Source organism: Cupressus sempervirens, chromosome 5 (assembly GCF_028749045.1).
Source record: "Cupressus sempervirens isolate cs-2001-9-10 chromosome 5, ASM2874904v1, whole genome shotgun sequence".
NCBI lineage: Eukaryota > Viridiplantae > Streptophyta > Pinopsida > Cupressales > Cupressaceae > Cupressus > Cupressus sempervirens.
Genome location: NC_143122.1, coordinates 788,383,787 through 788,455,875, shown reverse-complemented (window position 1 = coordinate 788,455,875; position 72,089 = coordinate 788,383,787).

Sequence of the window (72,089 nt, the reverse complement as noted above, 5' to 3'; positions counted from 1 at the left end):
AAATTATATATTATAAATGAAATAATATTCGACATGTTGCAAGGAATTACAGAGCACTTGATAGTCAGAATGGAACTAATCAGAGAAGGAATGTACCTGTATGTCAGTTATGCAATAACTTTGGACATACAACAAGATTTTGTAGAATGGATAGAAGGAATTTCAACATGAATCCTAATTACAAAAGAAACAATAACATGAATGATAGAAGAAATGATAATGGTAGCAATAATGGTTAGAAGGAAAGACTGAAAGAGCATGAAAAAGAACTAAAGGAAGTATTTGTGAAAGCTAGTAATCCACAAAGTTCTCATACAGTTTTAGAAGAGAAATATTTTGATGCACTTGATGGAAGATTGAAGTCCACATGCTTGTGACTCATCTTATTTGAATTAAGAATTTCCAATAAAGGTAGAGCATCAGTCCATCAAAATTGAAGTTAGAGGTTAGATTAGATTTTTTATAGTCAACAAAAGGTAGAAGACGCAATAAGGAACCTATGGTTAAGTATGCATGAATTTTTATGATCATAGTAAGTTGTACAAAAGAAAGTAGTCTTACTAGTATTTAGTAAAAAATTTAATGGATGAAGTAGATACACATTTAATGTGAAGTTAAATTTGAAATGATTTAAGGATTGTGAACAAGATTTTGAGTATAATTTGTTTGTGTAAAGAGTTTGGAACATTTGTGAGTGATTTGACAACATTTGAGAGTGAATTGAAGCATCTAAAAGTGTGAAGTTGAGGAAGCCCTAATACATGATAACTAAGGTATTTTACAGAGCTTTCAATTAGGCTTTTTAGTATAATATGTTAGCATTATGGAAAGCCAGTCAGTATGTGATGTTAGTGAGAGACTAAGGTATAAATTTAAGAAACACCCTATTGTTTCTCTAATTGATGATCCTTTGGGAGCTCTCTCACAAATCCCACCTAAAGTACTTCACATAAAAGATGTTAGAAGCTACATTCATTGTAAATTTGAGAGTATTGGAGATGAAGACAATCATAAGGATTTATGTACAATGTGTAATGGAAACCTAACCTTGAAACCTAAGTTTTCGTACTTGAATAAGTTTAACCTGATCAAGTATATGTTTTATACAGAATTTGATAATCATTAATGGAGTAGGAATATCTTTAGAAGAGTACATGAAGAAATGTTTTGGGTAGGAGATACATCTATTGTAATTGATAATGACCTAATTCATAACATCACATGATTGAGCAATGAAGGATGTAACCTAGTAAATGATAGAAACATCAGGAAGATTGTTGAAACAAATATAAAGACCAAATTTGATGGAAGAAATATGAAGGTTGATCGAATTGAGGTACCAGAGTTGAGTTTTGAGAAAAATTATTGGATAAAAGCTTAATCACAACTCTAGAGTAGATTCTATGCTAGCAAAATTTCTATATGCAATATATGTGATGGCTGTTGAAAAGAAAAAGGTGAACATGTGTGAGATTGTCAAAGTAAACTTGTTGGATAACATTACAAAGCAAAAGAAATATAAGAATGCAATTTTTAGATTTGAATCTTTACTAACCTACTTTTTTTTCCATGTAACCAAGCAATTTCCTAGTATGACAAGTTGGAATAGTAATGAGTGCACCATGAAGCTGATCACTCAATGTTACAGGGCCAAACATGAAAATGTCATGGATAAGGACATTGATAGAATGATGAAGAACTTTAGAGTAGAAATTAAATAGAGATACAAAATCCCTCCTTCTATGGTACAAAATTATTAGGATGAAATGTGTTTTATGGTAGAAACTAATACAACTTGTATTGAGGCAATGGAACCTAGAGTCAAATTTATAGAACCTATGGGTTATGAAATGAGTGAAGAACTCATTGAAGGTTACATGAAGATAATATTGTAATAAGAAAGAGATAAAAAATGCCATAGATGGGGAACATATGAAAAAATGATGAAGGGAGTTTACTCTGAACTTCACGCCAAGGAAATAAAGAAGAATGTTGAGAAGAGGATAGAATCTATTCTCAAGGAATCAGGTATGACAAGGTAGGAATTAAATGGGATTAAGGGTATAGCCTTAGAAATGAAGGCTAGTGGACAAACTAAGGTATTGGTAGCTACTCCTATTTCCATTACAACACCTTTAGAGGGAGTGATAGTAATAGGATCTACTTTACAGATACCTAATGTACCTTATGCCATAGTTGCACAAGTGCAACCTATCAAAGAGTAATCTGGATTGAAGAAGAAATCTAATGAAGATTTCATAGTTATAGCATATGTCCAGAGGAAATAAAAAAGATTGGTGAAGGTAAAGCAAGAACCTACACCATCTCCTAGAAAGAGGACCAAGAAGACCACTAGCGGTCTACGATAAAGAAGAATGGGAAAAAGAAGAAAAATATTGTAGATCAATGAGTCTGATGAGTCCAAGGAAGAAGTTGAGGAAAAGGCATTAGAATAGGTAGTTGGTGAAGGTTGAACATCAATTGGCAAGAAAGTCTAGAAACCTAAGATTGAAAATCTAAATATGCAAATCATTGAGAATGATAGTTTTGTTCAATTAAAAAAATATTACAATTTGTACAATAACATGGATAGAAGCTAGTTAGAGAATGCTATAGAAAGAAATATGATTCCAAGGAACAAAATATTTGATATTATTTAGAATAAGATCCATAATGACTTGTATAATAGGGCACTTCCTAGGAAGAGAAGAGTTGTAGAGGAGGAAATAAAATTGAGAACAAATTTGATTAAGAAATTATGTGAAGTAAGCACTGATGATGAAGTAGAAAGTATTTTGAAAGGTATTGATCCTTTTTTGAGAAATAAGAGAAGAGAAATTATTCTTGTGGGAGGAAATTACAAAGAGGTAAATAGGGAAATTAAGGAAGCCATAGTTAGCTATATGACTCCTATGCCTAAAGTCACTAAGGAGAGTGTGCAGTCAGAGGAGGAAAGCTTACCTAATCTTACTAAAGAAGAGGTTGAGGAAACTCAACAAATTAATTGACCTCCATATATAGTTATTGGGATTGAGTTTGTTCCAGTGGATAGTACTCACATAACAATAGATGATAAGGAAAATCCCTATGTAGAGTATGAGAGTAACATTGTTGGCAATATTACTTCCTAGACTAGTTTTGATGAAGAGGATGAAAAGGAAGAGAAGAGAAACACTGAAAAGAAGAAGATTGAAGAAGAGTAAAAGAAAAGGAAAGTATAACAAAAAGAGATGAAAAGGATTGAAGATGAGACGAGAAAAAAGGAAGAAGAAAGAAAAGAAGAGGAAAGAAAGAAAGATGAAAAGAGAAAGGAAGAAGAAAGAATGAAAGAAGAGAATGAGAAAGAAAGAAAAGAGGAAGAGAGGAAGATCACTAGACTAAAAGTGGTTACACCTATTGCAATAGCTATCAAAATAGTAGCAGCAGTTACTACATTTCCAATAATATCTAATGAGGATGATGATTAGAAGGGTATGATGACATCTCTGAGCAAGTTATTGAAGAAGAACAAGTTTGTTAAGACTTTAGAGAAAACTTTGGTAGAAGTTCTTGAAAGAATGGAAAAGATAATGCAGACTACTACTACAAAGCCATACATTTAGAAGAAGGCCAAGGAAATGATAATATTATTTGATGCAAAGTTCACCACTTTGTCTAATATTGCTTCAGTGTAATCTTAGGCTAAGCATGACGCATTACTTTGTGATACTGTATGTACAAATGTCAAAAATGACCTATTGACTTTGAATGTTTGCATATAGGAGCTAAGGAAGAACATAGATGAAGCAAAGAAATTGTGTGGAAAATGTACAATGTCATAAAATTACTTATTAGAATTTGATAATTTCATCAAAGGCAGAATGAGTGAGCTTTAAACAATCACTATTAGATTACAATAGCCAGATGTGAGCATTGAGGACATTGAAGATGAAATGGAGATAGTTCACAATGCTATCAGAGGCATTAAATTTGAAAAGGAGAAGGTAATAAAGAGATTCTCTATCCTTTGAGAATATTTATCCCCTAAAGTTAGCATTTTGCAAAGGCAATTGGAGGAGAGTCCTATTGCAAAGGAATCCTATGAAAAATTCACCTTCATAGATTTGAGTGCAGTAGAAGTAGCATCATATGCACTTTGTACACTTATCAATATATTTGTTATAGTAAAAGGCAATTGGAAGAAGGAGATTGAAAAGATAAGACTTGGTTTTGCAGATTGTATATCAAGAATTTCAAGTTGAATAGATAAAAGTAACCCAATTTTGTTGTGTACATATTTTGACCCCTTTGTCATTGATGTCAAAGAGGGAGAAGAATGTAAGGGAAAATTGTATTTAAAAAGTTTTTATATGTAAGGGGAAACTTAGGTATGTATATAGGAAATCATTGTAAAAGGAGAGATAAGGAATGTAATGATCCATCAAGACATGAATAAAACTTTCAAGTTTTGAAGGCCAGTTCTGAGTAATTTCTTTTTGTATTTATTGTTGTTTTGTATGACATCATTTTGGGACTTAGCCAGGTTTCCCAAATGTTACCATCAATGCCAAAGGGTGAGATTGTTGGCAATATGGGTAGGTAATTTGATATAGTATTTTTATTTATGACAACATATATTTTGGTATTTCATTGTGAAATCAGGAGATAGAAAATTGTCTAAGTATTGGACAGTTTGTAGCACCACAAAAATAGGTTTGGTAAGTATGGATGATAGATTCTAAGTTAGTACATGTGTAGTTAAGGACTGATAGTTAACATTGTCATGATGACATATGTCAGTGACCAAACCTATATAGATAGTTACAGAGAAATTACCAGTATAGGTAATTAGCATAGCAAAACAAAGCACAAGAGTAAAATGAATTATATGACTTAAAAAATTATTTTGGTAACAAAATAATTACTTAACTATGATGGGAGTAAATCCAAGATATTAACCCTAAGTTAATTTTATATTTAGCCAAACATGTGGAAGTGTTAAGGCCGACTAGACAAAGTTTTGATAATTGGTAAGGTATAAGTAAAGATCATATCATGTGTAGCTAAGAGGAATGTGAATACTTGATGAAAATTATTGTGAAGGAACTATATGTGATATGCAAGCATTGTGTTAAGTGAAATCTAATATATGATCAAAGGAAGTGTGAAACACAATAGTGGTATAGTATTGTATGTCTATCTATTCTTGTGAAGAAACTTATTTTTATATTGCATGTTAGGACAGTGGGCTGTTCTTGCATACATATGAAATTGCATGTTAGGGTAGTGGGCTCTTCTTGCATACATATGAAATTGCATGTTAGGTTAGTGAGCTCTTCTTACATAAATTTTTAATTGTTCTACCAACTTCTAATAGGGTTGAAGTAACTCTTAACAGGGTTGAGGCTTCTAACAGGGCCTAGTCCTCTAACAAGGACTCGAGACACTATATGTATTTGATAGAATTCTAATAGGGTCAATATCCTTAACATGATTCTTTTCTTTATTGGATCATCTTGTGGGTATCATCGCCATGGGGTTTTCCCTTGGCTAGGGTTTCCCTAGTTAACAAATAATGGTGTTATGGGTTCTCTACATTTATGGTTTTATTTACTATTTAGTATTATTGGCTTACTTACATATGCATGTTGTAAAGTAATTGATAATATCGAATTGCAGGAAAAAGTTGGCAAAATATTGATTCACCCCCATCCTCAGTATTATCTATTTCTAAAAAGAACTAGAGAGGAAATACTTCCAATCATTTCAATGATCAAAATAAAAGAGATTAGGGAGGAAGAGGTAGAGGACAAGGATTTGGAAGAGGAAGTTTCCATGAAAAATGCTTTCACTATAGAGAAGAAGGGCATAGAGAATTTGAATGTTCCTAGTGCCAAGGAAGGATAGATCAAAGAACCAAAGGTCAAGCCAGAGTTACAAATGTTGATGAAGATGACAAATAATCATATTTTAAAGATGCTAAAAGAGGAGAAGTCCTAGTTAATAGAAGAGTCTTATTGAGTGGTGATAATTAACCTAAACAAAGAAGGAGCTTATTTCACACTAGGTACGAATATGAAGATAAGTGCTATGATGTGATCATTGATGGTGGAAGTACTTTGATGTGATCATTGATGGTGGAAGTACTACCAATCTAGAGTTAGAAAATATGGTCACAAAGTTGAAGCTAAAGTGGCAGAAACACCTGCACCCACACTATATTTCCTAGGTGTAAGATGACCACAAGGTCTTGGTCAATGAGCAATCATCAGTGAAGTTCAAGATTGGAAGCTACCAAGATGAGGTGATGTGTGATATCATACATATGGACATGAACTACTCGAATATGTTTTGTTGATGGAAATGAGTTTCTCCAAGGTATGAAGCATGAGCATATGTGTTTTGTTGTAATCCCAAAAGATGGTAAAGAAGAAGTAGATGAAGTACTTGTAGAAGTTGCAAATTTATTGGGATAGTTTCCTAATATTGTACTAGATAATGAACCTAATGGATTATCCCCAATAAGGAAGATTAGTCATTAAATGGATTTGATTCTAGAAGAAAGTTTTTCAAACAAGGCAACACACAAAATGACACTAGTAGAAAGTGAAGAGTTGAATAGACAAGTTCATGAGTTGTTGCAAATGGGGTTGATTCAAGAGAGTCTCAGTCCATGTGTTGTACCAATAGTTTTAGCACCTAAGAAGAATAGAGAATGGAGGATTTGAATAGTTGCTTGCACTATCAACAAGATAAAAATCAAGTATAGATTTACATTACCAAGGATGGAAGATATTATGGACTATTTGAGTAGAGCTATGTATGTCACAAAGATAGATCTGAAGAGTGGATACCATCAAATTCACATCAAAGAAGGTGATGAGTTGAAGACAACTCTCAAGATAAGGAAAGGAGTGTACGAATGGTTAGTCATGCCTTTTGAGCTAACCAATGCACTAAGCGCTTTCATGTGGCTCATGAATAAGGCACTGAAGGAGTTTTTGGGTAAGTTTGTCATTGTTTACCTAGATGATATTTTGATCTTTAGTAAGATTTTGGAGGAGCATTTGATGCATATTCGAAAGGTGTTTGATAAGTTGAGGGAAGAAAAGTTGTTGATAAACCTGAAGAAGTGTAGTTTTGTGAAGGAGTTAGTATACCTGGGATTTGTAGTTTCAACAGAAGGTTTGAAAAAGGACTTGGAGAAAGTGAAGGCTATCCTTGAATGGCCTACTCCAAAGAGTGGTATAGAGGTAAGATCTTTTCATGGACTAGCTAGTTTTTATAGAAATTTCATAAGAGATTTTAACAATATTTGTGGACCCTTGAATAAAATAATGAGAGGAGATAGGAAAGAATTTAAGTGACTTATAGGATTAGTTAAAAGTTTTAATCTATTGAAATGAAAAGTTATAGAGTATTCTATTTTAGCACTTCTAGATTTTAACAAGGTGTTTCAAGTATATTGTAATGCTAGTGGTATTGCAATAGGAGTTGTTTTGAGCCAAGAAGGTAGACCTATTTCTTATTTTAGTGAGAAGTTGAATGATGCCAAAAGAAATTATTTTATTTATGATTATGAATTTTATGTTATAGTTTAGGCATTAAAGAAGTGGAGACACTATCTTCTTCCTAAGGAGTTTGTTTTGTATACTGATCATTAAGCTTTCCAATATTTTAATAGTCAAAGAAAATTAAAACCAAAGGCATTTGAAGTGGGTTAATTTTTTGCAAATCTATACATTCGTTTTGAAACATATGAGTGAGAAGTCTAATAGAGTTGTAGATGCTCTTAGTAGAAGACAACTTTAGCTGACATAAATGCAGATTGAGGTGGTTTGGTTCAAGGAACTCAGTAATTTGTATCTAGAGGATCCTAATTTTAGTGAAGTGTGTAAGGCTTGTAAAAAACCTATTACACTTGACATGATGAAATGGTTAGATTTAATAATCCAAGATGGTATGTTGTTCAAAGGAAGCTAGTTGTGTGTTCCAATAAAATCAATGAGAGAGAATCTCATTAAGGAGAAGCATAGTGGAGGATTGGCTAGACACTTTGGTAGAGATAAAACCATTTTTGGGTTCCTAAGAATTATTACTGGCCATAGTTGTAACAAGATGTGAAGAATTTTTTCTACAGTTGCAGAGTATGTCAGATGGTGAAAGGAGTGAAGAAGAATATAAGATTGTATCAGCCATTACCTATACTAGAGAAACTGTGAGAGGATGTTAGCATGCATTTTGTTCTAGGATTACCAAGGAATTAGCGAGGATGTCATTCTATTTCTATGGTGGTTGATAGGCTCTCAAAGATGTCACTTTTCATTCCCTACAAGAAGACTAGTGATGTTGTTCATGTGGCTGAGTTATGTTTTAGAGAAGTGGCGAGACTACATGGTTTTCCAAAGAGTATAGTTTCATATGAATATACCAAATTTGTTGGGTATTTCTGGTGTACATTATGGAAGAAATTGAAGACACATCTAAAGTTTAGTTCATCACACCATCCATAAACTGATGGGCAAACAAAAGTTGTTAATTACTGTTTGTGAAAATTGTTGAGATCTTTGACTAGAGATAAACCAAACGGATGGGATCTAATTTTACCACAGGAAGAATTTGCATCAAATATTCCTATCAATAGGAGTACTAGTAAATCATCATTTGAGATTGTATATTGGAGTAGTTTGATAAATTCTTTTGAATTGAGGAAATTGGATAAAGGATAAATTAGTAGTGCTAAAGCAGGAAAATTTGTTGAATATTTGAAGAACATCCATTAGGTGATGAGGAAGCACATTACTAAGATGAATACATAGTACAAGGCTAAGGCATACATGAAAATGAGGTATAAGGAATTTTAGATTGGAGATGAAGTCATGCTTCATTCGAGAAAGGAGCATTTTCTAGTGGGTAGATATAATAAGTTGAAAATGAAGAAGTTTGGACTATGGAAGATACTAAAAAGACATGATTCTAGAAATGCTTAAGAAGGGATGTTTCTTTTTGAATTGAATACTTCACCACTATTTAACATTTCAAAATTTATGGAGTATTATGAAGGAGGTGATGAAGATCAAGCTGCAGAAGCACAATGGAGTATTTTAGTAGCTAGTTCGGATACAAATGACATTAAGCAGATACTAGAAAGTCATGTTTGCAAAAGTACAAGGAATAGAACTTATGAATAATACCTAGTCAAATGGAAAGGGAGGCCAATAGAATATTCATCATGGCTATCAAGGGAAAAGGTTAATCATCTTGGTTTTCCTCTGAATACCCAAGACATGATGGGGTCACTTCTCATGTTACCCCAAGTGTCTAATGCAGGAGCATCCTAGTTGTAGGAGCAATCCTGCATCACCCAAAAATATTTCATTGCAGTTGTTTGAATAAGAGTTTTCTTAATGAAGAGTTGCTATTTATGGAGGCTTTCTACTTAGTAAGCTAGTCATATATGCTCAGAATGTCCTAGTTTTAGAGGTGGATGTTCTTCTTGGATATGTTAGCCTAGTAGTTGAGGCTTAGTGCCATATCATAAGTATTAGTGGAGATATTCAAGATTTTTGGTATAAAAACTTTGGGCTCAATTATGGTCTTCTAAATTTGGGGTGACCAAAACTTCCAAATTAAATGTCAAAATGTATTTGGCTAACTTTATATGTATTGTTAGGGTCTATCAACCCTAGGTATTAAGTTTGAGTGTCTAGAACCTTTCCGAGTGGCATAAAATTGTTTATTTAAGAAATGTCCATACATTGTCTAGGACACCTCTAGGTGATAACTCACCATTTGTCTTGCAAATTATTGTAATGAAGGTGCCCATGTGGGTTAGCACATTGTAATTCTGAATTCTATAATTTTGCATTTGTGGCGATGATAGGAAACCCATATTTTGTTCTCACAAATTATTTTTATTTCTTTATTTTTGTAATCTATTTATGGTATTAAGGGAGCACTCTTCATTACATTTACATGGTGCACTTAGTTTTCTTCATGGTGTATGGAGATGACTCTTCATGGTGTTTGGAGACAATTTTCTTCATGGTGTGTGGAGATGGTTGCATCTTGAGGACTAATGGGGTTCTTGGTAAAGGTTTGGTTTATGCTTGCACTTGACATGTTATCATTGGTGCTAGGATGGATTCATTTTGTTATGTCAAGGTATACTCTTCATACATGTTTAGAGTTTTGACATATTATGGTATGTTCATATAAAGCATGTTATCTCTTTGGTTGAGATGGTGTAAATAATGTTGTCATGTTTATGTTCCTCGGGCCATGGTTGGAACTTTAACATTGATCTTGATTTAGTTTCTTGGTGTTGAGTACATTGATCATTTTTTGGATACTTCATGATATTGATACATTTTATTTGGAGTTGGCATAGATTGATTGGTTATAGGTGCTCAAGGATACTTAGGGATAATGGTGATGTTTATTTTTCTTGGACTAGAGAAATATTTGTTGGGATAATTGATGGTTTCACCAGGAAGTCTAAGGGGTATTCACTTGATATAAACTCAAGAGGATATTGTTCTTGGATGAGTCTTGGTTGGAGAGTTAGATATCTTGATAAACATTCTCATTCCCCACTCTTGGTCTACTTAGTGGTTTACTACTTGAGTGATATAGTCCATTGTTTCTCTTATGTGCATTATTTTTATGATTATCTTTCATGGATATGGATCTTGAGCTATGGTACATGAGTTAGTTCTAGAGGGTTAATTCAAGAGATGGTTTAGAATTGGTTATCTCCTTGTGCATATATATATACTGGCTGAGTTTGGGAGATAGTTTTGTATTACGTGTATTCCTTGGATTAGGAATGGTTATTCCTTGAGTTAGGAATAGTTAATGAGTTTGATCTTCTTGTGAGAGGGTTGCATCCATGATTAGATATATGGTATAGTTTGGCTATTTTTGTGGCCTTTTTTTGGGGGTTTTATGGAGGAGACCATACTTGCACAATTTACATCCAGAGATGTGTATAGAAGGACATGATATAGGTTGTGATTTGCATGTTTTGTCTTTGGTCTTGATTGTCTTCCTAGATGCTTCATTTCACTTACATTGGATTTGAGAGTTGTTGGAGATTATTATTAGTAGTTTTTTCTCATGTATGTCATGTGAGAGATGACATGGTTATTCCTTTTATCTCTTTCCTTTGTTGGTTGTGGAGAACTTGAGAGAGCATTAGACACTTGTTACGAGAGTTGTTCTTGTAGGTTATCAATTTATGTATTGTGGATGTCCTTGATACTACATGGATTCACTTATATGAGATGTTGTGAGTGGATTGGTTACATATTAGACATTATCTTTTATAGTGGGAACTTCTTGGTGTATATGTGGTAGATATTTCTCTTAAGGCTTGTGATTGCAAGTTATAGATTGGATATGTTGATGATGTGAGATTCACTTGGTATACCTTTGGAGGTATGGGTAGTTGGATGGGTTTGGCACTTATTATGGGTGTTATTTAAGATATGGATTTTGACAACTATGGATACATGTGACAACCTTTAGATTAGTTGTTTGTGCTTAACATTTTAGATGGTACAGGATTTTATGATTCTTATGTGACAAGCTAGGTAGCTTTCTCTTTGGATGGCTTATATGTATGTCTAGTGGCAGTGGCATAATAGGACGTGGGATTATTCATGTTTAAGATTTTGAATACTTTGATATTTTTATAGGTACTAAGATGGAGCAATTGGTGTACTTCAATCTATGATGGTGGATGTGTTAGGATGGATTGTTTCCTTGTTCATTTATGTGGAAATGGTTAGTTCCCTATGTATACAACAAGTGGGAGATTGTTGAGATTATGTGTGCTACACACATTGAAAAATATTAGTATATTATATTAATTTATTTATTATGTAATGTTGCACCTAGGAGCACCTAGATGGACATGGAACATGTAAAGATTCCCATGGGATATATTTTATGAGTTCTATTGTAACATTGTGATAGTATCTAATGTAATTATTTAATATTGGGGAAAATAATTAAATGTCCAATATTAAATGTGGGGTCAATGGGTTAGATAGAACATAGTTTATGTAATACCACTTGGTGGTTTTGTGGGACTCGCTACTATATGAGAAGCAACAAGGGTAGCTATAGAGACAAGACAAAAAGAAAAAAAGGAAAAAAGGAAAGTTGAGCAAGACAAGGCTTGACATGTTAGTCAAAGGAGCATTTCTGAAGGTTGGAAGCATGGCATGGGATGTGTGGATTCATGCTTGTTCACATGGCTTGCTTGGTCATGACTATGGTTTTGAAGGCTTCTATGGTTGTATTCCAATGGTGTTTTTGTTGAATAATACATGGTGATGGATGCTTTTGGAGGCTGGGTTTTTCCCACAATGAGGGTTTCACAGGTTATATCTTGTATCACATTTTTGTGGGTATATTGTCTATTCTCTTGCATGTGGATTTCAAACACATATTTGTTGTAGATCTATTATGGGTTATGTGGAAACTATTATATTTTTTATTGCAATTTTCCTTGCATAGACATGGAGAACAATTAGACCCTTGGAGGATCATTCAACTTTGTCATAAATTATTATGGTTATCTTCTATCTAGGATTAATTAAAAATTTGAGCATTCCCAATTTTTGTACCACACTAAAGGAAACAATATTTAACCTAACACCATTGTCTATCAATACTCATTGGACTTAGGTGTGGTATATTTGAACTTTGATGTGAAGAGAAAGGTTCTATGGGTGACTCAAGGCTTTTTCATCCTCTTCAAAAAATGTGAGATAGTAAGGTGAGAAAATTTGATTTACCATATCTTGGAGTTTCTTAGCATTGATATATGTAGGGACATTAGCAATGCGTAGAGACTTCTCCAGGATCTGTTTGTACAAAGGAGATAACTCTAGCAACTCAAAGACAGAGATTTGCACATGAGTCCACTACAACTAACTCACAAGGTCATAACTATAGATATAGCAAATGGAGCCACCTGTTTGGAAGATGAGGCATGCTTGGGCTCAATATCCACTTTGATAACAACCTTAGATTACCCCCTAGTGATAGTGTTCAAGGTCTCGCCATGTGAAGAGGATGAATTTACCACCCTAAGGGATACCCTAGACCTAATGTATTTGGAGTTTTGATTAGGGTTGCATGTTCTCAAGACCACCTTAGGTTTTTCATCACCAATTGTCATAATTGGGTTGCTCATTGAATTTATGGCCCATCATATAGATGCTCTCACTTATAGGCTCAATCATGTTAATCTCATTATCTATGTTGGCATATGTAAAGTTAATCTTGATGTCATTACCCTTTTTGTTGGTTTTGGATGTCTCTCTTTCATATTCAGGAAATTATTGTTTAAAGCCTTATGGTCAAAATTCTTAACTAATTCATTCGTGACAACTTTTCCTTCATCAATGAGATCTTGAATGTCATCCTTAAGCTTGTATTAATTCTCAATATTATGACCCTTTTTCCTATGGTAATTGCAATATTGGTCATCTCTCCACCAGTCAAGTTTTATGGGTGGGTCATAGGGTTAGGAACTGTCTAGCAGCAAGATGAACTTATTGGTGAGAAACTTCTTCAAGACCACTTCATATTAATTGACCATTATTGTATAAGTGTCTCTTGGTTTAGACGGCCTCTTAGACATGCCAAAAGACTATGGCTTTGAGGTCTCTTGTTGCTTAGTCATATATATAGCATTGGATAAATGAAGGGTTGGGTCCTTAGTTGTAGGAGTGTCTATAACTCTGTCATTGACTACATACTTGTTTTTGTTCCAAGGCTTTTCATTATCTTTCTTGTTTCTATTGCCATTTTTATCCTTGTTGAGAACAATGTCAACCCTTTTAATAGCAACATCTTCAATGTGATAAGCACTTTCAACCATGTTGTTGAATAGGGTAAATAGTCACTTCCTAATATCATAATATAATTTAGGCACAAGTATGTTGACAAAGATGTCAATTTTTGTAGTCTCAAGAATTTGTTAGGGGTACCTAGAATGCAATGCTATCCATTGTTGTAAATATGTAGCAAATGGTTCCCCCTTTTTTTTTTATGTTTCACAGATCCAACATGGTAATTGGGTGTATTATATTATATGAATATTGTTGGATAAATCATTGCACAAGTTTATCAAATGTTTTAAGGGGAGGTAACAATTTGGTAAACCATTCCATGACTTGTCCCCTTAAACTTCTAGGAAATAGTCTCATGATGTATGTGTCATCATGCAAGAAGTCCATGCTAAGAGCATAGAAGTGATGTACATGGTCATGTGGGTCACCATTTTCATGATCATTGACATACTTTGGAACCTTTATATCCCAAGGAAATGACACCGTGTAGAGACTTCTATCAAATGGGAGAGCATAGATGGTGTCTACAAAAGATGTCTTGGGTTGCTCTTTTTCCCTTAGTAGTTGGGCAAGTTGATTTCTTAGCTTTTTATTTTTTTTCTTAGGATCTTAGCCTTAGTTGGCTCTCTTTACTATATGATCTTTTGAATGTCATAGTTGTGAGGGAGTTTCCATCCCCTACAAGCCATGTATTGAAAATATTGGTCTCCATTTTCTCTAAGGAATTTAGCATAAGTTTTTGGAGAAGTTCATCTTGTTGAAAACTCATGAAGTCATCACTAGTAACCTCATTATCTACCTCACTCTCATGGTGTAATTGTGAGGGTCTAGGTGGTGAGGGACATCCCATAGTGTGTGTTCTTGGATATCTTGGTGGTATGTTATGCCCATTGTTTCCACAAGATGGGTTGTTCATGAATGAGTTGCTATAGTTTTCATGAGCATACATGTTCTCAAAATCATCTGCATGAGTACTAGTCTTAGCATGTGGATGAGTCATTTTTCTAGCAGCTATATGCCTAGTTGTTAGAAAGGACATGGTTTTCATTGCACCAAAAGATTAACCTGTCAATGCTTGATAAACCAATAGTCTTATAGAACCATAGGAGGTAGTTAAGCCATGTCACGAATCCTGCAAGGGACACTAGCCCACTACCAACAATCTCCTTACTAGTGTCACTCGTTGTGGCCTATGAGATTTGAACCTATGACTAAGCTTTGATACTAATTTTTAGAAAGGATAGGGTTGTTGTTGGACCAAAAGATTGACCTGTCAATGCCCAATACAACTAATAGTCTTATAGAACCACAAGAGGTAGTTAAACCATGTCATGAATCCTATTAGGGATACTGACCCACTGCCAACACTAGCTTCTTCTAGTCTTTCTCTATCCAACCAAGCTTGTTCTCCTCTAAGTGCAAAAAGGTCTTCTAGGTGATGGTTCCTCTCGTCGATATCCATTGTGACACTATTTGTAGCCCTAGGATGTCAAAGGGGGTATTGAAGAAATTCTCAAAGTGGTAAAGTAGGTTATGCCAAGTAGTGGTGTTGGCCTATTCTTGTCTATCAAGGCTAGGCTCTTCCTCATAGACTTGCTTATGAGGACGTCTAGTTATAGTAGAAAATTATGCAAAAGTAAAAGAGGGATGCCTTCCTTGATCAACTTGGAGTCTAGTCACAACTGACATGTTAGGTTAAGCCTTTAGTACAATGAGACAAAGTAAAGCCTTTCAGGATCAATAGTTGTATAGTTAAAATGTTCCCTTTTCAAAAGATAGAATGGAGCAAATAGCTTGTCAAAAGTGCTTAGGAGTTTACAACACTAGTGATTCCCACCAAGAGTTGAGCAAGAAACTCGATAGAATATAGCCACGAGAATGAGGTAACCGAGTTTTTGACAAGTCAGCAATAGAGACATTAAGTTTGTATCCAAGGGACTAAACTCATCTTTTTAGCTCTTGATAGTACCAAACATGGATATTTTAAGACTAGATCATGATAAGACTAGGTAAAATCACCCCTAATTTAGCTAAAATGAAATCTGAACTCAATTCTACAATCAACATAAACCAAGTGACCATTTACAGCAAAATAGGCGATAGAAGATTGGCAATTTTTATTGTATGATAATATTCATAATAGGTAGGTGATACTTCCTAGAAAGATGATACTTTATAGTAGGTCGAATGATAAAGTATATCATAACAGGGTGATAGACTTTGTTAAGTAGTGTAATACTTCTAGCAAATTACAAGTATGATATGATATTTCTTAGAACTGTCATGTGATAAAAATCTAGTAAATTCTTTAGCATATGACTTAATCCCTCAAACCCCTATGTTTCATTATTCAAGTGCTTTTAGGCTAGAATATAATTGTGAAAAAGGATAATTTTAGTTTGCAATAGTAGACACAATGTTTAAAAATAATTGGGGATGTGAGCATGTGTCTTCAAATAATTGAACAAGGGTCAAAGAAACCTTGTCAACACAAGCACTTGTGATATCTAAAAAATAAACCCTATGAATGCTAACATTGTGTCTATGTTCAAAATGTTCCATGAATCTATCACATTCAAAAATACATCAAGAAGAACTACCTAAAGGTCAAAACTCATTACTCAACAACTTGGCCCACACTTGATGCCCCTTCACCTCACACAAAGTGGTTTAACACTATAGTATTGGCTTTGTCATGGAGGTGTCATCGGTAGAACCAAAGGGATACAAATGGTGAGTGTAAAAATCTTCAGATGATTCGAGTAGTCCACTAGGATTGATCCTTGCACTAAGATGTTGACCACATAATAAGGGTAACTTCTAATCCTAAGGTGTTTAAAAAGGGTCCCATTCACAACACTCCTCTTGTACCTAATAATAGGACACCCTATCATAGACAAGTAATGGACCTTGTGGCCAGAAGAGTACCTTAAGCATTCTCGCTTCATATTTTCCTCATGGTCACAATCCAACAAGTACTTCCACTAAACAAAGACAAGTTTTATGCCCCCTAAGGCTTTGGCCTTTGTTAATGGGTTTGTGATTATAGTGGGTTAGGTTAGTTGGGTCATCCCTTTTGGTAGCTTTCTACCAATAGTAGACACTTTAGAGAAAATATCACACTAGGAGATAGACAAAATGGATTCACATAGAGAGGTCAAATTTTGTGATTCACCCAAAGGGTGAAGAGCATACATTTTCCTATTCTTAGTGCTTCTCCCAAACACGCCAAGAAGATTAATTAAGACTACAAAAAAGTGAATTATGCCACTCACTTTTGAGACTCAATGAAGGGAAAAATTTCCTATTCAGCACGAGAGTGAAGAGCATACTTTCCTACCAAACATGAGACCTACTTGTAAGCTCTATGTGCTTGGGAAAGAAAACAACTAGTATAGGTCACACATAGAAATGAAATAAACATCAAGCACACTTGGTTGTTCTTTTTCACTTTACATATGAAGCCTTGCAAAAATACTAATAGCCCTTTTTGACAAATAGTCTTTGACATGTGTTCTTTTAATGAGCAATTTAGCAAGCAACTTAGGAAACCCTACAAAAAAAATGAGTTAGTATACTAAAAGGGGTTAGCCAAAAATTGTAATAAACCTGCAAAATACTAGTTAGACAGTAAATAATTCACAAAACTAAAAAATAGAATGCTCCAAGGACTCAAAAATTTGACAAAAATCCTAAATAGTAAGCTGTTTTTAACTAGGTAATACTTTCTATTGCAAAAGTATCATACGATACTTCAATGTACAACCAGGCAATACTTTATGCTTGTGTGATACTCTTTATTATGATGGGTGATAGAATGCAGAACTACAATGCAACATAATAAAAATGTGCATGTGATACTTTTCACTGGAAAAGTATCGCAAAATAGTTGTAGGAATTGTTGTATGATTCTGGAAAAATATTATATGATAGTTTTGTCAAACAAAAAAAATATAGAATAGCAAGAAGAAAATTGCAGAAAAGAAGGCAAAACATGATTGGTCTACCACACAGAAATGTACACACAGATTGCACACTTCTCTAAGTCTTTCTATTCAAAGGATCTCATGGATTGAGAGCCTTAAATTTTAACCTAGATCTCCCTAGTCATAAAGGGAAAAGGAATAAAAATAACAATAAGATGGCTCTCAATTGAGCATAAGAATACAACCCCTTGCAAGTACACCAAAAAATCAGAGATTCTAACATGAGCAAGGATGCTAGTGTCCAAGAACCACAATGATATGCTATGCAAAAAGGAAACTAAGCTATATGAAATGCAATGAATGCAAGTTAACTAGCAAGATGAGATTGTTACAATCCTTCTAATTAAGATAGATGTGCTACTCTATTATATAAAAGAAACTACACTAATACAATATGAGATTAAACTACTTTCTATGCAAGAATGATAGTGAAGCCACAAGATCTTCCAAAGCTCCAAGAGTGTTTATGGAAAAACTTGCAACATAGCACTAATGCAACGAAGATGGATCCTTAGATGAGGAGAGAGCTCTACATTTTAAAGAAGTACAGATGATAGAAATCATGAGAAAAGAAGATATAATGAAGGGTGGGGAGTTAAATTTTGCATGATCCATGTGCAAGATCATTTCCACCAATCACAATGTGTTGACTTTTATATCTCCATGTGAGACAAAAGACTTTTCTTTTATTTTTAAAATGTGAAAATGATTTTATGTGTGCAACTTAGGATAAGAGATGAAAGGGGTCTTTTAGTTAATCAAAGGGATATATGTTCCTTGTAATAAAATAATGACTTAGAATATAGTGCTCAAACTATAGGATATAATCAAATGCATTGATTTTTGAGGATTTGTTCAGGATAAATGATTTAATAATTCTAGCAAAATTTTTAGAAAGGGGCTAATAATATAGAAGACCATTTTTGGGTGATTAAAAGTACCATACTTTATTACATACTAAATTCAATTGCATCTACAAAGGTAATTATATTTCTTATTGTTAGATTCAATTCTACCACTTTCTATATTTTCCTTTATTAGTATTATCATTTTAATCACAAGGTCAATTCCTTAATCTAGGGTTTGGCAAAGAAAATCCCTCCCCCAACAAACAAAACTAAGTTGCTTATGTGCAGGACTAAGTTGTAAGAATTGGGATTCCATATATGAAAACTATCAGTAGAGATATTTTGGAACATTCTTGATTAGTTTTGTTTCAGTGCTCTAAGGACATGTTTTTTATCCCATAAAACTATCAATATACATGTGACATCACTCATATTGATATATACTTGGATATCTAAGATTTTTATGATTTTCTAGGTTTCTTATTTTGATTTTAGATTTGTGATTAGATATCTTGTAGCAATTATAGATCCATAACTTTTTAATTAGAAATTAACTTTCCCTTGCATATTTTGAGGTCATATGTTTTCCTTCTCTTAATCTCTTACCATAGATCTATTTCTATACTTCAATTGGGTTGATAGTTATTGAAGTTGATGAAAAATCAACCCCACATCTCCCAAGAATCACCTACATGTGAACAATTATCACAGAAAGAGAGAAGCAAAAGATATGGAGGTTGGAATTGCTAGATCCATAGATGAGACATTCTTGATGAGTAAAAAGAGAGATTTCTATTATCAAAATTGAATTAATCTCAATTAATTGTTTACAATGAGAGATCATCCTTATAAAGGATATCAAAACCCTAAAAAGGTCTAACCTAGGTTGCATCATACTACTTAATAAAAGAATTAATTATAAGATGCCTAAAGTTTAGCTGAACAAAACTAGAGTTAATTAGGAAATATCTAATTACTCTAACACCCCTACCTCCTCCCCCCTCCATAAGATAAACTTGGGGAGTAGTTCAAAACCTAGAACCTACTATTGAAAGTAGATTTGGGTCCTGATAAACAAGGCCTGGTGAGGTACCTAAGCAAAACCAAATCTCTAAAAAGAGGAGAAATAGAGAAAACCACACAAGAAAAACCCTATTCCAAAAAGAGATGGAAATCATGTTGAAAAGAACTACTGAAGGACTGAAGAAGCCACCAAACTAGGGATTGTTCTAGAAGATAGGAACAAAAGATGATCATGAAGAACACCACTAAAGCATGTAGAAGCTGCAAAGCTCTGTCAAAAGTAACTATTGATCTAAAGAACCTCCATTGAAATAGAACTTGACCAGGTAGAGAAGATTGCAATCTGCATCAAATCGAGAGGCACACAAAGGCAAACAACTAAACTTGAAGGTACAGATGGCATGAAACACCAAAGCCTAAATAGCTTATCAATCAAACTAAGGAAGCATGAGAAACGACAAAATAACCTTGCCTAATGTAGACAAGGGTGAGGTGACAAGAAAGTTAAAAAGTGGTCCAAAAGAATTACAATTCAAGGAACCATGATCAAGATGTACAAAGAATACATATGTGTATACTAAGGTGATCAATGTCAAATATGTTATGAGGCTAATGTCATAGAAGGGTCACTCACTAGAAAAAGGAAGATGGCAAACAAAGGAAAAACATCAACCCCCCATAACACTTTATTAGAGTAGTGCATGTACAACAAGGCATAAGACATAATGAATCACAAGAATACAATAATATACATGAGTTTCCTTAGATGAAATTGCTCGAATCAGAAGGGAAAACAAGGAAAAACTACTAAAATAAAAATATAGATGCAGTATGACAATAGATCTCAGTGTATTCCCAAGAATACATAAAAATGATGTCTAAATAGATAAAAGAGACATAGGACTAATATAATAGATAGTACAAGTCATGATGAATCATTTGAAGCAACAAAATTGATCCTTGGACCTGAAGTAACCAAGATATCCACCAAAATGCATAAATGAAAAAGATTGAATAGATTGTGCCTAGAAAGAGGTAAGAAAGACCTTTCCAACAATATAAATAATTTCCAAATCAGAGATCAAATGCTCGAGATATGTCTCCAAGATTGCAAAAATTTACTCCTAACTTTGATAATAGAAAAAGAAATGAAAAAAGCATCAAAACTTAAAATGAATAGTACAACTATGACAGCCTTAGAATCAACTTTTCAGCGATACCTCATTTGCAAAAAATGAAGTCTGTATGCCTAAGATATGAGCAAAAAAGCAAAGGTAGGTCCAAACAGAGCTCAAGGAGGTGACATGAACACTAATGCAATGTCAATGTGGCACTGACATCAGCAAGTAATAAGCCAAAATTTGATGGTCAAATGATTATTGAGGCAAAAAAAAAAAAAAGGCCATAAAAATTACCCTTGATGCTGGAAAAAATATCCAGTTTACCGAAAAAAATTCCCTAGAAAACAAAGGGTTGGTGCCAGATTAAAACTAGCCAAGAGAAAGCATAATTGTTGGTGAAAAAAAATGGGCAAAAAGAGATTCACTGGCAAATAAAATGCCCATGTAAGAAGTGCCAAATCACTCTCATCGCACAAGGTAGAGCGGAGACCCAAAAAGAATGTAAGAGAATATGATAAAAATAATTTCCAAACCACCAATGTGTTGTAAAAACATCAAATGTACCAAGGGAGAAAAATTGAGTACATTGTCTTCAAACCAATAAATAGGGTGATGTGGCATTAGGCATGCTAAAACATGTCACACCATAGAGTCCTAAAAAAATGAGAAAAAAAAGGCATCAAAACAAACACTTTGCATTAATTAGCATTGAAGGGGGTTGGATAAAGAGGTTGACTTAAAGAATGAAGTGAGGAACTTGTGAACTAGGCATGGATCACATAATTCCCAAAAAAGGGCTACCAAAAAAAACTCACAGGCCAAGGAATCTGATCCAAAATATCAATGGCACCTCAATGTTCAAAGGAGATTAGTTAACCAAGCTAGGTACCCAAGCACAAATAAAGGCCTATAAGTGTTCCCCAAACAACAACCACCTCCCAATAAAAAACCATTGTGCATGTTACCCATTAACTTCATAGTCCAAGTCACATCAAAAAATGAAACTCACTAGGCACTGAATCACAGTAGTGGAGCCACTAAAAAAGTGGTACATGAGCCTCAAACACATGAAAAAACCACCAATTTCTATGGTTGGACAATAGCCACAACTCCAAACTAAAAAATGCCAAAGTGTAGATGCCCAAATTAGTGTCAAAGATGTGGACCAAAAAGGGTCTGCAGAGTTAACACTCCTTCCAAATCCCCACAGCTCCTAATTATTTTGGAAAATCACTCGAGAGATCCTATTGTAAGGATACTATTCCATATAGAAAGTGCCTAACTTGGAGTCTCCCTTCACTTAGCTTGAAATGTATAGATAACCAAGATAAACTTCGACCACAAAAGGGTGTGAAATGTGGCTTGGGATTGCAATGATTCTGATGCTAACTGTGCAAAGGAGAGGCCATGATAGTCACAAGAAAATAAGTGCAGCTCTAAAAAAGAAGCAAAGATCACTAATTGACTGGGTATGGGCCAAGGAGCATGTCACTAACCCTGCAATAAACACTAATATAAGAATGGTGCACATGGGTTTGTCAAGCAAAGTGGCCCAATTCAAAGGTCGGGTACACATGCACTTCTATCAAAAACAAATATGTTGAACTATAATTAGCCTTAATGTTCTCCAAAGGCTAAGTTGTGCATAAGAGGAAATTAAATTAATTTCTTATAAAGTCATTAAATAAATTAAAAATTAAAAGGTGACTTTATATTTAATTAATTTAATTAATTATTGTATTACAAGGGAGAAGCTTCTAGAGTGTGTATTAATTATTGGAAAGGGGGAGCCCCTAGTAATTTAATTTTCTAGAAGCATAATTAATTATTGTATTGCCAAGGAGGAGTTTCTAGAGAATGCATTAATTATTGGAAGGGGGAAGCCTTTAGTAAATGCAATTAATTAATGTTTTAGTTCCTTCTAGAAGGGTGAAGGAAAAGGATAAATAGGGGTGAGAGTCTCTTTGTTTAGCATCGGATGAAATTGTGAATTGTATTTGATAAGATCTTGGATGTGTGAGTCATATATCTTTCTTGGCATTAGAGGACATTCATCCTCTCTTGTAACATTCTAGACATCATTCTCTTGGGGTTTGGCCTTTGGAATCCATTGCTATGTACTTGATTTTATCATTGTGAGAAGTAATATTATTTTAACAATAGTTTAGTCTTCAATTTGCGTTAATTCCTTCTTGCTCATGTTGTGTGGATTGAAACCTATACAAAGAAATTTAAATCACTTTCAGCAATTGGTTTAGTTCTTGGGCATTTCTAGGGTGCCCATTATAGTGGTATCAGAGCTATAAGTCCTGCTATCCTATGGAGGTCTTATAGGGAATTTGGAATAGCTAGATAGAGAGAAAAGTGTTTGACAAAATGTATTAGGAAAATGTAATGTTTAGGTTACCAGATACATTAGAGGAGTAGAATAGGCGAATGGATATGATGTTGCAGCTTATGGCTAGATAGATGGACATCAATATTGATGATTTGTATGTTGCTCCAGTGCAGGAGGTAGTTGATTCTTCAGGTGGGATCGAGACACGTATAGAAGCACCCAGCTATGATGTTGGTGATGTTGATGTTTCAACAGAGTCTGTCAATGTGGGTTTACACTCTAGTATTATTGATTCACAAATTGGTGTTGAGTCATGTGTACAAAGTCAGCAGTTCACATATGAAGCTTTGTTAAGGGATGGTGATGTAGCAATAGTGGGATTAGGATAATGTGAGGATGTTGTCATATCAGTAGCCACTTCTGTGTTAGTTGAAACATCTGATGAGGAGTTTAGCAGTATGCATGTAGTGGTTGATGTGTGTTATAATGATGGCGCACATGTTGATTATGAGTTTTCATCAACTATAGATTCAGTTAAGTTTTATGTTGTAGTAGTTAGTGTTGTTCCTATGTCCACATATTTCAATGAGGCTACACCTATTGTTGATATAGTTGGCATGAGTGTATATGGTTTTCTTGTTGTTACATCTTCTTTAATGCATGTTGGTGATGATGGTGATTCCAATCCAATATATATCATGTGGGTAGATACAAAGAAGAAAAGGTTACAAAGATCTCCTACATCATTAGTGCAAGTTTTGGGTGCTAGGCTATAGGAAATATGGTTGGTCCTAATGATGCTAGTTTGTAGTTGGTTTAATGTCCATAGGGATATGACATACTACTTCAATTAGGATCTAGGTGGAGGTTGGAGTTCAATGTGTTGCTAAATTTCTTGAGGACAAGCAATTTCGAGGAGGGCGAACTGTAATGTCCCCACTTTAATAGTTAAATTAATTTCTTATAAAGTCATTAAATAAATTAAAAATTAAAAGGTGACTTTATATTTAATTAATTTAATTAATTGCTATATTACAAGGGAGAAGCTTCTAGAGTGTGTATTAATTATTGGAAAGGGGGAAACCTCTAGTAATTTAATTTTCTAGAAGCACAATTAATTATTGTATTGCCAGGGAGGAGTTTCTAGAGAATGCATTAATTATTGGAAGGAGGAAGCCTCTAGTAAATGCAATTAATTAATATTTTAGTTCCTTCTAGAAGGGTGAAGGAAAAGGATAAATAGGGGTGAGAGTCTCACTATTTAGCATCCAATGATTGTGAATTGCATTTGATAGGAGCTTGGATGTGTGAATCAAATATCTTTCTTGGCATTAGAGGACATTCATCCTCTCTTGTAACATTCTAGATGTCATTCCCTTGGGATTTGGCCTTTGGAATACATTGCTGCGTACTTGATTTTATCATTGTGAGAACTAATATTTTTTTAGCAGGGGTTCAGTCTACAATTTGCATAAATTCCTTCTTGTTCATGTTGTGTTGATTGAAATTGATGCAAAGACATTTAAATTGCTTTCAGTAATTGGTTTAGTTCTTGGGCATTTCTAGGGTGCCCATTACATGAACTCCAAAAGTGCAGCTCAAGATCCTCCATAGTGGCAATGCAAAAGCCCAAACAAAAAGCTTTCTTTGTCGTGCTTTGAAAAACTAGGCTTACTGGTCTAAGGGTGCATGATGAGCATGGGAAAGGCTCCAAGAACTCAGCGTGTTTGTTGAGGATGCATGGGAACAAACATGCAAAAAGAAAGCCAAAAAAATATGACCAATAGGTACAAGTGCAACCCGAGAAGGATGGAGAAGAGGTCGAGATAGAGTTGGGATGACCAAAAATCCTAAGGTACCTCCAAGAACTCTGAAGCACTCCTAAATCTATTATTCTTTGTTATTGAATCACTTTGTTTAATTTAAATTCACATTTAACATTTAAAGTTAATGAAAATTAAATGAAAGAGGACTTTCTTGCATACTTCCTATATATATTTTGGGTTTATTATTGGCATCCCTTCATCCTCTTTAGATTGTGCTAATTTAACTTGAGTTATAGAGAGAGTTATCTCTGGGAGCCCCTTTTCCTCTTGTAGTTCAATGTTTGGGAAGTGAGAGTCTTATACTATACACATCTTATTGTATGCTTCAATTTTTCTCCTAAGAACATCCTAAAAACCTTTAAATATCCTCAAATTAACTTCCCTAATCTACTTTTGAAATTCTATGGCCATTAGGTGAAATTACTTGTTGACCTTCCAAAAGTTGTCAAAGTTGTCATGAAACCTTTTGATAACTTTTGCAAAATGTTGTAACTTCTATCAATTTGTGCTTTGTGATGCCAAGCCAGACCAATTTGCTAAAAAATGACTAAAAATAACATAAAACCCCATCTTCCCATTTCTAGACCATCTAGGACCCCCGTTGACCACGTTTTACCATGATGGCTTAAACATGCCTATCATGTCATTGGTCTCATAAAATGGGTCTTATTACATTTCCTACTTGACTGCATGGTCTATAAGACCTTATTCCTTCCTAGAGTACCCCTATTACAATTTTATTATTCATGGGATCCCATGAGCCTTCGAATTTTTCTTTGTTCTTCATGAGGTTCTCCTACACCAAGTAGAATCTATAGATGTATTCTTACAATCAATGAAATCCTTAATAGTATTTGACAAAGAATATCATTTTCCAGTGTCATGACAAGGTTGGTCATAATAGCCACAATAAGAACTGACATAATTGGATTTAGGAAGAGGTTTAAATATATCCAATGGTTGAATTATGGGAATCTTAATGATGCCAACATTAAGTAACATGCTCATCACATTGTGTAAAGATTTAGATAAAGGAGTATAAACATGATTAAGTCTAAAAATAGAGGATAGGGGAGAAACATCTTCATATGTTGCTACCACTTGACCAATATCCCTCTAAAACTTATTATTATACTTTTTTTTGGATGAGATTCAATATCCATCTTATTAATAGTAACAAGAGCCATTGGAGTGGTACTCTCAAATTAACTCACTTGTATTTTATAAAATTTGGCGAAGCAATGCAAATAATTGTGAAAAAGAAGTAAATTTAGTTAGAAGGATCTTATCTCTATTGTCCTTTTCTAAATAAAAATAAAAATATGTTGTATATTAATATTAAGAACATGATAATAAATTTGAGAATACAAATGTGTAAATCTATCAATGAAGTAACTAACCATTTCTTTAACTCCTTGTTGGAAATGTGCTAAATTAATGAAATAAATTTGAGGAACAATACCATTTTCTTGAAATGTAACATAAAATAAAAGTAAAATGTAAATGTATGGACAATGATGATTAATTTGTGCAATCTAAGATGTGTACATTGGTAAATTTCCCTTTGATTTTTATGCCACAATAGAGAAAGTGAAAGAGAGAGCCTCTAATTATAACCTACCAAAGGAGCTCAAACTACATTGAAACAACCCTAGGAAGTTCAAGAGGTTCCAATGCCAAATCCATGTCCCTTATCAAAATCCATACTCCAAGGAACACTTTCTATTAATATTCTTTCCCTTAACTATTATCTTGAACATTGATTTGATTAAATGATTACCAAGCATAATTGAATTGACCACATAAGATGAAAGAAATCAATGATCTTGTATAATATCTATAAACATGCAAGGGTCAAATCTAAAACTTAAATATCGATACTATGAAATGATAAAATGAAGCACAAACTCATCTTGCAAGCCCATGAAAAGGAAAAACTTAGATCTTCAAAAGTGTCATAAAAATTTGTTGAAATCTGAAACTATTCTAGATTTGGAACTTGTAGACTAATATTTTTGGATTTTGTGAATTTGGGGGTCTATGGATAGTGACAACCTAGAGGTTAGGGACAAACTAGAGGTCAAGAACAGCCTAGAGGTCAAGAACAACATGGATAAGGGACAAGGTCATTCCTTACCTGTTCTACACAAAATACTATGACCTAAAGATGAAACTACAACCTTAAACCCTAGTTCTAAATTTTAAGTCTCATGGATATGAAACCTAAAAATTTGCACCAAAAAGAAAGGACAAAATAAAATTTTTTAGGGGAAGACATTTTCCTTGGTCAAGCCCTGATTGAGGAATCAACCTTAAAATGATAAAGTATAAATAATAAAGACAAATGCAAATATTCACCTTGCATGTCAAAAATCCATAGAAGGATTCAAATCCACAAAGATGGTACTTCAAAGATGATGTAGGATGTATGAAAAAATGCAAGTAGATTAACTAATAAAATATAATGGATCCATGAATGAAGAAATTCTCTTGAATGCTTGGATGATAGAACTCTTTAATGCTCCTTGAATGGATGATGCCTTGGATGAATATAATGCAATGCTTGTGTGTGTATATGATTGCAATGGATCATGGACAACTAAAAGAGGAGAGAAGGCCTTCTTTTATGAGAGATTTCAACTTATAAAAAACCATGGAGGGTGGACTCAGGAAGGAAAGAAATAATTGAAAACCCAAAATGTATCCATGATCAGAGGCAAAATGCCTTGGTCAAGGGATGATGTCATCCCTTACAAGGAATTAGTGATGAGTTTATTCCTCTCTTTGGAAGTAGGGATGACCTTGACCCTTACCCAAAGGAATATAAACCTTAGGATGCACACAGGAATCTCAAGGATGTAAATATAACAACCAAAAAGTGGTAGGAACTCAAGAATGGGAGAAATGAGAGTATAAGTGCATTCATGGACCTAGGAGATGACAAAAGGGAGGGCTAAAAGGTCTTATAATGCAAGTTTTCTTAAGGATGACATTGAGAGAAAATAACCTTTAAATAATAAAAAACTCATAGAAGAGGATATGCTCGCTCTTATTATGTAAAAATGGTTTGAATTCCACAAGAAGTATGGACAAAACCTAATCCTCTAAGGTAAAGAACTTGAAGAGCCTGTAATGACCTATACAATAGTGCCTCAAAAAAAGTCTAAATTCTACAATAGATGGATGCTTCAAAAATCAAATAGAAATCCACCCATAAAATCCCTCTCCTTTAGATGATATAGAATCAATAACAAATGAATCACCAATTAGAAGCAATACAATGAAAAGAGAAAGTGACCATAAAAGAATAATATGAAATACAATGTAAATCACAAAGGTTGAACTAAGGAAGGAAATAAGTAATTAAAACTTAATTGTAGATAGGTGAGGGAGCATGTGAAGAATAATGTAAGGATCATTAACAGGAAAACATACAATGAAAAGAGAAAGTGACAATATAATTTTAATATGGAATACAATGTAAACCATAAGGGCCTGTTTGTTTCGCAGAATTAGTAAAATTAGGGATTGATTTGAAACCAATTTTTTTTAGAATATTGTTTTGTATTTCAAGATCTAGTTTTGGGAAAATTATTTGTCTCGTTTGGTTCACCTAGAAGATGAGTAGGAAAATACATCTTCTGCATTTGGTTCATATGAACACTTGTATTTTTTAATATTTAATTAATTAATTTTTATTTTATATATTTTATTAATTCTTGAAAAAAAAAAAAAATTCTTTTGAATATTATTTTTTAAATTTATTTTTAAATAAGGTTAATTTTGCCAAGTTATTGTTGTGGTTTCAAAACGCATGCCCCATTTCTCCTAGAAATGGGGACCCCCTACTACATTATTTTTTCTCTCAAACCCTTAGACCAAGGCTTGGGACTTTTTTTGGACTCTACCTAGGGCTCAAGTCTTGTTTTGACCTCTGAGTGAAACTCATGTGCCAAATTGAGGGATTTGATGAAAAGGGGAATTTTTACACTAAGGTGCGCACTAGCACACCTAGCACACATGCACACCCATTATAGGTGTGCAAGTGCACTATATGTACTAGTGTGCTTGCACTACCCTTTGGATGTGCACACACATCCAAAGAGCATGCATGATCTTGGGCCTATTAAAGCTTGAGATCACCCCCTCTTGTCACATTGTCTCCAACAAATCCTCTACGAGTGTATCTCTACACCTTTAGAGGTGCACTATACTCCTCAAGCCTACAAACAAAAAAACAAAGAGTTAGAAAACATAAAGGTGTAGTAAGTGTGCACCTTTATTCACATTTAAAAAGCTTGAAACACTTAAGTAACCTAATTAAAAGCTATGCACATGTGCACCCATCCAACGTACGCCTATGTGTACCTTTCAACAAAATCTTTTATTCCAACCTAAAAGAACCTAGGTAATAGTGTGCATATGCACACCTTGTCAAGTTGTCCATATGTGCACCATTTCTAACCCTTCAAACTAGAACACAAGTAAGGGTGCACACATCTGCAGCCCTAAACCCTACAAACCCTAAGCCTCTCTCAAAAGCACATGAAATGTGTGTAGTAGTGCACATGTGCATGTGCACACTTTGCAAGGGTGCACACCTGTGTAGGTGTATCACTACTTACTTAATAACCATGTAAAAGTTATTTAGTGTAGCTAGCACACCTACCATGATGTGCAATGTGTGCTAAACTACATAAACAAAGCTAAAAAGGGAATTTGACTAGTTTTGTGAGGGTTTTAGGGTTCAGAGTCTTATTTTTTAGTAATTAGGGTTTTGTTAGGTTTTAGTTTTTATCCATGCAGACTAATGTGTTTTGTTTTGTGTAGATAAAATGACTTCCTCCTCATCCTCACTTGCTAATAAGAATGCCCCAAAACCAGTTGTTTTCAAGTCTCAAGGTGCACCAAAGAAATCACGCTTCCAAGATGGACATTCAAAAATCAAAGATATAGAATTGGGACATAGAGACTGGAATGTGTTCCTAGTACTCTACAATGAACCTAAGGAGAGGTCTCTAATGGTCTCAACACTTATTAGATCAAACTTGGTTAATTCAGCTTCACATCCCACATCAGTGCAATCTTCAGAGCTAGTCATGGTCTTGGCAGAGAATTATTTTTCAAAAGAAAGAGTTATGGAGAGCATAACAGGGGAGATAGTATTGGAATTAAGACTAGGGTACATTGAGAAGGTTTTCCATCTCCCAAAAATAGACAAATATGTGAAAATTACTTATCATCAAGTAGAGAGATGGTATAGGGATAATGAGCAGAAGGCTACGAAAATCATGCAATCATCTTTCTTGATTGATAGAATGTCAATGGGACAAATTGCAAGAAAAGTAGATATGACCAGAGGGTATATGAACGATGACATCAGATACTCCACTATGCTTCTAAGTAGGGTCATAGGTCTATCGACAGCATGGCATCTCAATATTTGGATGGTACATTTCATCGAGACCATTAGAACAACTAAACTGCCAATTGATTGGGCCAGAATACTAAGTGAAAACTTAGATGAGTAGCTAGTAGGAGTCAAAGTCAACCCTAAGTGTTATATGACATCATACTTGGTGTATCTAATGGTGACAAGGACAACTGATTACCTAAGACTGTTCAAAAGGTGAAGCATGCAAGATGCTAATGTCTAGCCTAATGTGGTATACCTCCACCTAGTGAAAAAGAACCTCTCGGATCAGAGCAAAGAATACAAAATAGTGAATGATGCCTTCATTTTTACAATCTTCCAATTCATGAAAGGTGATTATGCCAAGAGGATGTCAGTAGAGGCATCAATAAGGATTACAGAAATAGGCACCTACTACATCGAATTCAAGATATTCACCTACTTAAGGCTAGAAGGTACAACTGTAAATCTATAAGACCCCTTCCTCAGTACCATATTACAAACCCTAAATAACATGAATATGATCAGAACTAGGAAGTGTAAGGAGGTGAAATGTCATGTCCTTGCCTCTCATGCAAGATATGTAAATTATAGACTGTTACCATACACCTTATGATAGAATGATGATAAGTAGGTTCTAGGATTTAGGTATGTCATGATTGGCATCATTCTTATTAATATTGGACCTAAGATCTTATTAAGATTGATATACATTGTAGTCATTATTGTCATAAGTATCGTATTCTAAATTTTATCAAGTTGGTAAGCTAAGACCCTATGGAATAAGGACTCAAGATTTTATAACTTAGAAACTATGCCAAAGGATTCATTGTATGTTATGATCTATTATGATAGTTGTTTTAAATGGCCATTGTGCAAAGCTGAATGAACACTTTCCCTTGTGAGTACTTATAATAATTATAGACATAAATGGCTATAAATTTAGATAAAGACCTACTTGGTAGAGCTCGACATGGTCTAAATATAATAATTCAATTGTTGTACAAGTAGTATTAGATGGACAGGCTACAGTGAATGACGATTAAGATGAAGATATAATATATTGACTAATAGATATAATGGGTTTACCTAATGATTGACTTTGAACCTATGAAAACATGATTATGAAAACATCCTGCTGTCCTAACATTAGTGATTTTAGATACATATGCCTTATCATGTAATCTCATAATGATAACGAGATAGTGTTAGTAATAAAACTATATTTAATTGAATCAAGTTTACTAGTTGTGATGATTACATTTTGGTGGTTTTGATCTAAGGTATGTAATCAAAAGTAATTTTCATGTTGCCTGATTTAGCAATATAGATTCAACATTTTGTCATTTTGATAGGAAATGGATTATGATGTGATGCGAAATGTTAAATTGATTATGATGATTTATGGTTAAATGTGATGTGCAGATTTTGATATTTTAATGTTTTGAATGTCTTATTTTAAATGATTAAGTAAAGGAAATTATGTTAATATGGATTAAACAACATTTAAATTCATATGCATTTATGATATGTATTTTATATGACCTCCTTGGACTACTAATGCTCGATTTTAGTGTGCAGGAAGTGGAACCATGGAAATATTTGGGGGAAACAAGATCCAAACCTATGTGAACACAGTTTAGCCAAGGTGAATCTTTGGAAGATTCAAAGGCCTCATAATGCATTAGGGACATGTTATGATGATGTAGAATGTGCTTTTAGGTGTCACTTGACACTTGTGGATTTTGTGTGTTAATGACATGTCATCCAAGGTTTTGGTCATGGTGGAATTTTACCCTAAAGCTAATTACCTTAGGATTTTGAAGGGTCATTAGGTGGTCCCAAAGTGTCTTTTATGTGAAAATAAGCTACCCATATGATAGCATAACATGTTAGGGACCTAATTTTGACCTTGATAGTGACTATACAACCTAGGGGGTCCCTTTACCCATGCATTCTTCCACCAATTCGAAAATGGATTTGTCACATGAACTCTTTCCTATGTTTCCACTAAGTCAAAAATAACAAACTTAGGGGGGACAAGTTGTAAGAGGAAGTGGCTTGGTGTTTTTGCTAAAATAGTTAGTGAGAAGGCCTTTTTAGAGAGTCTTGGACAAACTAGTGGGGTGTTCACCCATTCTCTAAGTTTAGAGACAATTAGGGTTTGGAAAGGACGCTAAGGAAATAGGAAGCTCTTCAACAACTCTCATTGCCTATTATCTTGGACAAAGGTTGGTGCCCATTCCATGATCTTCATTGCAATTGTTCATTGTGATGAATACTTTTTCATATTGTGAATGGAAAAATGTAATGTATGTGGTGTTGTATATGTTGTTATGTGCAAATGTTGTGATGAATTTCTCTTGCATTTTCTCTTGATTATGTGTTTGGAATGTTGTATGGGTGTGAATGCTTCACTCACCCTTGGGAGGGAAGAGATGCCTTGGGTGAAGGGGTTGGTTGGGCTCGAAATTAAAGTTGAGAGTATCCTCTTAGAGAGGGTTTTGTTGTTCATGGAGTATGGGCTCCATTGAAGCCATATGCCTTGTTTGATAGCCTTGAAGAGGCAATTGTATTATGGGAGGTATAGGAGTATTAAGGTGATGAGGAGGATGCATTTTGATAGCCTCAAAAGGGCATTGTGCATTTGCAAATGTATATGTGTATATGGATATGGATATGGCATTCTCCTATTTGGAGAGCCCACATTCACCCACTATTTTCATGATTCCAATAGTGAATCATTGTGTCAAACTCTGGATGGATTGTAAATTTATTGTGAGATTGAGTTTTGCATGCATTGTGAAAAGTTTGAGTGTAAACCATTTGGGTCTTATTTTACCTACTCGGTGGTTGGCTTCTTAGAAGCCTAGGATGGGAGGTGAGTCTCCATGGTTCTTGATTGTGTTCTTGATGCAAGTTTTGTGCTCTCGAGATTAAATGAAGAAGTGTTAAGTCTTTCCATGTGGTGATGAAGCAAGAAAGAGACATTGTCTTCAGTTTGTTGCAAGTGTAATGGGAATTCCCCACCTTATTGTATTGTTATGATGCATGAGTACATGTTAACAATATAGGATCTTGTGGAGATGTAATTATATCATTATTTAGTGATGTGCATTCATATGTAAGAGATGAAGATTTCTTCATCTTATTCACAATGTGAAATGTATAAGTTGCATGATAGAGATAAAGGAATTGTGAAGAGGAATATGTAATTTTATCTTGTTCTCATTGGAATGTAACTACAAGGAATTAAGTTAGAAAGTGGAAGTATGCTCGCTGGTATAGTAGAAATGTTGCAAGGAGTTCAACTATATCCTTACCAAGTTTGATCAAGTAATGATTTCAATAATATAGTTAGATCAAAAGAGAGTTCATTAAAAAGATTTATTGTAACTATGAATGTATGACATAGTTGAATTTATAGTTGGACTTGTTCAACATGTTACAAGATTTACATTTATTGTTGTATGAAAATATTAGTATGACTATAAAATGTGAAAACTCAATAAACCTATGTACTCTCCTAAAATCTACAAGATGATGCATTAATTAAAATCCTAGTGATGATATTAAACTCAATACCTTAATCAACCCCATATCACCAAACATTAAAGCAAGGGAGGTGAGATGGTAGAAGTCATAGCATGAGATTTCATAAAACAATAAGCCTAGAAATACATGTCAACTCTCTAGAAAATGTATGGGGAGTGCAAATAATCCACTCCCCGATTACAAACTAATACAACAATCCTAGAGAATATTCCCTAGGATTTCTAACCTTAAACCCAAATGCATTGAACTACTGTACACTAACTCTAACAAACATAAAATAAAATAATACCACCTTTAATGTCAAAAACTATTCCTAGAAACCTTTCCCCTTGCCCAAAAAATGGGGCACATGACCCTTGGGGAAAGGAAAAATATTTCATTATCACAACCTTTAGAAAGCAATAAAACAATATTAGGTTTAGAAATTAAGTTAGTAAAAAAAAAAATGCATACATAACATATTCACAAGGATCTCGTGACCCATAGACAGTGCATGTCTTTCATTTAAAACAAATCACTTTTTTAAAAAAAGAACACAATATTGTGATGCTTGTGGGACCACACATACGACAAGAGTAAACATGGTTTAAAAGTATCATCAGAGGCTCCTTTTTGGGGTAGGCAACTTCCCACTTTCCAAGGTCCCATTCATGACCCAGCACTCCATGCCAGCTTTTCTCCCTTCTCTCCTCCCTAGACATCACATCACAACCATCATAAAGTGGGGTCAACTTTTCCCATCACACCCCTCACATGCCTTATGCACTTTCGAAGGGCTAGGTGAGCTCTTGGGAATTAGGTGATAAGGGAGGAGTTAATATTAAGTTGGGTTGTAGTATAGTGTTAGTAAATAGTAAAAATGGGATGGTTAGCATTTTTGTTCTCTTGATTAGTTAGTATGTTAAATAAAGATGGTTAGTTTGTAGGATGTTGTTTATGGATTAGTATTAAATTTTAGTTAGTAATTAATTAGCATTAGATAGGGGTTAATACAAGCTAGAAAGTAATAGGTTAGGAATTATTGTTGTAAATTAGCTTTGACTTCATAATTTAATATACATATAATTATTTATAATATGTCCTTGTATGGATATACATAAATAATAAATAAAATAGTTATGAGTATTATGTGTATGGTTATGCATAAGTAATTAATAAAAGAATTGGAACTACGCATGATATGCATCCGCTTATGTGGGTAAACTTAGTAATCAATGGTATCAAGTATGTCACTTGGCAAGTAGATTCAGTTTTACATGCATTCATTTATGTTACTTTAAGGGATAGTAGTATTAGTTTGGGATATATTAAAATCTAGTTAGTAATTTGATACAATTAACTTGGTTGGTGGAGATTTAGAGAATTTAAAGGGTGAATAGTCTTAGTCTAGAATTTTAGGTATTGGAGTAGAGTTTTTTAAATATTGATAGAAAAAAAAGCTATATATATAAACATCGAGGAATGGTACCAAGGTGGCCTTGAATTTAATCAATATACATATTAATTGAATTTTACTTCTATTATCATCACCATTTTAGGTCTCGATATATATGTGGGTTTTGATGTTAAGTGACAATCTATTGGGCTCAACATTATGTTGCATAGTTCAAACTTGTAAGTGGAAAGATGTAATTGTGCTATATATAAATATAGACATAATTATATCTTTGATGTTATTAATGATTCATTTGATTAAAATAAATCATTTAATACCCACATATGATTGTAAACTTGACATAAGATTAATTAAATTATGTTACTACCCACTAAGTGGTACACATATCAACTTTTACATCCATGTATGTAATATGTATTCAAGGGTCCTTTGTAGATATATATTGTGATCCTTGAAAATTTTTAAAGCTTAAGTATTATACAAAAACTCACCTTCCTCCAATTCAATTAATTGTAAATAAATTTGTGTGTCAGTAGATGCAAGCCTTGATAGCATGTGCCCATGAGGACTATGGCTTTGATCAATACTAATATGAGCAATCGTGTAGTAAGAACATCATCAAAATAAAATTATGATTAGGTCATTGAATATATGTTAGATATCCACCCTTATATTTTTCAAAGTGTCGACAACGTAGGGTTACTCAAAAGAAAAAAAAAAATTTGATTTTTCCCTAGAAATTTGGGCATTGCAAAATCTAAAGAAACTCCCAAGATATCCATCAGATAGGCTCATCTTGTTAGAGATTCCAAGATAACTCATATATGCATATGACAAAGTGAGGAAACAACATAAGGAGACTTGGGTATGGCCCATCACTATAGGTCCATTTTAAGTGAAGCAGAAACAAGATATCATGACCTTTGATGTGAAATGGGATCAATGTCCCTTGGAGGACTACAACTCTGCTCATCCATATTTTGAGAATATTGGAAAAGTTCAATATGGTAGGAAAATAATTTGTGCACGAAGATGCCATCAAGGACCATTGGATGAATGCAATAGATGACTATGATATTTGAATAAGGGATTATTGTACGATGACTCTATATTTGGCAAGGAGCACTTTAAAGATAAATATCCCATTAAAGGTTGTCCAACAAGACACTCAAGATGTCTTATATCCCTTGTACAATCATGACAAGATATTCAACAGGCCAATCATGAATGCCAAGATTATCAGGGAAGAGAATGTAGATATAAGTCATAGGGCAAGGCATATCATCCAATTGACAAGAGAATTAATCAAAAGTCATTTTAAGCTGGATCTAGTTTCAGGCTATAACATGGTTAAGGGTAAAGATGCAAATGTGATAGTACCAACTTTCCTTGTGCAATCTCTAGCTAAGCCAGAAATGGTATACAAACATGATAGGGAAGTTGGTTACTTCAGGGCAAACAAAGGGAAGAACAAGAGGAAAAGAGATTCTCCCAAGCAAGACGAGTCCAAAGTTGAACAACCACAAGCCCCAAAGGTAGCACAAGCACCTAAGACCATAGAGCCTCAAAATGAAGAATATGCTCAAGCTCAAGATACCACACAAGTGTCCCTACTGGAATAGGAATAGGAACAAGAACAACAACCAAAATAGGAAGCACAAGAGGTATAACCACTTGAAAAAGAAGAAGCCTCTCTATTAGCCACTAAGAAAGCTAGGGTTAAACCTATAATCAAAAGGACTAGGAGGAAAAAGATACAAAGAAAGGTGATACCTATTCCTTTAGTCTCGAAAACCATCCTTGAGGCAAATGAAGAAGATAATCTCCTGTTAAATCAAAGAACACTCTTGGCTAGTGCTACTCAAGAAGAGAAAAGAAGAAGCTCTACCATTACACCACCATCAATTCTGAGACAACCTATTGAGGTCACAACTTCAAAAGATGAGCAATAATAGTGGATGGATGAGAAAGAGGGGAAAGAAAAAAAACATTTTCCAAATGTTTGATTTCAATTTTATGCTAGTAGGGACTATATTGGTGGGTGATAAGATATGAGATACACCCAAGAATCAACCTTTGGGAGAGGATTGGAACCAAATACCACCTCTTCCACAAGGATCTCTAGGTACCTCACCACCACCATATCAGGACTTGTCATTTCTAGACAAAGGGTTAGCCACTCCTCTCCCTCTAGTCACTAAAGAAGAGCGAGCAATGTGTGAAGAAGAGCCTGAACAGAGGCTAGCTGATGAACTATCCAAGGAGGGACGAATACCTAAAGAACCTCAACAAACTTCTTAGGATATAGAGGTGAGAACTTTGGATACAATGGATATAGGGACACCAAATGTAGATCTCTTTATAAAGGAGAAGACTTCAAAAAGGAGAGATAAGGGAAAAGGCCTACAGAGAAAACCTCCTCTTCAACCAAATACTTATCTCCTATGGACATTGCACTAGCTTGGCTAAAGAGAGAAGTTATGTCTCAACAGAAGTGACAACTGAACTTGAATGAAGAGGAGATTATGGATGCACTAGTAGAAGCCATCAAGAGGCTTGAGCCACCTTTGGTGATGTACAACAATTAACATTCATAATGAAGAATAGAGATCAGGACTTACTTGCTCATATAGAGATACCTCCTCCACATGTTGAAACCAAAGATTTGACTCTAAGGACTATTAAATAAAAGAAGTCCTATTAGGAAAACCCATAGTAGATACAACTAAAGTAATGATCACTATAGGCATCAAGGAGGTATTCAAGAAATTAGATATAACTGAGAACGAGTTGATAAAGTTGTGCATAGAGAATGGGCATCTAAGAGGCTATATACATGGAATCGTACACTTGTTGGACCAAGATCACCTAAAAATTACTTTCACTATAACATCCAAAAGGAGAGATAAGGGGAGTGTCCAAGTTGATTCATTTTTAGAAGCTTGTTAGTAATGGCATGAAATTTTTGAGAAGAAAGGTGTGGAAGTAATACATGCTAATTTGAACGTGTTGCATAATGTTCAGTCTAATGTAGAGAAACTGGTATCTATAGTAGACAAGGATTTTGGGCTTAAGGATGACCTGTACATACTTGGGGGAAAGACCTCTAAGAACTTCAAAGAATAAAATGTCAAAGGTATCATACACTCACGAAAGTGTATACAATTGATGAGATTGATAAGCTTAAAGGTTGAATCAAGAATATAGTTGCCAAAAATAAGGTCATGGAAGAACTTCATGAAGATATTTAGAAGTTGAAAGACTAGTCTCAAAATCAGATTTTGGAGGCAGATAGATATTACAATGCTATTTCTATGGAGATTTTTGAAGATGAGTCAAAGACAAAGCTCAAGTTAGTGCAAGCAAGGTTGAACAATTTCAAAGAACTTTCAAGGATGCTTCATTTGATGAAGATATTAAGCAAGCATTCAAGAATGAAGAGGTATTGTTGAAACTTGATAGCAAACTTGATGATTTTATGGAAATTTGGATGGATGTCAGTAACTATCAACAAATAGTTAGGCATAAGTATAAGACATTATATTTACTGGAAGCTTCCCAAGTGACAAAGATTATAGAGAAATTCAAGAGCAAACATCCAAACATCACCCTGGTATAAAGGGGAAGAAAACCCATAAGCTAAAATTCAGTTTTGACACTTGAGAAAATTTTGGATTTTTTGAACTTGATCCAAAGGTGCACCAATTTTTTTGAAGAAGTCAGAGGTGCATCGACAGTAACTGCTAGTTCTAAATTTTGAGCTTTCCACACACCAAAAACACATTTTGATGATATTTTAACTCCTAGAAACATGTAGAGAAGGCTAAGCTTCCATTGCTTCCAGTGACTCCCATATCCTCTTACATCTTCCTTCTTCTTATCTACTATTTCTTTCTTTGTTTTAAGACATGTAAAGGCTCATGCACCCATTAATTGATATAAAAAAGGGTGGAGTCCTAGCACTATTTAGAGAGTAAGTTTGTACATAAATATATATCTTTTATTAGTTTAGAAGCATGTGATTGCATAAAGGGATCTCTCACTCTCAACACAAATTGAGGAGATGCTTTCTTATAAATTTAGGAATGTAATGTGTATTCCAAGTTCTTATTTTGATGCAATAATAGATGCTATTGGTGTTCTCATTCTCAGTGTAGTTATTCTTGCTGGAGTGAGTTGTTTTTTGTGGATTCTTATTCATGATAATAATGGAGACAATGGTTTTTTTGTGTTGATTTCATCATGCAATCTTTTAGTTTTGGTGTTTGCTATGTGTAACTAACGAATTTCACTAACATACTAAGTTGGAGAAGAGATCACCCTATTGTTCCTACATAGCTTTGTGTCTTGCATAAGTGCACTTTTCATGGCCTTGTGATTTGATGAGAGGTAAAACATATTTTAGTTTTTGCTAAGTTCCCATTGATGATTGTATCAGTGGATTTTAGGAAGCGTTGCTCCTATTTTCATTGCTTTCCTACTTGATCTTTTTAGTGATTTAACTCGTAGATGTGTTGTTACCGTAGTTTATGTCTGTTAGAATTTTCCCTTTCAATTTATTTTCTTTCATCTCTTGTTACCTTATCTTTTTTATTTGCATCTCTCATTACCTTATCTTTGTTATTTTCTTTGCTAACCCTTGGTTAAATTAGGAATTCATATAGCTACACTATTAAAATTTAATTTCATTATAGAACATAAAATACAAAAAAAAATATTCTTTTGTGGTTACTATTGGAAACAACAAAATTAGATATCTTATCCAAATTGGTTAGGACCAGCAAAGGCCTCCCTCCCTGTGCACAAATATATTTATCTTCAATTGAGAAAATTCCAGTAGGTCACAAGATCACTCAAAACCTTGGAGTTGATCTCCAGATTAACTTTTCAAGAGAGGAGCTCGAAAGGATTTTTGTCGTTAAGCATCATGTAAAATGACAACTCAACAATTAGAAAAAGTAGTTAAAATAAAAAAGTATTTCCAATGTTACTATAAATTTGGCATAAACATATGTGTACAAAATTGTAATTCAACTTAATTTTTTTAAAAGACATTTTCATACAAAAATGAATTATAAACAAAATTAAAATGGGTACTTTTATATTAATATTTATCATACAAAAATAGCATATAAACAAAAAACATGTTAGTTTTATTATTAATATGTATTATACAAAAACACATTACATCACGATATTACTAAAAAATTGTCCAATGTAAGGTTACAAATCCATAGACAAGTTACATCATTGAAGTCATAACTAAACACATATCCACATATGGTCCAATTATGGTTCAAACAAAGAAGTCAATCTATATACAAAATCATAATTTTATGCACTCTTTCGCATATTGTGCCAACATAGAAGTCCAAACATAATGCAAATTAGGCATTGTATAAAGATAATTTATGCCGTTTCCATAGAAGCAACCATGTCCCTATCCACCTCTCAAGCCTTACATAACTTGCTTTTGATTTCTTCAACATGTTGTACAATTGTAGTTGGGGCATCATCGACCTAGTTAAAGTGTCTACATCTATCATTTCCCTACAATACCAAATCTTCATTAGTTCTTACAAAATGCTTACCTTCATACAATATTCTTAAACAATATATTAACCACCTTTTTCTATTTGGACAACATCAAAATTGATGCCTAGGATTAGTCTATGTGTTGGATGTCTTTAACAAGCACGTGACACCACATCAACACATTTGTACATTCAGCAAAGCCATCAACCTATTATAAATATTGCAATTTCAATTATTACATTAGAATAATGAAAATTATAATAAATCACATAGTCCAAATTAAATAAACCTATTTAAAAATCAATTGAATACACATACACCATTAATATTATACATGAGTGTTGAGACTATGCTTTGTGTGAACATGTATATTTTTTAAGCAATGGTATTTCAAGGAATTGACTAAATTCTAGATATTTGAAATTGTGTAATGCATAATAGGATCCTTATTATGATAATGCATTATAGAGATATAGTTTGAGTTTCAATTTTTTATTTTTACTCTTTTCATTCCTTTGAATCCCATTCCTCATCCAATCAATACTTATTTTATATTTTTTTGGTTTCATTCTGTATGGTTTTCCTTATGTTTTAGGTTGGTATAGTGATTATTTTATATATGATCTTTTGTAGTGCAAGGTTTGCATGTAAACATTCATTTGCACAACATTAGAAGTGGAATGCACAGAGCATGTTGAAGCAAGGCATCCCAACTCTAATGTTTATTATTGTTCCCCTCATTTGAAGAAATAATTCTTCTTTATGTGCTAGTGGTTGGTTTTTATAACCCGATGACCAGGTTTACATGGTTTGAATTTTTTATTATAAACAACTTGTGCATATTGAATAAGTTTCCTTGATACATGGAATTTATAGTTATAGGTTGCAATAGATATCTTTTCTAGGAGCGTAAAAGTGCATCTCATAGTAGGGTAGTGTTTTCTCTTAAAATAATGATTTGGTACTTAGCTTGACTATTATGAACTGCCATATCATTGATTCTAAGCTTGTTTTACCAACTTGAATGTTTTTAGTCATATACTATCATATTCATCTTTTCACAAGTATCTTTGCCATCTTTCTAATGAAACTTGGACAACTTAAAAGGGTAGGGATAGGGGTATTAGGTGGTATCACTACTTACAAAACTAGTGCAACAATATACATCCCTTGAACATAGTTCAATCATGCATGGATGGGGAACTCTTGGTGAATATATTCATGACAAAACATTGAAGTTATAATGGTAAACACATTCATAGACAAAATGAACAACCATGCAATAAATTAAGATTGCTAAAGAGAAGAATACATAGAATAGGAAATATATTTATATGTCATCAGTTTAATGCAATACTATTAAAGAAAGGAAAGCAAGAGTGGTGGAGTGTGACAACCAATAGAGATGTCATATCAAAACATTCAAGTTAAATGGTAAAACTAAGTCTCAAGAGTTTTATGATATGTTCAATCTATAGTCATCCAAACTTCAGTCATATATATTTCTCTCTCTCCCCTTTATTCATTCTTAAGAACCCTTTGGCTCTAGCGCTTTTCAGAAAAAAACTATCATATGCCTCTAACATGTTATCTTCAGTAAGATCAAGAATGCATTTGAGGGCATCATACACTTTATCATAAACTGAATCTAAATGCCCTTCATCCATTCTGATATTTTGAGTTTTCTTAAGACCAACATTTAAGCTATTGGTGGCTTTAGACATGAAATCCATCGAACCAACCACGATGGCCTTCTTCCTCTTTTCTTTTCTTGATGATGATGGTGATAAAAATTGTTGTTGATTGCACTACTTTGATTGGAAGGATTCATGTCATAATCCAAATCAATAGCACTATCCATTGGTATATAAAAATCCCCATCATAATATAGATCAATTGCTTCATCCATGAGGTGCTCTTCTTCAGTCTCATGCATTGTTTTAGCTATCATGCCCTCAGCTATGTCATTCCCCACAATGGAGAATAACTCATTGAAGTAATGAAACAAATGCCTCTTATCAACTTTTTCATTTTTGAAATCTTTTCTTTGCATGTTGGCATAATGAATTAATTAACTTATCGTCTTTCATTAAATACTTTATCAAATAACTTATACTTTAAATCATATGAATTTAAAAGAGCATTTTACCTCGAGAAGCTCATCCCATACACTCTCTTTGACATCCATACACTGAGTGGCCTTGTTTCATGCAAAACCATTTGTATATTTCAAAAATTTCATAATTTTATAGCCAATCTTCCATGTTTTCAATTTTTTTTTGAAATTATCCTTTTGTGATGCAAGAGCATCCAGAGGTATAAGGGCAATCCTATGTCACCCAAAAAAAAATGTACTTAGACTTAGTTTCTATTTCATGTCTTTACATTTTTGGATACCCATTTGCCTCAAATAAAGGTTCCAACTCTCATAGTTCAACTATCAGTGCGTTTGAAAATCTCAAAAAAAATTGGAGCATGTATTTGGGCCATCATTTCAGTAAACTAGAAGGTGTGAATTGGCCAGATGAATGTAATCATGATTTAGAGCATTCCAAAAAAAGAATCAGGTCAATAGGCCCCACGGTTTGAAAGTTATTGCAATTTTTCGGGTTTTGGAGACCTCCTAAGAATGCTTCAAAGTTAGGTTTGGGGCATTAAATGACCTCAAAAAGGGTCAAAAAATGGGGGATGAGCAAAGCTATCCATAGGGCTATAGAGCACTTCGAGAGCTTTCTGAAAATGTAAACGGTTCATCAATCGGAGCTACGGTTCAAAAGTTATGCCTCCCAGAAGTTAGGTTACCGTTTCTGGATTCTTCTAGATTTGCACTGACTTTTAACGTAGCTTCCGAAACCTTCTATTTCGTCGGTGGATGCCTACTAGCACTTTCTAGAATGTACTCCTAGTCCTTAACCCTCCGGGGTCTATTTAAGGAGATTTCTAACATTGTAAAAGGTAGTTCGGAGTGGAGTTTGAGAGGAGGTGCTAAAAGGAGAAATATTCTCCAGATTTATGCTATTGTAAGCCCTTAGGGCATGTTCTAAAGTTTATTTTCTCTGTACTATTTGTACTAGCTTAGTTTCTCAATTAATATAATTTCCCTTTTCTGTTGTGTCCATTCTGTTCTTGGGTTGTGTCCCCATCAAGTGGTATTAGAGCGGGTTTTCCTAAGTGTGTAGATAGAACACCGACTGTGAGGCAGTTTGCACCAGGACTATGTGGTTGTGGGTTTGAGTTAAGAATATGCCTCCATGAAGAGAGTGTGGTGGAAGGGCCAGTGCTATTGATCCTGAGGAGGTTAGAGCCCTCCAGAGGCAGGTACAAGCATTGCAAGAGGAGCTTCGTAGGGGAGCAAATGTTGCTATAGGTGACAATAGTGAGGATGACAATGAAGAGGAAGTAATGGGACCAGAAGAGGAAGTTGACGAGTAGAGGAAAGGCTTTTTAGGGCCATTACTAAGTTTGGGAAAAGACCTACAATTGAAGTGGGTATATTTTTAGGAAATCTGAAACCAGATGAGTTGATCGATTGGATCAATGAACTGGAGGAATACTTTGAGTATGATGATATAAGGGACCGAGATAGGGTTAAATTTGCAAAGGCCAAACTGAAAGGCCATGCCAAAATCTAGTGGCAAGAGGTTCAACTGGAAAGACTTAGAAGAGGAAAGGAGAAGATCACAAGATGGGATCGCATGGTGGACAAATTGAAGAAGCAGTTCATTCTTGTGGACTATGAGCTTGATCTGTTTAAGAAGATGCATGGGTTAAAGCAAGCAGGAAGATCAGTCCAAGAATATACAGAGGAGTTTTACCGACTCTTGATTAGAGCAGGGGATGTAGAAGCAAATAAGGAGAAGGTTGCTCATTATATCAGTGGGTTGTGACCTAGCATCCAAGAGGAATTAAGTCTGGTAAGAATGACCAGCGTTGAAGAGGCATACCAGTTTGCCCTACGAGTTGAAGAGAAGCTGAATAAAAGGTTTGAAGGAAGACAAAGAGGGCACGGTCAAGGAGGAAGGGGAAGCGGTAGATCATCTGGAGGCCGCAATGAAACCCAAAAGAAAAATGAAGATGTGGGTACTACCAGAAACCAGAGGAATGAGGGTTTCAACCGCTCCCATGAGCAAGTATTTGGAAATCAAAGAGAAAGAGGTAGAGGAGGTGGACAAGGAAGAGGAGGCTTTCATGGTACCTTTTTCCATTGCAATGAAGAAGGTCATCGTTCCTTTGAATGCCCTCAATGACAAGGAAGGACAGATAGGAGAGCTGAGGGCCAAGCTAGGGTTGCTCATGTGGATGAGGATGGACAATCATCACATTCAGAGGATTCAGAAAGAGAAGAGACCTTGGTAAATGAAAGAGTCCTACTAAGTGGTGAGAATGAACCAGGACAACGAAGGAGTTTGTTTCGTACCAGATGCAAGTCTAAGGATAAATGTTATGACGTGATCATTGATGGTGGTAGCACTGATAACTTGGTATCAGAAGAGATGGTCTCTAAGCTAAAGCTCAAGAGGGAGAAACATCCCCAACCCTATCGGATTTCTTGGGTAAAAGATGATCATAAGGTCCTGGTAAGTGAACAATGTTTAGTGAAATTCAAAACTGGGAGTTACCATGATGAAGTTCTTTGTGATGTTATTTCGATGGATGTTTGCCATCTATTGTTGGGTAGACCATGGCAGTTTGATAGACATGCAATACATGATGGACATGCAAACACATACTCTCTGACAAAGGATGGAGTTCGCCACAAATTGAAGCCCATGAAAAAGGAAGGTGAAAAGGTATGTAGCAGTGCTAGGATTTGTCTTTTTGATGGAAGGAAGTTTTTAGATGGTATGAAACATTAGCATATGTGCTATGCTTTGATTCCTAGGAAAGATAAAGAAGGTAGTAGTGAAATACCATTTGAAGTTTCAGATTTACTAGGGGAATTTGGAGATATTATCTCTGATAATGTTCCAAATGGATTGCCACCAGTAAGGCAAATCAGTCATCAGATAGATCTGATTCCAGGAACTAGTTTTCCTAACAAGGTTGCTCACAGGATGACTCCTACTAAAACAGAGGAGCTAAATAGTCAGGTTCAGGAGCTGTTGAGGAAGGGCTCAATTCAAGAGAGCCTAAGTCCATGTGCAGTACCTGCAGTACTCGCACCAAAGAAGGATGGAGAGTGGAGGATGTGTATAGATTCTTGAGCTATAAATAGGATCACCATCAAGTACCAATTTCCTTTGCCAAGGATGGATGATATTATGGACTGCTTGAGTGGAGCTCAGTACTTCACAAAGATAGATCTGAAGAGTGGTTATCGCCAGATACGGATTCGAGAAGGAGATGAGTGGAAAATAGCCTTCAAGACCAAGGAGGGTCTTTATGAGTGGTTAGTCATGCCCTTTGGATTGACGAATGCCCCAAGCACCTTCATGCGGCTCATGAATGAGGTACTTAAGAAGTTCTTGGGAAAATTTGTTATTGTCTATTTGGATGATATTTTAATTTTCAGCAAGACTTTGGAAGAACATTTACTGCATATTCGTAGTGTCCTTGAAAGGCTAAGGGAAGAGAAACTATTAATTAATCTAAAGAAGTGTGTCTTTGCAAAAAGGTAGTTAGTCTATTTGGGAATTGTTATATCACTTGAAGGTCTCAAAATGGATCCAGAGAAGGTAAAAGCCATCTTGGAATGGCCTACTCCAAGGTCTACTACTGAGGTAAGATCATTTCATGGTCTGGTTAGTTTTTACATGAAGTTTATTAAGAATTTCAGTGGCATATGTGCACCCCTAACTGATACAATAAGAGGGGATAGAAAAGAGTTCAAATGGATTGCAGCAGTTGCAAGAAGTTTTGAATTGCTGAAGAAGAAGGTGACAGAATAGCCTGTGTTGGCACTTCCAGATTTTAGAAAAGTGTTCCAGGTGGATTGTGATGCTAGTGGCAGCGCTATTGGGGCTGTATTAAGCCAAGAAGGTAAGCCTATTGCATATTTTAGTGAAAAATTGAATGATGCAAAGAAGAAGTATTCTTTTTATGATCAAGAGTTCTATGCAATAGTTCAGGCCTTAAAGAAATGGAGGCACTATTTATTGCCAAAGGAATTTGTTTTGTATACTGATCATTAGGCATTATAGTTCCAAAATAGCCAAGGTAAATTGAATCAGAGGCATATGAAGTGGGTAGAATTCTTGCAGAGTTATACATTTGTGTTGAAGCATAGAAGTGGAAAATCTAACAGGGTTCCAGATGCACTAAGTAGGAGACAGTCACTGCTTACAGTAATGCAGGTTGAAGTAGTTGGGTTTGATGAACTCAAGAATTTGTACCCTGAGGATCCTGATTTTGCTGAAGCATGGAAAGCTTGTAAAGAGCCTGTTGTTGTAGATAGAACCAAGTGGTTAGACTATTTGATTCAGGATGGCATGTTGTTCAAAGGTAGTCAATTGTGCATTCCAAGGAGTTCCATGAGGGAAAATCTGATTAAGGAGAAACACAGTGCGGGGATGGCAGGACATTTTGGTCAAGATAAGACCATTTCCATTCTTAGAGAACATTATTTTTGGCCTCAAATTTCACAAGATGTGAAGAAGTTTGTACAGAGTTGCCAGGTTTATGAAGTTGCTAAGGGGTTTAGTCACAATACTGGTTTATATCAGTCGTTTCCTATTCCATCAAGGCCATGGGAGGACATAAGTATGGATTTTGTTCTTGGATTGCCAAGGACACAAAGGGGTAATGACTCAGTATTCGTGGTGGTTGATAGGTTCTCCAAAATGGTACATTTCATTCCATGCCACAAAACTCATGATGCTGTCCATATTGCAGACTTATTTTTCAAAGAGGTGGTAAGACTACATGGTCTTCCAAGGAGTATAGTTTCTGATAGAGATACTAAATTTGTGGGGTATTTCTGGAGGACATTATAGAAAAAGTTGAGAACAGACTTGAAATTCAGTTCCACACATCACCCACAAACTGACGGCCAAACAAAAGTGGTAAACAGAAGTCTGGGTAATTTGTTGAGATGTTTAGTTGGAGATAAGCCCAAGGGGTGGGATTTGATTCTACCACAGGTAGATTTTGCTTATAATAACTCTATAAATAGGAGTACTAGAAAATCACCATTTCAAATTGTATATGGGAATAGCCCAAGGACTACACCAGAATTGAGGAAGATAGAACAAGGGGAGAGGACAAGTGTTGAAGCTGAGGAATTTGCTGAACACATCAAGCGTCTACATGAGGAGGTTCAAGCACACATTATCAAGATGAATCAAGAGTATAAAGCTAGGGCTGATCAAAGGAGAAGACATAAGGAATTCCAAGTAGGGGATCTAGTCATGGTGCACTTACGAAAAGAAAGATTTCTAGTTGGTACTTACAACAAGCTGAAAATGAAGAAATTTGGCCCTTGCAAAGTTTTGAAGAAACATAACTCAGGAAATGCATATGAGGTGGAGTTGCTAGATGGTATTCACATTTCTCCCATTTTCAACATTGCAGATTTAACAGAGTATCATGATGATGGTGTAGATGAGGAGCTGGTTTTAGAGCCATGTCCAATTCCTGCTTCTAAGAAGGAGGAGATAGAAGACATTCTAGATCATCGTGTGGGTAGGAGTACCAAAAATAGGCATTATGAAGAGTATTTGGTCAAATGGAAAGGACGGCCGATCGAGGACTCAACTTGGATTTCAGCAATTGAGGTTTCCCATTTGGGATTTCCTCTACCATCCATAAAGTGACAGGGTCACTTTTCAATCTACCCTGGGTGTCTGATGCAGGAGCATCTAGAGGTATAAGGGCAATCCTATGTCACCCAAAAAAAAAATGTACTTAGACTTAGTTTCTGTTTCATGTCTTTACATTTTTGGATACCCATTTGGCTCAAATAAAGGTTTCAACTATCAGTGCATTTGAAAATCTCAAAAAAAATAGGAGCATGTATTTGGCCCATCATTTCAGGAAACTAGAAGGTGTGAATTGGCTAGATAAATGTAATCATGATTTAGAGCATACCTGAAAAAGAATCAGGTCAATAGGCCCCACGGTTTGAAAGTCATTGCAGTTTTTTGGGTTTTGGAGACCTCCTAAGAATGCTTCAAAGTCAGGTTTGGGGAATTAAATGACCTCGAAAAGGGTCAAAAAATGGGGGACGAGAAAAGCTGTCCATAGGGCTATAGAGCGCTTCGAGAGCTTTCTGAAAATGTAAACGGCTCGTCAATCGAAGCTACGGTTCAAAAGTTATGCCTCTCGAAAGTTCGATTACCGTTTCTGGATTCTTCTAGATTTGCACCGACTTCTAACGCAGCTTTCAGAACCTTCTATTTCATCGGTGGATGCCTAATAGCACTTTATAGAATGTACTCTAGTCCTTAACCCTCCGGGGTCTATTTAAGGAGATTTCTGGCATTGTAAAGGGAAGTTCGGAGTGGAGTTTGAGAGGAGGTGCTAAAAGGAGAAATATTCTCCAGATTTATGCTATTGTAAGCCCTTAGGGCATGTTCTGAAGTTTATTTTCTTTGTACTATTTGTACTAGCTTATTTTCTCAATTAATATAATTTCCCTTTTCTGTTGTGTCCATTTTGTTCTTGGGTTGTGTCCCCATCATTTTGACACATGCAAGTTTAAGTCCACGTTGAACTTCTTTTCATTTGCGATACATGCCTCTTTTCGAAATCCCTCATCTCCTTTTTTATTGAGGACTTGCTCCTAGAGAAATTCAATATACTTGTGTTCCATTTCATGGGTCCATAATACCTTCTCGCACAAGGAGGTACATGGGTTGCATCTATTTCTCCATCCATGCTATTGACCAAAATTCAATCACATTGGGCATATAAATCAGCATAACCAATTCTAAATACAAAGTATATTAGCTTATTTTTTATAAATCAACATAATGAGTTCCAAACCAAATAGTCTTTGTTAAACACATTCTCAACATGGTATATATAACTAGTTCAAAACCAAGAATTCTCAACTATGAAAGAGCAAAGCCTAATCGAAAAAGAAAAGATAAGGAAGTGCTTCATGATAATGAGCAACAACATATGTATGATAAATTAGTGATAATATTTTAAGATAGAAACTAATATAAACAAGGAAGCACTTTTAATCACAACAAGAAAAATAATGTAAATATGAAGAATGATATTCACGTTGATAAATCTTGTTGACATCCAACATAGTGAGTTTATAAAGAGTTACAATTATAAATGATGCAAGATGGAACATATAAGGCATTGTAGATACATACACAGAGTGATTAAAGAGATTTACAAAGTACACTCATCTTAAGATGTATGCTTAGTACACAACCATTCATTATAGAGTTATATGAGTTATATGAGTTTTTTTGAAACATTGTATTTACAAAAGACACTAATTTGTAGCTACTATACTATTTGCTCAACTATTCATTATAGAAAAGAGCATAATATTATGTTTTAGCATAACTCATATAATTGTATCTACTAAACATTAGAATCAATGTTAAAATCAGAAATCAAATCCAATGATAGTAGCTACAATTTATATGAGTTTTCGTTGAAACACAAGTAGACATTAACATTGATGCTAATGTTTAGTAGCTATAGTTATATAGTTATATGCAGATAAAGTAGAGACACAAGTGGACATTAATATTTATGCTAATTTTTAGTAGCTACACTTATATGAATTCTACTGAAACATAACATTGTGGTGGTTGTGTGCTTTCTTTGACAAATACTAGTTTTGTTTTAGAACTCAAATAGTGTCTTTTGTAACATGACCAACTAGAATCCTTAAAGTTGACCAAAACCAACTAGTCTACCCTAGTCAAGGTTTTTGTTTCTATGATATCAACCTCCTACCCTATCCTACTTGCCCCTAGGTCTCAATGGCTAAAACAAAAGAACTTCATGGTTAAAACCTTTTTCCACAACTCAAGTTCCTATGGTGTCAAGATCATATAGAGATTCCCTAGCCTATCTTAGTGAAGATATTATTTTGACTATGCAATATAAACTGGTAGGTTGTCCTTAATTGTGTTTATGAGTGATCTTTTTTTTTTTGAAGCTGGCAGATTTGCATATTCTACCCTTTTGATAGTATTATGAAGGTTCCACCATTTTTTTTCAAAGATGGTACTAAGTTAATAGATAACTTCACAAAATCTATCCCTATTTTTGCATACTATTCGATATCTTAAGGCCACACAAATACTGTGGCGCCAAGCCCTTTTAAATTGAAAAGAGCAGTGTAAAGAAGCTAAATTCCTCTTATCTTTAGTTTGGAAACAATATTATCTCCAATCTTGTTTTGAAATGGGTCTAGTTAATCAAAGAAGATAAGGCATATAGATGATGACATTAATGACTAAATGAAAGAAAAATAGAGTCTCTCACCTCAAGGGATCTGACTATAGATAAGAGAATAATTTGGTACTCTCCTTAGCTCTGTAGAAAATAAAAACCAAGCTCTCTCTCTCTCTCTCTCTCTCTCTCTCTCTCTCTCTCTCTCTCTCTCTCTCTCTCTCTCTCTCTCTCTCTCTCTCTCTCTCTCTCTCTCTCTCTCTCTCTCTCTCTCTCTCTCTCTCTTTATATATTATTTTTATTTCAGAGTCTGGGTAGTGAAGAATGATTGGATACCTACAAAAATGAAAGCAAATCCCTAACAGAACTTTTGCACAACCAAAATGTTATGTTTTAGCAGAGCTCATATAAGTGTAGTTACTAAAAATTAGCATCAATAATCAAATCAGTGATTAAAAGAAAATAATTTCAATTAATAGCCTAGGGATAAGAAAATAATAACACATAGAAACAAGTGTAAATCAATAAAGAATGCAAAATAAAAATATAGAACAACAAGACACATAAACTCAAATGTTTATTATGGCTACATCCACACTTAGAGCAGAGGAATTATATTGATGACAAAATACAATGAGTCTACAATACATGCCATCAGCATTTATAGATAAAAAATGATCAGCTAAAGAGACATAATAAAAGAAGGGAAAACACTCATGTTTTTATTGGCCTTCAATATCCAACAATCTCCCACCTAAGGACAACAGATACACTAGCTAATTATCCATTCCCCTGATCTACATGCTGACCTACTCCTTTTTAACAAGGCCAAGAGAAGTCTTGGCACATTCAAACTTCTCCTTGGCAACAACCTTCATCAACATGTCCACTAGATTGATCTTGGTATCAATTTTGGCAACCTTTAGTTTTCCTTCTTCTACCACATAGCGAACATAGTGAGCATGCTTGTCAATATGTTTGGAGTGTCACTGAGAGGAATGATTGTGAGCCATAAAAATTGCTCTTTGACTTTAAAAAAATAAAACATAGTCATTTGGTTGCCAATGTAGATTGTTAAACAAGCATTGCAACCAAATTGTCTCTCTAGCTCCTATGGAAAGAGCCAAGTATTCAGCTTCAGCAGAAGAAAGTGCAACACAATATTGTAGTCTTGAGGCCCAATTAATGGTAGCCTCGACAAATATGAAAGCATAACTAGTAGTAGACCTGCATTTTTCTTGACCTTCGGCAAGATCTGAATCATTGAATCCTTGTAGTTGAGCATGATTTCTACCAAAACATAATGCATAATCAAAAGTACCTTTGAGATACCACAATATCCACTTTACTATTTCCCAATGAGGCTTCCTAGGATTGCTCATGAATCTACTAACTACTCCTACTACATGAGCAATGTCGGGATGTGTAGAAACCATAACATACATTATGCTACCAACCACTAATTTATAAGGAACATCTTGCATAGAATCCTTCTCTTCTTGTGTTTTGGGACACAAATCAAAACTTATACGGAAGTGAGGAGCAAGAGGAATAGAAATGTGTTTAGCTTTAGCCGTACCAAACTACTCTACATCTTTGTCAATGTATGATTTTTGTGACAACGTCAACAGATTTTTTTATCTATCTCTAGTGATAGTCATCCCAAGAATCTTTTTGACCTCCCCTAAATCTTTCATGGCAAACTGTGAAGCTAACTCTTTATGTAACTTGTTGACTATTTGTGGAGAAGGGATAGCAACTAACATGTCATCAACATAGAGTAGGAGAATGACAAACTCACCACTAGGAAGTTTGTTATAGCAGACACACAGATTTGATTTGCAGCTAGTGAAGTTGTGTTCGGCCATGAACCGATCAAACTTAATGTACCATTATCTTGGAGCTTGCTTGAGCCCATACAAACTCCACTTCAACCAGAAATAGAGATGTTCTTTTCCCTTTTGGACAAAACCTTCAAGTTGTTCTATGTACAATTCCTCATTGATGTTGCTATGTAGAAAGGTTGTCTTGACTTCAAGCTATTCGAGCTCAATATCCCAAATGGCTACCAATCCCAAAATTGCCTAAATTGTAGTCATCTATACAACTAGTGAGAAAATCTTTGCAAAATCTAGTCCCTTTTTCTGAGCATACCCTTTGACAACTAGTCAAGCACGGTACCTCTTTCTGCCACCATCTTCCTCTTTCACCTTATATACCCAACAAATTTTCAAGAGATTTTCGGTTGGGTGGAAGTGGAACTAAATCCCATGTTTTATTGATATGAAGAGAGTTCATCTCTTCTTCCATTGCAATCATCCACTAATTTTTATTAGTATTTTTGCAAGCATCTCTAAAATTAGCTTGCTCTACTTGATCAGAGATTAAAATCTCAGGCCTTTCCTCCTCGAAGTAAAGTAACTCATAATTTGAATACTTGGCAGGCATCCATCTTTGCCTTATGGATCACCTTAAGTCTAGAATGTGTTTTGTATTTTGAGAATGGCTTCTTACATATTCATAATCACTTCCCTGAGAAGATGTTCCTATCCTCCGTTGAACTTGATGACCAGAGTTATGCACCAAATCACCTAGATTATTCTATATGCTATAGGTGGGACGTAGATTTTTTGGACTATGTGGGGAAACAACCAATCTACCATGCTATGTTATAGTCTAATGGTGAAAATTGGAACCTCACATACGATGCTCTTGAGTGGCTCCCATAGCTTTCTTAGTATTCAACATAGGATCATGATGGATAGAAGGTGCTATGCTAGTTCTATTTTGTCTGATAGTGGTAGTAGTAGAACTGGAATGCTATCCAAACTGCCAAAATTGGCCATTGTGAGTAGGAACTTTTGAAGGAGGAGCACACATTCTTTGTTGACTATGGTGCTTGTCGTGATCCCCACTGCTCCCCGGTTCATGGTTACCATCCAATGTGCCACTATGGGAATAAGATGGACCACTGTCAATGTTCTATATCCTATGGCCTCCTTTAAGCTCATGTTCTACATCCCATGTCTTGCATCTCGTATCTACCATAGTATTCTACAAACGACGAGTGTCCATGCAAGATCCACTATGAATATTGGTTTCATTTGGCATGTATGAAGGGAACCACCTAGAAGGAAGTAAGCGTTGATAGTCTACAACACCATGTTCAATAATATTTGTTGCCCGAGTGGATGCTCCACATAGGTGAGAGGTGTACAAAGGAGTCTTATTAATTGAGAACAATTTTGTATCATCGTGGGTAGGAGCATTAACTTGCTATGTGGACCTGTTTGTTAGGGATGTGGGTGAAAAATCTACCAAAATGTTATTATTACCAACATGACCCACATTTTGACTATTCATAGTAGGCAAGGGCAAGGTTATATCAAAACAATGTCCCTCCATATGCTCGTAGGGTATTGAGTGATTTATGAGAGAAATTGTCTCTGTTTGAACTATTGCCAACATAGTAGAAGAAGACATTGTAATATTTTCAGATGAATCACTATTGATACTAGGAAATGGAGCTAAAACTGAGGTAGGAGTAGATACCATAGGATACCACTATGGATTTAATGAGGAATTATTCTCATTAAAGAAAGAAATAGGAATAAAATCTTTAATAACTCTTTCCTATGGTGTTGGTTGAAGAGCCAAAAACTTCATCTTATTAAAGATCACATCTCTACTCTACACAATCTTCTTTGTAGCAAGATCCCATAATTGAAATCCAAACTGACCTTCACCATAGCCCATGAAGATACACTCCTGTGATTTTGAATCCAACTTGCTCCTATTTTCTTTAGGAACATGAACAAATGCTTGAAACCCATACACTTGAAGATGTAAGTAGGAAATCCTTCTACCTAGCTATTCCTCTTCTAGAATTCCAAAATCCAAATGAGATGAAGGACTTCAATTAATCAAGTGAACTACTATATTATAGCCCTCTGCCCAAAATTCTTTGCCTAAATTAGCATTAGATTGCATGCATCAAACTTTCTCAAGTATAGTTTGATTTAGTCTTTCCATTGCCCCATTTTCTTGAGGGGTGAATGGCACAAGTTTCACCCGTTGAATACCTTGATCTGCACAAATATTATCAAACTCCAATGAACATAATTCACCTCCATTATCTAGTTTTAAACATTTGATTTTGTGCCTGCTCTATTTTTCAGCAAGAGCTTTAAAAAATTTTAATTTTGAGAAAACTTTAGACTTTCTAGACATCATATAGACCCAAACCTATCAAGTACAATCATCAAGAAAGGAAATAAAGAAATTTGCACCTCCATCAGAGGTTACCTCTATCGGACTGAAGACATCTGAGTGCACTAACTCCAATGGTGTTGTCTTCTTGTCATGACCATGCTTCAAAAAGATGACACATTTTTGTTTCCCATGAAGACAATGCTCATAGAATTCTAAATTTGCTGATTGGAGACTCGAAAGTTTCCCTCAATTAAGCATAACCTCTAACCCCTTTTGCTCATGTGGCCTAATCTTTGATGCCAAAGTGTAGCATAGTTGTCTACAATAATCATCGCAACTCCCACCTCATCATTAGTTTCTACAACATATAGGTTGCCAATTTTATCCCCTTTGGCAATAATCATGGAACCCTTGGTAATTTTCCATGTGTCCATGAGGAGTGTAAGAAAACCTTAAGCATATAATTGATTGATAGAAATCAAATTTCTTTTCAATTTGGGAACATGCCTAACTTCTTGAAGCAATAATTGAGCGCCTTCTATTGATAAAAAAATATCACCCTTTCCTACAATTTCACAAGGTTTGTTATCACCCAAATAAACATTCCCAAATTTACCTTTCTTGTAATTTGTAAAGGCTTTGCTATAAGAAGATGCATGAAATGAAGTCGCATAGTCAATTAGCCATGAATTTGAAGTTGTGTCACTTGTCGTAAGAAACAAAACACCATCACTTTAATCATGAATGATGTTTGCTCCACTCTCTAAAACCTTTTCTTGAGCTCTTTTATATTTTTTGTAGTCCTTTTTAACATGACCTACCTTTCCACAAAATTAACAACCACTATGTCTACCTCGAGACTACGATCTTCTAGTTGATTGTGACCTTTGGTTGTTATTTCTGCCTCTATGTTAAGTTCTTGTTGTATTTTCTATAGTAACCATTGTAGACACCTAAAAATCTTTAGAAAATAAAGTACTTTTATTTTCTGAAAAAGTCCTGATGACATCATCATTTATTAATTAATTAATTATTTAATTAATTAATTAATTTTTATGCCATTAAATCCCTTTATCTTAATTAAAAATATTTAATTAAGAAATCCCTCCCAAAAATGTTTAAATCTTATTTAAACATTATTTTCTTATTTATTAATTATTTAATTAATAAATTGACCAAAAATCCTAAAATAAATAAAAAATTTATTTTTATCCCAAAAGTTGGCCAATTTCCTTATGACCAATAACCTCTTCCAAAATCTTCTAATCCTTCTTTAATTTCGATTAAAGGCTAATCTCATCATTTCCTACCCCTAACCCCAACTCAAAATATTTAATTAAAATTAAATATTAATCCTCATATTTATTAAAAAAGTTTTAATAAATATCTCCTCAACCCAAACCCTTGAAATAAATAAAACTTTATTTATTTCCTAAAAATCTAATTTATCCTCATCCTAAGAAGTTCTAGACTCTTCTAGAAAGTCTTCATCCTCATCCTAGGAAATTCTAGACTATTCTAGAAAGTCTTTATCCTCATCCAAAATCTAGACTCTTCTAGAAGATGTCTTTAAACCTAATCCTAATCCCCTCCTAACCTTGTCACATTCCCTAAACATGGGTTAAAACTTACTAACCCAAGCCAAAGTTAACAAATATCTCTTCCTTCACCCACCCTCATTAAATGCCATCCACTTGCCTATCCTTAAGCTAATCCTAAACCATCCTAATCCATCCTCTAATCATTTGCACAAGCCTAAACAAGCTTAAAACATTTCTAATCAAGCCCAAGTCGAATTTGCTCTCATCACCCTCAAAATATCTCAACCATAAAACTTTATGAAGTCCACTAGGTCATAAATGACTCTTACAAGCCCTTTTATTGCTCTTACAAGTCATTATGAGGGTCTTTATGAAGATTTTATCTCTTGAGCCTCCTTTGTTGACTCATTCTTGCCCTTTCCTCCATCCTCTCACCATGTGACATGTGTCACTCCTTGATTGGCTATAAGGAAGCACAATCCATGTGCTCTCCTCTCATGCAATCTGAGCCTTCCATAAGCTTTTTCCCATCCTTGCATCTTAGCCCTCAATCCCTCAAGCCTCTTGCCTATAAATTGGATCCTTCCCCTTTGCAAAAAAAACACAATCCATGAAGTAAAGTTATAATGCTATTTTGAGAGCCAAATCCATACTAAAGCCATCTATCCACACCAAAAATCCACAATCATCCATTGAAGCCCTTTTTGAAGCATAAAGCTTGAGCATACATCCTATCTATTTAGACAAAGCTACTCAACAAGAGAGCTTCTTATTGAGAGAGCCCATTAATGGCTCATATTTTCAATTGAGATCTCATCTTAGTCTATCTTGAAGTTTATGAATTTTTTTTAGTTTGTAGAAGCTTTATTTAAATTTGGTTTCTATTAGCATACTAACATTGCTCATATACATTTTGGCACGCCCGGTGGGACCCCGCATGGGTCATCTTCATTAGCTTTTTTACTCAAGTTTTGTATGTCATTTGCTGATTTTGGCTAATTTTTCTTGTTTTTGTGATTGGTAGGATTGTATAAATTGGTTTTGTAGGTCCACATGAGCATGAAGAAGACAAAGGAACTCATAGTCTATCTCATAGTATTTGCAGATTTTTCAAGCTTATAGGTGGACAAAGCACTTGGAATTCTTCTTCCTCTTCTTGTCTATATTCTTCTTATTCCATCTACTTCTTCTTCTTCTTCTTATGGGAGATCTTGGCCATTTTTTTTTTAAGGAAGCAAAATCATACACACTTCTTTTTAGTGCTTAAAATGAACCCCCAAATCATACTTAAATCCATTGAAAAATTAAAAATTTGCAAGAAAGAAAAAATCTTTTAACAAGTGAAACTAAACCAATCTAATCATTTGCATCCTTGCAACATCAAGGTTTTAGATGCATTCATGCAAAATTAGGAACACTTCATTTTTGGGAATTTAAAAAGAACTTCAAGTTTCCATTTCAAAAGGTTCAAAATCAACACTAAGTGCACACTAAAGTTCTTTTAAAAAATCTCATGAAAACTAAGAGTCCTAAATGGTTGCCAAAAATTGTCCTAAAAGCTTTGTTATTTGTTCCAATTGCAAAATCTTGAATGTTTCTTAGGATTTTCATGCATCAAAACAATCTAGGAATATCATTTTTGGGCTTAAAATATGCAAACTAGAACACAAAATCTTGAATGAAAACCAAAGTCCAAAGAGTCATTTTCACTTTTGAGTCCAAAACAATCTTGAATGATCTAAGGTCAAAACAAAGCACTTCAAAGCTCTTAAAACAACACACAAAATCTCAATCTTGAATGCTCAAAGGAAAAAACTTGAATGTTTAATCACTTGTCTTTAAATGCATGTTGCTAAAATCACTCTTGAGTGCCATGGATTAAAATCAAGTTTGTTTTTTTTATGAATGCATGATTAAAACAACAAAATCCAATCTTGAATGCCATAGATCAAATAATCATCTTTTGGGGCATAAAAAAAATTCACATTTTTGAAATCTTCTAAGTTATAAAAACTAATAAAGACACTTTGAGTAAGTTTGTAGTTGGACTCACCCTTTTTAATCACCCATCAATTTAACCATTGGTTGCAATCTCAGCGCCATCTATGGGGATGGGTCTACCTAAGAGGGTGTTAAGTGCTCCACAAAGATCAAACTCCACTCACTTGGGTCTTTAGTGGTTTTTGTAAGTTAGAAAATTCCTTGAATGTGCATTAATCTCGCTCACACTTCATTTGGGCATAAAAATTGGACAAATCTTGATGTGGAGAGCCTCCGGGCGCGCGCTTGAAATCGAATCTCACACACCTTTGTTTTGGGCTTAAAATAAACTCACACTCAATCTTGAATGCCTTAAAGAAAAATCAATCGATACTTGACGTGGAGGGCCTCCGGGCGCACGGGTTTACCTTCTTGTTGACCTTAACTCTTCTTCTTGTTCGCATTCTTCGATCAATTTTATTTTTGTCGACGCTTCAAAGTTGGAATAAACATTGTATCTTAAACATGAGTGCTTGCAAAGTCTAGATCAGAAAACTTAAGCGTCAGTTGGTAAAAGAACAAGCATGCTTTTTAGCCCAAGATCATCCAAGTCTTCTCTCCCCTTGTCGTCTTTCGAGGCCATCTTGGGTGCATAAGATTAGGATCCAAAATCTTGTCTTAGCTTTTTAGGAGGCCTGCTTGGGGATTTCATCACCCCTTGGGACGACCTCAACTCCAGCGTTCCGACGGAGTATAAAGATCGGGAGGTGAATCCAAAGACACCTCTCTTGGGATCAAAATTTTGTCACTCGGGCTAAGCCTCAAGGAACTTTATACCCTTGAGAAGTGAAAGAGGAGAAGTGGGTTACCGCTCCTCTCGGCTGTGTGACATCTTTTTGGTTTCATCTACGGATTTGGGTCTCACGTACCTTGCGTATATCAAGGACTCCCTAGCTAAACCAAATTTCATCCTTGTAGAAAGCTTCCTAGGATGTTGGTGTGTTTGACATGCTTGCTCCAAAATTTTGTCTGCTTGTTTGTTCATAGCTTTTGAATGAATGTTTGCCAACTTTGGTCAAAATCCCAAAAAAGCAAAAATCTCCCAGCTCAAGGCATACTTAGCGTAGTCACTACCTTATCAAAAAATCATCCAAGCTCCCCCGATGCAACTGAATCTATCTAGTTCTTTGCCTTAGAAAAATCCCAAATCCAAAGTCCATCCAAATCATCCCCCCAGCCAGCTTGCAACCCAATCCAAAATCATCCAAGCCTTTAAAGAGTTGTTGTTACTCTGCCAGAGTTTGCTATCCAATCAATCCTACCAATCAACCAATCTCACCAAGGTTATCCCTTTGACAGAGCATTGTCTAGGGTAATCCAGCTTTGTCACTTGTATCCCTCATCACCTTGAGCTAAAGGTTGGGATCCACAAGTGATCAATCTCGTGTCATGCCCATAGGATCATTAGTCTATTCTTAGGTTGACACAATCTCCACCAATCCAGCGCATTGGAAAGCAAAACTCTCACTTTTTGACAGCATGCCCTTGAAGTCTTCCATCCACAGGAAAGACAAAAATCTCCAGCCAATCCTCCTTAGGTCTGTCATATAGCTTTGACTCTCCCTAGGAAATCTTTCATCAGCCAATCCAAAATCTGTGCTTAACCCAAATCCAACCATGAGCTTCCGTGTTCATCCATACGCAAGACCCCATCCCCATCAAACTCATCATCAAAGCATGAAGTACCAATCCTATCATGATGTTTTTGGTCGCATTTTCCTTGCTCCCGCCACCTCCTATTCCAATGATGATGAAAATCTTGTTGACTATGACGGGTATATTGAAAGCCTTAGAAACATTCCCCCAAGCATCCCCCAAAATCCAAGAGTTATTCCAAACTATCTAGTCATGCCATCTGATATTCCAGCTTCCCCTCCATCACCCCATCAACCAAGCTTCCAATCTTCCACCCCCATCACACTAGCTATTCCTGTCAATCCACCTCCACCTTCGACACACGAGTCTCCAAGGAATCTCCTAGAGGAAATACAAGAAAAGTTGCCTACAACAGTCGATAAGCCATGTCATCTAATCCAACCATGTGAAGTAGTCAGTGATGAAGCTTCCCCATCTACAATATCACCTCCATCTCCCATAGCTATCATCCCCATACCATCCATCAAATTGCTTAAAATCCTTCCACTTCCCGCAAGCATCAAAATCCCACTACCTGTCAAATCCCTCCAAATCCTATCCACATCACCTCCAAGCATTTCCCAAATCTCTCGTAATGACCCTTATGCATCCATCTTCTACTCACCCATCTCCACTACTGAATCTCCCATCTATCCATTCACTGCCTTTGAAGAATCCATCCCTTCACCTCCTATCGCACCATCCACTCCAAACCAATCCTATCAAGATCCTGCCCAAAAGCATGTTGACATCCCCCAAAGCATAAATGAAGATATCATCGTACCATGTCTTCCATCCATAGTGCAGTCACTATCTCCTCCATCTCCAAAACCTCAAGCCATATCTCCTCCACTACAAGATATCTTTTCATCCCACCAGCTACATCAAGATCCTATCCTTCCATCTCCCCCGCTCCATGCTTCCATCTTACCAGCTATCCAAGCTATTCCACCATCTATAATCTACCCTCTTGGTTCACTTACATTCATCCACGGTGGCCCTCTCTCAGCAGAAGAATTAAGAACAGTATCTCCCCATTGCAATACACCTAATAAATCACTTCTACCATTTTCTGCAAGCAAAAAGTTTCCTCAGCTTGTTCAAATGCTCAATCGATGGCATTATCAAGGTCAAGGTTTAGGACCACAAGAGCAAGGAATCAGAGAGCCTATTATTGCACAAAAAAATCTAGGATTTCATGGTCTTGGATATGTATCCAAAGGCTCACCATCTAAAGGTGTTGGTACACCACACCCCCAAACCAAGCCTATCTCCAAGCCCACCATGCCAGCCTCCCATCACTCCTTCAAGAAATCTTATGACATCCCCCCTCCACCATCTTTGCAACCCAAAACAACCTACCATATCCCCCCTTCATCCGCTAAATCCATTTTGGGTCCCTATGTCCCAAAATCTACCATCCTCCATCATCCTATTAGCCATCATAAAAATCCTATTCCATTCATTCCTATGCAAGATCAACAAAGGCACATATCAGGGCACATCATCCATCATCATCCCCCTACATGCTCTTTCATATCCTCTCCATCTCACAAAGCTTCTCCTAACCATCTTCCCAAAGCTTACCACAGCAATGTGAATGCCAACTTCAAAATGCATAAATCTAAAAATCCACATCCTAGGCAATCATATGTCTATTCTAAAATACATACTCCAAAAAGGCAAAATCCAATCAAAGAATGCAAAACAATGCAAAAGCCTATGAAAAGAAAATCCAAAACCATGTGGATCCCCAAGAAAAAAGTTGAAACCCAATGCATAATGGCATCCACCATTGCTAATCCCCCATCTAGTGACTCATGTCCCCCATCTCCTAACTCCATCTTGGGTGCCTATATCCCCAAGCATGCTTCCACAAATCCTCCATCACACCCGCATCTACCATCTATCCCCCATATGCTCTTTTCACACCCGTTCCAACATGTGCCAATGTTGCTCTTGCAAGCATCCCCATCTCATGCTCCTTTCCAGCATTTTCATCCCTCCATCTCCTACCATCAATCCCATCTAATCCGATCCATTGCATAAGTCACACATCTGGTGTACCAATGGCTAGCAAAAAAATTGAACATTCCAACAGCCAGTGAAAAATCCCAAAAAAAAGCCAAAATAGCTGAAGAAAGCCAAAATCATTCCAGCTAAGTCCAAAGTCAAAAAAGTCAAAAAAGAAAAGAAAAATAAAGCGTCCACTGGTGAAAACTTGGCAATTCAAGCGCCTTGGACAAGTACCATGATGAAAACTTGGCAAACAAGCATCATGCGTAATCCCGCCATCCCCAACTTAGCCTATCACCCTCATGCTTTTGGTCATCTCTTGACATCCAACTCCATCTTCCAATCTATCCACCTATCCTTCACCCTCCATCTTCCATCTCACACCATCCACTTATCTCCTGTAGCTTCAACCAACCATCCCAGCTATCATCCATCTCCCTAGCCCCTTCAGCTTTTTCCATCCTAGCTTCAATCCTATCACATCCATCATAAGACCTCCTTCCGCATGTTATCTTCTGATTGGGGGCACTATATTCCTTGGAGATCTTGTCTTGTCCATCCTCCCTTGTCATTGGTATCTAGCTCTAGGCTATCCTCATGCAAACCCAATGTCATCTCTTTATATCCATCATAATCCTAGCTATCTACCATCCTATCCAGCCATCTCATCCTGCTCCTCTAGCTATCCTTGGTCACAAAATCTCTCATCATCATTGGATGCATCCTGCCAAATCCATATCTTTCGCTATCACCCCACCCTTAGCTTTCGCATCTTGCACAACATTGAGCCATCCCGCTATCCTCTCATCCTGAGCTTTTACCTGCTTGTAACTATCTTGGTCAGCTTCAGCTTGTAAATATCTTGGTTTGTTAGCTTGTACATCCTCTTTAGCTTAGTACAATTGCATCTATCCAGCGTTCGTGTCAGTTCGTCCTTGATCAACATCTTGCACCCATTGCACATCTTGGTTAGCTATTCCAATGCATCCTTTAGCTAGATTTCTTGTCACCAAAGTGTTATCTTTCTTAGTTCAGCTTGCCAGACACATCACTCATCCAAATCCAACAGCTTAGGTGCTCTCCGATAGGTCCTTGCAGGATATAGCTTTCCTCATGTCTGATCTTGGTCCGTTAGTACCTCATCCTACCCATCTCGTTGGCAAACGGTTCTCTTTTGGATTTTCACTTTCTTTTGATTTGGGATCTTCCCTTTTGGGTCTTGAAGTATCTTTTCCAAGCAATCTCCTTGTTCCCTCCTCAAGGTTGCCACGATCTTCCATATCATGGTATACTGTGAATGGGGCAATCCGAGCGTAAGGTCTTGATCATGTCTTTTGCTTGTTTTTTTTTTTGCTTGTGGGTTACTCAGTGTCGTTTCCACACTGCTTCCTCTGGGATTCATGTGTGATACTGGGGTAATCCTTGCGTGTTTGTTTTGAGTCAGTTTGTCAGTCCTCTGGACAGTTGGTGAAAAGGCCTTGATGTTCTTGGTAACCTTGGCAATTAACCAACAGTCCTATAGCAAATCTAGTGCTCAACTACATGGTGGTACTTCTCTTTGAAGTATCCCCCCCGCTCAAAAAGCTTCAATGGTTTTCCTTCATCTCCATTATCCCCCATCCATATCCAGCATTCGACTCTCCTACCCCAGCTTATGCATCAGTATCTCTTTGAATCACTCATCACTCTTAGCTTTAGGGATCCACAATCCTAGTCTTAGGGATCCACCAATCCAAATCAACCCACCAAGCCTCATCTTTCGAGATCCACAATCCTAGTCCTAGGGATCTCCGAAACCCATCTTCCACCAATCTGACTCTTTGAAATCTTGTTGCATCAGCTTTATAATCCCCTCATCCATCTCCCTATCCTGGATTCCTTTTTATAGCGCTCTGCTCCTTCATCCTCCACCTTCCCTAAGGTCTTAAGCTTGCTTCCTCTTGTGCATCTGATTCTCCTTTATCATTCTCCCATAGTGAGAGTTTGAGCTAATTCAGCCTCTTCTCTTTGCCAATCTAAGTCTCCTTGCTCATCCCAGATTCTTGTACTTTTCAAGAAGCCATCGAGCCTCACTTTCTCTCCCCGCTGCCTTCTTGAGGGGGCATCTCACAGTCCATTCTCTCCTCTTCTGCTCTAGCCTTGGGCATCTTATTTTCTTATCTTTGATGCCATGCCACTTGCGGCATCACATCAAAGAGGGGCAAAATGTAGACACCTAAAAATCTTTAGAAAATAAAGTACTTTTATTTTCTGAAAAAGTCCTGATGACATCATCATTTATTGATTAATTAATTATTTAATTAATTAATTAATTTTTATGCCATTAAATCCCTTTATCTTAATTAAAAATATTTAATTAAGAAATCCCTCCCAAAAATGTTTAAATCTTATTTAAACATTATTTTCTTATTTATTAATTATTTAATTAATAAATTGACCAAAAATCCTAAAATAAATAAAAAATTTATTTTTATCCCAAAAGTTGGCCAATTTCCTTATGACCAATAACCTCTTCCAAAATCTTCTAATCCTTCTTTAATTTCGATTAAAGGCTAATCTCATCATTTCCTACCCCTAACCCCAACTCAAAATATTTAATTAAAATTAAATATTAATCCTCATATTTATTAAAAAAGTTTTAATAAATATCTCCTCAACCCAAACCCTTGAAATAAATAAAACTTTATTTATTTCCTAAAAATCTAATTTATCCTCATCCTAAGAAGTTCTAGACTCTTCTAGAAAGTCTTCATCCTCATCCTAGGAAATTCTAGACTATTCTAGAAAGTCTTTATCCTCATCCAAAATCTAGACTCTTCTAGAAGATGTCTTTAAACCTAATCCTAATCCCCTCCTAACCTTGTCACATTCCCTAAACATGGGTTAAAACTTACTAACCCAAGCCAAAGTTAACAAATATCTCTTCCTTCACCCACCCTCATTAAATGCCATCCACTTGCCTATCCTTAAGCTAATCCTAAACCATCCTAATCCATCCTCTAATCATTTGCACAAGCCTAAACAAGCTTAAAACATTTCTAATCAAGCCCAAGTCGAATTTGCTCTCATCACCCTCAAAATATCTCAACCATAAAACTTTATGAAGTCCACTAGGTCATAAATGACTCTTACAAGCCCTTTTATTGCTCTTACAAGTCATTATGAGGGTCTTTATGAAGATTTTATCTCTTGAGCCTCCTTTGTTGACTCATTCTTGCCCTTTCCTCCATCCTCTCACCATGTGACATGTGTCACTCCTTGATTGGCTATAAGGAAGCACAATCCATGTGCTCTCCTCTCATGCAATCTGAGCCTTCCATAAGCTTTTTCCCATCCTTGCATCTTAGCCCTCAATCCCTCAAGCCTCTTGCCTATAAATTGGATCCTTCCCCTTTGCAAAAAAAACACAATCCATGAAGTAAAGTTATAATGCTATTTTGAGAGCCAAATCCATACTAAAGCCATCTATCCACACCAAAAATCCACAATCATCCATTGAAGCCCTTTTTGAAGCATAAAGCTTGAGCATACATCCTATCTATTTAGACAAAGCTACTCAACAAGAGAGCTTCTTATTGAGAGAGCCCATTAATGGCTCATATTCTCAATTAAGAGCTCATCTTAGTCTATCTTGAAGTTTATGAATTTTGTTTAGTTTGTAGAAGCTTTATTTAAATTTGGTTTCTATTAGCATACTAACATTTTCTCATATACAACCATCATTAGCCCATCGTATGATGATTCTTTATTAGTTCTCCTCATTTCTTCACTAAGCAATGTAGAGGCCACCTCATCATAGACTAGCTTGTTTTTGCTGGTAACGAAAGTGTTGACTGCTATTACCACACCATCCAAGCTATGTAGTAGGGAATATAATAAGAAGACTGACTTATTTTCATCATCTTGAGGCATACCAATGGAGTGTGCTTGACATAAAAGAGTATTTAACTCATTTATGTGATTCGACATCACTATTTCATCCCTCGTGTTCAACTTGTAAAGCTTCTTCATTATAAAATTTTTGTTTACAATAGATGTTGTTTGGTACATATTATGGAGCTTGTCCCATACCTCCTTTGTTGTTATTTCATTGTTCCCATTGAACATTACATTCTTAGACAGTGATAGAAAAATGTCTGCCATTGCTTTCTCATCAGTTTTAGTTTGAGTCTCATCTATCATGGTAGTAGGCTTCTTCGCTTTACCTTTGATTACTATTGCAAGATGATACTTGACCAATAATGATAGCATTTGTACCTTCCACAAACTAAAATTCTTCCTCAAGAATTTTTGCACTCTTGATTCCTCCAAGACTTTGGAATTTGATCACCAAAATCAATTGCAGGCTCTAATACCAATTATAATTCATAAAGAATGCAAAAGAAAAATGCAGAACAACAAGATGCATAAACACAAATGTTTATTGTGCTTCACCAGAAATTGTGGCTACTTCCACACTAAGAGCGGAGGAATTATATTGATGAGAAAGTAGAATGAGTTTGCAATACATGCCATCAGCATTTATAGATCACAAATGATTAGCTGAAGAGACACAATAAACGGAGGAAAAACACTCATGTGTCTGTTGGCCTTCAATATTCAACAACAAGAAGCACAACATTTGACTAAATCATAAAATAACTCATACAAATAGTAAAATCAAGCAATAGTCCAAAATTGAAATAATACTCCTAAATTTCCTCCTATGTTGATATTATGTACATCATAAATAAAGTAGAAATATATATGTTATTTTTGGAGATAAAGTAGACACTCAAATAAGCTTTTGAGCAATCATATTGACCAAGTATGAATGATCTATATGGTAGAAGATAAAATATCATAGATACAATATAAAAAATATGTAATCAAATTCAATTATAATAAGTTCATATCCATAAGACAAATATCATATCAGTATGAAGCTGCAAATGCAATGTTTATGTTTAATTTTTTACAAATACACATGAGATCTATAGTCTTCCCACATTCTTCATGCTATCTCATCTCAAAATTTTCCCCAATCATGTCTATCTTTCCAATTCATCCCATATGTCTCAAGTACTGGTACATTTATCATTTTACGATCATCATTATCATCAATTTCAACTTCAGTTGGAACACCATCCTTTATCGTAATCTAGTTATATAGAATGCAACATGCCAAAACAAGCTTAGTTTGTATCATGATTTGATAAGATGTTGCATGCTTGAAGATAGGAAAACATTGCTTCAAAATACCAAATGTACACTCGATTATATTCCTATGCGAGGAGTGTCTATGGTTATATAACTCCCACAAAGTGTTTATTAGGTTTTCTCTTGAAAAATCCTTTAGGTGATAACATGTAGATTGAAAAGGGGAAATAAATCTTGGTACGTTTAGATATCCAACATCCACTAAATAAAGATTTCCTACAACAAATGGACAAAAATGTTATTGTTATAACATTGCCTCATTTCTCATAAACGTTATTGTATAACATTGCCTCATTTCTCATAAATGTCACTATATAACCATTTACGAGATGATTTGATGTACTAGGGGGAACTACTGGTGGATCTAATCTTGAGAGAGCCAAAGCTAGAGCAAGTCTATCTACAATAGACCCTTCCTAACCAACAATAATGTATTGAAACTAATAATCAAATTAATAGACACCCATAACATTTTGTGATAAGTGGCTTTTTCTATTGTGATATTTATATTGTATTTCCACATTGGCAATAAGTGGTATATGGGATCCATCAGTGGATCCAATACAATCCTCAAATAACCAATGAGATGTTCAAATGTGTAGTTATAAAATTAAATTTCAAGCAAACAAATGTGTCACTAGGTGATTTACCTTAAAGTATGGACCACAATGATCCTTCCCAACAATCTTTGTAGGAGTGTTTGGACTAGGGGGTATTAGATAATCAACATAAAGAGTTAAGATACCCTTTAAGACCTTGTGGAAGTATCGACTAACTGTCTCTCCTAAGTGACCAAAGTTGTGGGCAATCTTATGATTCCTCAAATTATGGTCAAGGGTATGAAGGAACATCACTAGTTGTTCTTTTAGCTTCATGTTTAACATATCTTGAATACTTCCTTTGTGAAAGGAATATTGTATAGTTTAAAGAAAACTCCTCTACTCATATGAATTTGATCACGACAATTTGTCTCATGTTAAAATGGACAATTGGCTTATAAAAAGGAATTTCATCTCTTTGGCACTTATGCCTCTCTCATCTACCTTTGTAATGTCCCCACTAATAGGGTTAGTTAGGGACAAGTAATACCTACAAAATAAATGTTAAAATCATAATAATAATAAAAGTAACTATATTATTCTACCCTCTAAGTTAACCCCAATCTTAAGAATGTCTCCAAGTTAGGCTTCCTAGCTCATAACTACTTCACCGTCTTCTCGGAAGCACACCCCTTAAGATTCTTCTTGGATGGCATCCTCTATCCAAGGCTACTCACATATGCATATGTTGACAAATTTAGAATATTATGTTATGTTGATTATTGGCCATGGTGGACAATGGAGATCTTAAATATCTCACATGCTCCATGCTACGATATGGACACTCAACCATGGAAGACAATGGAGATCTTAAATATCTCACATGCTATCTCACATGCTACAATATTGACACTCGGCCATGGAAGACAATAGAGATATTAAATATCTTGTATGTTAATTGCTACGAGTATCATTGATAATCATGGTGTTAACCTCATAGGTTAACACAATATTATCCATAGGTATGATTCATTAATATAAATAAACACATAAACATAATTAAACAAATATAATCCATAAACATACCTTTCTTACCTTCTTCTTTTCCAAGAGTCACAATCTTTCATAATGCAAATCTTTTGAAAAGTCACAACACTTCATAGTTATAATCCTTTTGAAAAGTTACAACACTGCATAACTAAAATCCTTTGGAAAAATTCCAATACTTTATAATCACAATATTTTTGAAGAGCCACAACTATTCATAATTATGACCCTTTCGAAGGTTCACATCCTTTCAATATCATTCACACCTTTTCAAAAAGTCACTTCCTTATTTTCCTCATGATATTACTTTCCTCTTCCATTTTTCCTTTTTGAACTCCTCTCTTCTCCTCCTTTTTTTTTTCTCTAAAATAAACTCTCCTCCCTTTTATATCTTAATTGTAAGAAGTCATGTCTATTTGTTAAATCTCTCTTGACTTTTCATTAGATTTAGTTAATTTATATTATTCTATTGTATATTATATATTTACTTACTTATTTGTGTTAATTATTATTTATTATCAAATTCTATTTAGAAAGTTAACATACTTTCTATAATATTGTGTCTTGTATTTAATTTAATTTATATATTTACTTTTTGAAAATTATTTTTAAAAATTATTTAAAATGTCATACTAAATATTATTTCATTAATAATAGATTAAATAATTATTATTTCCTAGTTTTATAAATATAACTTTATTATTATCATTATTTATTTAATAACATTTTATATCTAATTATTATTAAAATTCTATCTTAAAATGGTGATATGACAATCTTCTTGTGTAGATGTTGCTATGTATATTGCAAGGTGGGCAAGAATAATACCAAGAACACAAATAAGCCTAGTCTTCATAATAATGACTACTTTGATTCTTATATCTTTAATAGGAGTCATCAATTTAACCTGGAAATAAGTAACAAATAAACAAAAGAGATGAAAGAGATATGAACTAATCTTGAATAATTCCTTTCATTTCATTTGGTCTTGTTAAACACATTGACAAACTTTTGAAAAGTAGGCTTGAAGAAGAGGGAATGACCCCAAGAAAGACAACGATAAAATGGACTCACCATGGTAAAAATGATTTTAAGCATAAACATTGTTATTAAACTTCAAATTGTTTCTATTGGAGGTAGTTTAAAATTTACACACCTATGATTATCTTTGATGAAAATAAAGAATATGGCACCAACTAGCTATGGTCTAGAAGATGAATAAATACAAATTCTACTATCTTACATGAATACATATTATGTCTTGTATTCTCAGCAAAAAATTGAAAGTTTGTAAAAGAAATTTGATATTTATAGGAGTAAAAAGACTTGGGTTCTCAATGAAGAACAAACATTTTTGGGCATTGGAAAAAATAGACCGGTCAATAAGCCTAGTTGGATTTTAAAATAAATAATTATTATGTGACTATTGTCATTGCTAGAGAAAATTGTTGGATGATTATAACCCTTTGACCTTTAATATTTTTGCATAACAAACATTGTTGGTAATATTTCTCCTTATCAATGGATATCATTGTCATTGTATCATTTATAAAATAGCTATATCATTAAGGTTGTTTGAGAATTTTCATTGTATATCATATGTTAGTAGTATTGCAATTCTTACCATTACCGACTTATATAAAAAATAGGTATTAGGTGTGGGGGAGGGTGAATCGTTCGGAAGGTTCAGTGTTATGATACACAATCTTCAACATCTTATTTCCTGAACATCTGGCAAATTCTATGGAGAGCATTAAAAAGAAAATCTTAGATGATGTCATTAAGTTTGATCATGGAGGTCATAAAATTTTTTAAAAACCCTTTAAGAGATATGTGCAAGTGTTTCTAGATGCAATAAAACTATCATGTTTTGCTTAATAGTCAACATGGCTTAGAAGAATACCAAAAGCATCAATAAGATATAAGTACTTTTCAACTAGAAATAATGAACACATAATTTGAATCATGAAGCCCAAAAGCCTAATGAATAAAACAAAATGCAACTATAATGAAAGATACACCAAATAATAGTATACGACATCTTTTCTACTCTTGATAACAATGGTATGATAAAATGAAGAAAACAAATGCATAAATGAAGGATCTCAAATTAGTTTGGGAGTAGCAAAGAAGATTCTAAAAACTCCAAATAGTTGAATGTTTCCAATAGCATCAATTTCATTAAAAAAGGGAGGTTAGATTGAGATTACTAAGGCTTTATTTTTTTCAAAAATACCTAAGATTCATGGCAATTGAAATTGCGTGAATAAGTCTACGGAGAATCCAACATGAAATAAGGAAAGTATTTGTATAAAGATCGAGAAATAATATAATATTCTTAATAAATTTTTAGAACCTCTCACAGATCTTTTGGGCCAAATTTATGTACATTTGAAGTTATGTTTTGAACAACTGGAAAGTTATTTTAAGGGCCCATATTTGTTCCCTTTGCAACTTGATTCTGAAAATATATTTGATATAATGAATACTAAAAATAAATCTATGTTTAATATCGTATAGACAACCATACCTGAATGGATGTTAATCTATCAGAATGTGGCCCATGCCACAGTTTTAAGGAAAGCTCTTTTTGTAATTATAATATCATTGGATGTTGATAGTTGTGTTTTGACTAAATTTTTTGATAATGTGGATTCAATTTTTAGA